Source organism: Rhipicephalus microplus, chromosome 2 (genome assembly GCF_043290135.1).
Source record: "Rhipicephalus microplus isolate Deutch F79 chromosome 2, USDA_Rmic, whole genome shotgun sequence".
Lineage (NCBI taxonomy): Eukaryota > Metazoa > Arthropoda > Arachnida > Ixodida > Ixodidae > Rhipicephalus > Rhipicephalus microplus.
The window spans coordinates 161,668,197-161,730,118 of NC_134701.1; the positions used below are offsets into that span (position 1 = coordinate 161,668,197).

The 61,922-nt window shown below is 47.6% G+C and overlaps 1 protein-coding gene across 1 annotated transcript; it reads left to right on the plus strand.

The window, feature by feature from the left end:
* Positions 1-2,768: 2,768 nt before the first annotated feature.
* On the plus strand, positions 2,769-52,782 carry LOC142792466 (uncharacterized). The gene is made up of 8 exons (XM_075885640.1): positions 2,769-3,078; positions 5,231-5,656; positions 8,910-9,040; positions 13,996-14,292; positions 21,072-21,140; positions 22,490-22,579; positions 28,475-28,585; positions 52,144-52,782. Exons 1-8 carry the CDS (start codon positions 2,850-2,852, stop codon positions 52,780-52,782), a joined length of 1,992 nt encoding a protein of 663 aa, XP_075741755.1. The 5' UTR covers positions 2,769-2,849.
* The last annotated feature ends 9,140 nt before the right edge of the window (positions 52,783-61,922 follow it).

The following is a 61,922-nucleotide window of genomic DNA, read 5'->3' on the forward strand; positions in this document are numbered from 1 at the left end:
AAGATGCATTCTCTTCTTATCGTGGGCGCGCGCCCAGAGAATGAGGGCATGACGCAGATATAGAAATTGCCCTACGTAGACGGCAGTGCTGTGACGTCAGTCCTTTACGTAGACGACGGTGCTCTGACGTGCCCGACAGTAGCACGTGGCATGGCGGAAAATATTTCACACGACGTGTGTAGTTTGTTTAATTTGTTGCTGGAAATATAAGATGAACCAAATTTGAGATAAATGAGGGGACACAAAAAGAAAATCTGCACGTCTTTTAATTTTTTCCTGTTAATTTCAACGTGATTCGGGGCTAATGTGCCTGCATTTCGCATGCGTTCATGTCCCCGCGACAGTACCCCGCGGTTAGCGTGCCCCGCGGTGGAGACGCCAGCCCTGGAAAAGAAAAATGGCAGCACATCCACGGGGCGAATGATGGAGAGTGGGACGAAGCATCCATCCGTCCATTCGTTCTTGCTTCCATCCGTCCATGCGTCTGTCTGTGTGACCATCCGTGCGTCCATCCGCCCGTCCGTGCGGGCGTCTGTTCGTGCGTCCGCACGTCCATCCGTGCGTCCATCCCTGCGTTCGTCCATGCATCCACCCCTGCGTCCGTCCACGCGTCCATCCATCCGTGCAGCCATCCACGCGTCCGTCCATGCATCTGTCTGTGTGTCCGTTCGTCCATCTAGTCAACAATCCAAGTACCACCATCTCGCATCTTTTCAGCCTATATTCAGCATATAGAAGCACCGCCATCCAGCGGACATTCCAAGGACTAAACAAGAGGTTGCACACGCACACTTTCTTGCAGATTGCGCTTCGTGTCTACTTCCCACCTTCAACCACCTCGAGTTCATGGTGTATACTAGTTCACTGTATCCATGGCACTGCGGCCCAACGCTCGGTAAACCTTTCTAAAACCAAGGAGGTTACGCCCAGCGAGTATAATGTAGCAATCCTTCCTTGTCAGATAGTGCTCAATGTACATGCCAATGGCTGCTAATGGGGAATGAGAGACAGGAGAATTCGGCTTTTAGTTAACGCGCACGCTGCGAATTTTTTTATTGTTCAACCACGCACAGGAGAAATCTCCCACCGGCACCACCTTGCAGGTCAAATGGTAAGACATGTTACGTACTACGACGAGGGACGAACGGGTGCCGCTTTAACGAGCTTCGCCCCTAAAATGAATGATCCTGCACGTTCGAGCACTCAATATGCTCATCTGTTCTAGCGCGTCTAAACCAGCGACTTCACACACGAGCGCTCACCGAATGAATGAATGAATGAACAACTTTATTTATCCCTTGTTAAAGGGAAGGGGGCAACAGGAAAGGGTGTGGTGGGGATGAACTACTTGAAGTAGTCCTCCTCTACCCTCTCAGCCCACTCCAGGATGGCCTCCTGGATAGCGGGCCTCGAGCTGCGCAAGGCAGCCTCCCACTGCTCCTCACTAGAAATTAGGCGTTTCAGGAATGGGGGAAGAGGGTGTTTAGGGCAGCGCCACATGATGTGGTTCAAGTCTGCTGTGGAGGAGGCACAAAATTTACATGAGGGGGAAGGATAACAGGATGGATGAATGCGGTGTAGGAGGTAAGGCGAAAGAAAGGTGCGAGTCTGCAGCTGTCGCCACAGAATTTCGCACCTGCGTGAAGATTTGCGCGTGAGTGGCGGGAAGGTTAATCGCTCTAAACGGTAGTGTGTGCAAATATCGTGGAATGAAATAAGGCGATCCCGCGCTGTAAATGGCGCCTCATTCGTAGCGAATTGCGACACATCGGATGCGTGTGCCCGGACTGTGAATCCTCGGGCACTCGCATGAGCCGCCTCGTTTCCGGCAAGGCCCGCATGCGCGGGAGTCCAGATTAGTGCTACAAGTCGATCAAGGGGATGATGCAAAAGTAGGGAAAGGGCTGGCTTAGAAACCCTGCCCGCTCCGAAATTATATATAGCTGTTTTGGAGTCACTGATTATAACGGATGAACTAGGTATTGTCAGGGCCAGGGCTATGGCCGCCTCTTCCGCTTCCTCCGAAGAAGAAGCAAGAACGGAGGCGGCCGCAGCGACCTGGCCGTGAGAGTTGATTACCGATATTGCATAATGATGCCTGTTTCCGTAATCGGCGGCGTCAACATAGAGCACATCATTGGAGGAGGAGAATTGTTTTTTGAGGGCCCTCGCGCGCTGCATCCTGCGCTGTTTCTGGTGCTCAGGGTGCATGTTTTTTGGAAGTGGTAAGCGAAGCATTCATCCCGCAGAAACGGATACTACATAACGAAGTGACGCTGGTCAACAGAACAACGCCGCTCGCGTGCTCGAGGGTTGGGCTCGCTCGGGAACATCTTGCGCACGTGAAGTTTGCTAGGATTCCGGAGTGGGTAGGGGAGAGATTTGGCTTGCGAAGGCTGCGCGGGGCGAGCGGCAAGGGTTTAAACAACGCCGACTAAATTTCAAGGCAGAAAGGCTGCCGCAGTGACGTCAGAGGTTGGGGGTCCAGTTGCCCAAATGAGCATGCTCAGTAACTTTTTTTTGCCACATCTTTTATTCGGCCCAATCAAGCCGCAGCAGCTGCGAGAGCGTTGGTTCTTTTAAAACGTGAACGAAACACAGGCTTTCCGCCACCCCCACCCTCTGACGTCACTGCGGCAGCCTTTCGGCCTTGCAATTTAGTCGGCGTTGGTTTAAAGCTCGCCTCTTCGCATCATCCTTTCGCGCCGCTTCAAAATGCCAGTTCTCTCAACTCGTAATGAACGAATTGAAAACTCAAGACAAGGGGCACAACAAGGAGTTAATTAGTGTGATAGATACGTGGAGGTACAAGAAGAGGCCTCCGTAGCAAAGGGAAAAAGAATACTGCAATGATCAAGCACAGAAAAATGCTGTATGTCCCAGGTCAGTGGTCCAAGAAGCCAGAAGAGCAGGTTAGAGTGACTACGTCGAATACAAGCCCGCCTGACATTTCCTCGACGCCAGCCACAAAGCGGGGTGACGGAGGTGAGGAGGCGGCGAAGGCAGTGCAACCTGAAGACAGCGCACTTTCCTATGCTGAGAAGGCGGAACGCATAGAGCCGTGCGAAGCTTCGAAAGGTTAGACAGGCTAACGGACCGCTTGTTGGCGTGCTGGCCATTTCGGGCAGGCTATGAACGAGGGTCGTGCTTGCTGGCAAAATGATATAGTACCTACGGGATGTCCGCAAAGCAACGAGATTGGGTTAGCTGAAAGCATTGTCTTTCCTTTCGGGAACGCGAAGAAATCGGTCGGGCTCACATCATGGCGGTATAAGGGCTGCATCAGTTCCGTAGTGAACCCGGCAAAACTCTTCGTATTCCCAATCGCTCAAGAGAAGCCGGAAAGGTGCCGTTTAGACGATGTTCCCGCCATTCTGCGGGCTGTCTCCCACATAGCTCACGGCAATTTACTTTAAGGGGATGTTTGCAGCGTCGAAATCGTACTGTAATCAGTGCATTCAGACCCAAGGAAATAATTTACGCACCAATTGAATCTATTAATTATTTTCACCCGACCCAGTCTCATTTACGGACAAATCCCGTATACTCCCACTTGTTCACAGATATAATGCACATGCTTACTATCACGCATGCTCACTCTATACTGCATGCGTAGACTGTCGACTGCATTTTAATCGTTAAAACAACATTAATACACTCAGGGATGAGTTGTGTGCATCCTTATATACCCATTTATTATACTTGTAATGGCCGTGCACAAAATGCGTAGGCAAGATAAGTGCTGGTCAATAAAGGTAACTGACTGTATTCATGAGAGGTATACAGAATGCTAGGTGGGCAGATGAAATAACAAAATACATGTATAACGTGGCGGCTGTAAGCACAAATCCGGGTTTATTGGCAGAACAATGGGATGAGTCCTTGCCCTGCAGTGGGCGCAGTCGGACTGTTGCTGCTGCTGATGATGAAGAAGAAGACGATGATGACGATCTGACTGCCGTACAGCGTGCAAGTCTCCGTGTTTGAAACGAGAAGTTAGGTCAATAAATTCGAATAATTATAAAGTTTTTCGAGTATAACGTGGTAGAAGCACACACGGTTTAATTGGAGACACATGCGGGATGCCTTCACCTTGGAACGGGTATATTGTGTGGCTTATGATGACGACGATGATCGATGATGATTGCCGTGCACACAACGCCCATGCTCCTATATATCACTTCACTGATACCAATTCATTCATGGCCGCCCATTTCTAGCCACGTTGTCAGTGGCTCGTGAAGCGTGCATGAACTGTGTGCTGACATATAGTGCATACAGAATACGGGCACATACAGCAGTGGCGATGTGGGACGTGAGTAATTGGCCGCGCGTCATCTATTCGCGCGTGTCTGTATACTTCAAGTGAGAGCGCGATTATGGCCCTGTCGTGCTTCACGCAACCTTTAAACTTGAAACGCATAAGCTACGGTATAATTACAATTAAACGAAATTGATGCATCGTACATCGTCGGATGCGCTTGCACAAGAACATGCTGTTAATACGTGCCCGCACCCTTTGCCACTGCGCATGCTCTGGCCACATACGGACAGGGTAGAAAGTCGCCACTCCAGCCTTTTCAATACGCATTAATTCTTGTCATTGCAATGAAGTCCATGTCCAAGTTTTTGGTGGTTCCTGAAGAAATTACAGAAACGGAACAAAAGGCCGAAAGAATGCAAATTACTGTGACATATTGTGAAACGAACAAAGGCGAAAAGGTGGAACTAGTGCAGCGGTGAAGCGCCAACATAGTCATTTCTATCGCTCTGATATTTTAAGGCTTCGGCCTTTGACGTGCACTGGTGGCCAAACGTGATCTGTACTAAGCAGCACCACTCGGAACAAGACAGATGAAAGAACACTAAACATGCGTTATCTCCACGAGGGTGACGCTACCATGTATTTTTCGGGTTGATCTTCACGCACTAATTTCATGGAACAAGGAAACGGGACAAGGCGTCTGAACAAAGTAACGTGGAACAAGCGCGCGAAAAATAATGTGTCTGTCTCTTCACGTCATCACGCAAGTTGGCAAAAGTTCAAATCACTATAATCGAGTATGCATTCGGTTCAATCCTGTCAGTATTGGTGTTGTTGACGACCGTTAGAATCATGTTTAATTAGCCGTGTTATAATATTTAAGATCTTTTCACTAACAGCAAGCCTGATACCTTTCTCTTTGTTCCCGAGTGCATCGATTGTTTTGACAATATCGTTAACGTCCAGAGGCCGAAGGCAGTCCACGGGACGATGAACGAACGGGGGCTTGCCGCGACGCCGACAGCGGTTCGTCGGGCGACCAGCCTAACCTGTCAGAGTCGAAATATGCGGCCGCATTGGAAGACGCGGAGGACCGGCCGCCCGGCGAAGACGTGCCTCAGGACAGCGTAATCGCGGAGGAAGAGCCCCACGATGGCTCCGCGGAATCGACCCTGGAGGACTTCCAAAGCCTCGAAGACATCTTGGACGGCGGGACGTCGCGCCGCAAAGAAGAGGATGGACGACTGTCGGCGTTCTTGAGCAACGCCTTACGCGCCCTGTATTCCTTCTTCTGGTACGACTTTTGCGAGGCTTCAGCCATCACGCCGGAACCACCGACGAGTTCCCAACAGGAGGTCCTCGCACAGGCCTCGCCAGCCGCTGGGGCCAAAGGTGAAATATATTTAAGTCTTCTCGTATACCGGTGAGAAGCGTAAACTTTTTGTGAGTTGCTGATTTTAACGAGTGACACCACGTGACGGCGCAGAAATCGATACAAGGCGAACAGATCCAGTACGCATAATAAACATTGTTGCTGATTTACGTTGAAAAACGCGGTATGATTGTGAGATGTTTGTTTTACTCGATTTGGTTTTCTAATTAGTATGGGGGACGCCTTGCGTGCAGTATGGAGCTTCAGTTACGCCACCAAACAACAATTCCACCACTCACGCGAACAAACTACGGACGCCAGGACTTAAAATTTCAAGTACCTTGGCTATTAAACATTGTGAGGAACGACATAGACTTCTACGCACATGAACCATTTGAAACATTATGTAAAAAAACTGTCTCTTACATTCTTCGATAACTTTTGAATGACAAATTTATACTTCGTTTATACGTCTTTTTCAATGTTTTTATTATTGCAGTTTCAATCTCCATTATTTAATGCATTGAGGTACATGTTCTTGAAGTGTTCGAATAATGTGTTTTTTTCATGAAGTGTTTTGCGTGATATGTTGTGTTTTATGAAGTGTTTGCATGGCATGATTTTTTATTTTACATAAAGCATTTTATTGTATGTTTCATAAAGTGTTTGTAAACTTTTTCTGTTTCCTAGAGGTATTCTGTATCACGTGAAACTGTATTTGCTCTGTTTGCATTAAGATATGTACATGCTGGTGCTTTATTGTTTTACGTGCATCAAAGCCATTTGTATGAATGCTGAATGCCCAAAGGAGTAAGAGCCTCTGTCAGGCCACATGGCCTTTAGCTCTTGCTCCTCTTTCTAAAAAAACGAAAGAAAGGAAAGAAAGACCTCTATTATGGTGCTATGTAAAATTTTTATGATTCAATGAATAAAATCTTTCTTCTCTACTGCATAAAACCACAATATGATTGTGAGAGACACCGTTGTGGAGGGCTTCGGAAATTTCGGCTGCCTGAAGTTCTTTAGTATTATCAATCACATCGCAGTCCAAGATTTTTGCGTCTATCGAAATGCGACCACCGCGGGTTTCAGTCCCGCGACATTTCAGTTAAAAGTCAAGCACCGTAAACTGCTATATGACCACAATCAATCAATCAATCAATCAATCAATCAATCAATCAATCAATCAATCAATCAACCAATCAATCAATCAATCAATCAATCAATGAATAAACGAACGAATCAATCAATCAAATAATTAATATATTAATTAATTAATTAATTAATTAATTAATTAATTAATTAATTAATTAATTAATTAAATTATTGATTAATTAATTATATTACTGATTAATTATTCATTCATTCATTCAATCAATCAATCAATCAATCAATCAATTGAAATGTTTTCTTTCCGCCATTACAGACATATATTGTGAATAAAGGTGCACTGAAAAAAAATGGCAGCATATTCACGGGGTGAATGATGTATGGAGAGTCGGGCAAAGCATCCGTCCGTCCATTCATTCTTGCTTCCGTCCGTCCATGCGTCCGTCTGTGTGACCGTCCGTGCGTCCATCCGCCCGTCCGTACGTGCGTCTGTTCATGCGCCCATCCGTGCGTCCATCCCTGCGTTCGTCCATGCATCCACCCCTGCGTCCGTCCATGCGTCCATGCGTCCGTGCAGCCATCCGTGCGTCCGTCCATGCATCTGTCTGTGTGTCCGTTCATCCATCTAGTCAACACTCCAAGTACCACCATCTCGCATCTTTTCATCATAAATTCCCCATATAGAAGCGCCGCCATCCAGCGGACATTCCAAGGACTAAACGAGAGGCGGCACACGCACACTTTCTTACGGTTTGCGCTTCGTGTCTACTTCCCACCTTCAACCACCTCGAGTTCATGGTATATACTAGTTCACTGTATTCATGGCACTGCGGCCCAACGCTCGCTAAACCTTTCTTAAACCAATGAGGTTAGCGAGTATAACCTAGCAACCCTTTCTAGTCAGATAGTGTTCAATGTACATGCCAATGGCTGCTGATTGGGAATGAGAGACCGGAGAATTTGGCTTTTAGTCAACGCGCATACTGCGAATTTTCATTGTTCAACAACGCACAGGAGAAATCTCCCACCAGCACCAACTTGCAGGTCAAAGCGTAACACTGGTTACGCATTACGACTATGACGAGGGACGAACGGGTGCCGCTTTAAGGAGCTTCGCCCCTAAAACAGAAAGTTTCTCGGATTGAGGCTGAGATTGACAAAGTTCCGGTCCCCCTGTAGGCGGGCAGGGATGACGGAGGTGTTAGTGTAATGACACATAGCACGTTTTCTCGAACAACACTGTACAATAATGCATGACATTTCAACTGTATGTGATGTAACATAATGTAACGAAAATGCGAGAGTGTGCTGATCGCAGAGGAGGGTTTTATGGACTCTCTACTACATGTTTTGCACTAGGAAGATCTTTCCATCATTCGGACATTGTGTCGTGCCGAAGAAGCCCGTAGACTTGCACACCTTAAAACATTGTCCACTCAGTGAACAAAGCGAGAGTTGCTACGATGCCGAGCTTACTTCTACGTTTTTTTTCTCCTCGTGAGTGTATACGTCTGAACTGTGCTGAACATTTCTAGCCAGCTGTTCAGGCCCATTCATGACAGTCACTCGCGAACAAAAGCGACCACCACGCGTACGTGAACGACGTTGTCTCCCAAGTAACTACGAATAACCGGCGTTCGCGTGAAAACTGCCGGGCTTTCAATAAAGTTCATTCGTTCATTCACACATTTCTAACACCATTTGGTCACGTGCCTCGCCTCAAGCAGGTCTGTCACGTGCATCTTCAGCCCACTCGGCGAGCTTCTTCTGCCCTTAGGGAAAATGTAACGGAAATGTGCGAGTCGGCAGAACGGCGAAGATTGGAGGCGGGGCTTATAGACTGTGCGGTTGTGTGGTTGGACGTATTCCCCCTCCTTTGTAGAAATGAGATTGGAAGTGTAATAAATAAAACAAAGATATAGGAACGGGAAGATATACGAACGTTTTCAACATTACATGGAAAGAGGCCAGTACAAAAAAAAAACAACAAATGTATACCATTGAACATTGTTTTAGCACTGGCTTGTATCACCATTTACCAATGCGGCACACGTCGTGGCCTATATAAGCTATAAATGATATATTTATTTACTAATTAATTAAAAATCAACTAGCTTAATGTTTTGCTTCAGAGTCCGTTTGAAAGGTTATTCTCCCCTACAGGGCAGGGGAAAGTAACCCCCAAAACCAAGGAACCACCGTGCAAGGGTAGTCGCCTGTCCGACTGGCGTGCCTGGAGGGAGGCCGGACCCAAGAAGCCCCCGGCCGTCATCGCCAGGCTCGCCTGTTTATTGGTGGGCTCGCACATTCGTATTTAGCGATCGCCAAGAGAGCTTCATCACCCGGTGGGCAACGGGACACCCCCCAATAACGAATTATTTTTGTTCGTTTTTCTTTCTTTCTTACAGCAAGGCGTTGTAGATTATTTTACGGGTGGGTTTGAGTCCCGCAATATGGGGCTGTTAAACCTGGTTTTTATGTATTTTTACCCGTGAAACGAGCAGCGTCATGGTAGACGTATGCGCTGGAAAGCGGTTTGCTTGGTACAGTTCATGTCTTACAGAAAATTCTCTATAGTGCTAGATTCCTGCGGATTACGTTCATAGGGAAAACATACCCGCAGAACCGACATTTTGACGCTCCTTGCTCAGCTCCCCCCACCCCGATGCCCCTTTAAGAAACGTTGGGATACTCGGCGGCCCCACTTTGCACCAATAGTTGCGTCCCTTTGTCTGGCTGAAGTAGAGATCGTGCGGTCGTGGTTATCGCGCAGCCCTTGTTCGCAGGTATGACGTGGCAACGGAAAGCACAAGAACAGTTTGATCGGCGGATCATGGGAGAAGCGTTTGCCCTGATTGGGCGTAGTCAAGCTAATTAATGAGGATGATAATGATACCCCCTACCCCTTCTAGGCATTCAAGCTGTGTCCTCCTCGTCAGCTGGGCAAGAAGCGACACTGCCTAAAATGTCCGTCTATCTCTGCCTGTATTAACGAACTGAGTGTCTTTTTTTCTTTATTTTATGTCACATTGTAAAGAGCACCATGTACATGAAATTGTGCTCCACATTGGTAAGTGTCTTAAATATAATTAAACGAATAGTTTTTTTTCTTCTTGAAGAACACGCAAAACAGAAAGAGAAGCTCGACGCCTGACAAGCCTTCTGAGAGTTCATTCATTTTACGTACGTGCAATCACTATGGGCAGGACATGAGACCTGCGTTTTCACATCGAAGCACCAATATCGAAGCCAAACCGTTCCCGAGAACCAGATCAGGAAGCATGACACCTCGATATTGCTTAAGACATCGTGCTGCGAAGCATTTGTGACGGACACCGTGTTGACTGCGACTTCACCTAGTGACGTGACCGGCCAGTGATTTCTCACGTTTCCGACGCTTGACTGGATAATGGAGGCCCTGTTCGCAAGGCGGAGTGAAGTGCGCAAGGCCGTCACAGAAGCCGTCGCCAACATTGAACGTTTAGTACACGTGGAGCGTCCGTCAGTAAGTGTGTTACGATATATTATTCGAATTTTGATTGAGCATTACAAGCCTCTTAAAACAATCAACAAGAAAGTAGAAGACGCAGTTCATATCTATCATTGGGAAGCAGAGATGGAGGAAATAGAGGTTCATGAACACCAGATCATTCTAGCCAAGGTCAGAGTGGAATATAAGATCGCGGACGTGTTAAATGCTCGACAATCTCGCTTAGGGGCCATGAGGCAAAGGATTTGGCCAGAAGTACAAGCGAACGTGAACTCGTCATCTGTGGAGCCGCCATCTAGCGTCTGCTTCTTGAGCAGCAATCTTGTTCTACGGAAGCTAGACGACTCAGACTCGCGACAAATTGCTGAACGCGATGGAAGCCTAAAAGTCACCGATTTCACTGCTGTAACGAGCATTCAAGCACGCACAGAACCGACACTTTCAAAGAACTGGCCCACGCCGTTAGAAATTCTGTCAGCGTACAATATGAATGAAGCGAACGACATGACAGTTACAACAGCTCAAGTGCATACCGTAGAGGGACAATGTTCTAATAATCAAAAGCGGGATGCCTTTGAAGATCTAAACGGGCATTCAAGGGATATCAAGAATGGGTGCAAGCCAAGGCCAGCAGATTCAGATGTTGCACAGTCCTCGCAGCCATGCGTAGGAATGTCTGACAGAAGCAAATCAATACGCATTCAAGCAAAAAAAAAAGCAAGAGAAAAACTGCGATGACAGAGGAGCCTGTTGCCTGTATTAGTCCTAAAGGCTCTACGAGTAAGCTAAAAACATCAAGGGGGAGAAGAATGCGAACCGTACAAGCTACCTCGCCATCGATTAAGTATATTGAGGCAGGGCAAAACCGGCGAATGAAGCAATCAAGTCAGGGATGAAGGAAGAAGAATGATGCTTCCAAGGTGAACACCGCCAAGGCAAGAAGTTCAAAGGCAAAACTTCTCAAAATAAGCCACACCAGAAGCTCGCAGAAGAAACCATGTTTCTTCCAATGAAACCTGATCATCGAGAGCGCAAGTTCACCGAAGGCGACGCGTTCGAAGGCACGTATATGAAACAAGCGTCGGAAGCACCGTTGGAAAACCAGGTGCAAGAGCAAACCCGGATTGTACCACGTGGGTTGACTTGGACCTCAAACTATTAGTGACGAACATTGTGTGTTTAGTGTTTACAGCAACTGTTATATTGTTCACCATGAGGCCACACTGGGGGGCGTGGATGATGTTGCAAATGGTGTAGAGGACGAGTAGTGACATTATCACAATCGGGCATTAGAGCAGTGTGTTCGGAATAAAGAAGGGGTGGATCGGGTAGGCTTCGCCATGGGCACGGTGGCTCGTCCTTTCCTCAACAGTTCCCTTGTCTTAATAAGATCGGTATAGCAGCAAAAAAAATGATCACATGTTTGCCGCAAAGGCGAATGAACACGATAGCAATAAATTGGAAGGTCACGCGCAGAATGGCAAGCAGATCGAAACGTGCCCCGTGTTTCTTACGCACAAATGACGCAGTATTTACCAGTAAATTTTCTGGTTCGCTTCGTCCATTTTGTATCAACATTCTTCATGTACAAGTAGCTGAATACCTTCCTAATGCTCCTCCCCCATTTCTCTCGATCGCTTCTCAAATTTTATCTTTTTGCTAGCTTCCCTGCCCTCAAATGATGTCCATCCCATATCAACTTGTACTCCATGATTTGGTGTATTCCCGTGAGCCCCTAAGGCTAACCTACCTATTCCACGTTGCTTAATTTCTAATCTTGCTTGAACTTCTGATCTCATGCACAAGACCGCATTGCCGAACGTCAGACCAGGAACCATGACCCCTTTCCATATTCCTCTCGCAACATTATACCAATTGTAATTCCGCAGTGTCCTGTTTTTAATCACTGCTGCATTCCTGTTAACTTTAGTCGTCACGTATATTTCGTGTTCCCTTAGGTACTCGGTCCCATTGCTTGTCCATACGCCCAGATATTTGTATTTATCTGTTATCTCTAGCGCGAGCTCCTGTATTCTAAGCTCACTACCTTCGTTATCATTAAAAATTATGAGTGCTGATTTTTGCTTACTGAATCTAAAATCTAACCTACCTCCCTCATTACCGCAGATGTCCATCAATATTTGCAAATCTTCCTTGTTGTCGACCATTAGCACTATATATTCTGCGTACATCAAGCTGGTAGTGCCTGTTCAATGAGTTCTCCTTGTTCGACGAAAGAGAGGTTGAAGCCAAGTCCACTTCCCTCTAATTTGGCCTCTAATCCTTGTAGATACATCATGAATAACAAGGGTGACAGAGGACACCCCTGCCTGAGCCCCCGTTTTACCTCTGCGGGCTTGGATACCTGTTTTTTCCCATGTATAACTGCCTTGTTACCTTTATAGATATCCTTTAAAAGATTAGTGACTCCATCTTCCACACCTAGTGTGTCCAGTATTCCCCACAGGTCCTTTTGAACCACGCCATCGTACACTCCCTTGATATCCAAAAATGCTAGCCACAGGGGCCCGTGTTCCTTTTCTGCTATTTCGATGCACTGCGTCAGTGAGAACAGATTGTCTTTCAACCTCCTGTGTTTTCAAAACCCATTTTGCAGTTCCCCAGCCCCCCCTTATCCTCTATCCATGCCTGCAGTTTTTCCTTTATAATCTGCATCGCCAGCCTGTAGACCACTGATGTCACTGTTATAGGACGGTAGTTGTTTATGTCAGCTTTGTCCCCCTTTCCTTTATAGATCATGCTCATCCTGCTAAGTTTCCATCCATCGGGGACTTCACCATCGATTAATACTTTGCTCACTGCCTCTCTAAAAGCCTGACTAGACTTCGGACCTATCAGCATAATTGGAATGCCATCTGGGCCTGTTGATGTACTACTAGGCACCCTCTTCTCAGCCCTTTCCCACTCTCGTTGTGAAAATGGAGCCATTGCGCCACTTGATTAATCCTTGTGGTGCATAAAGCACTTCTTTATTGAAATGTTTCTGTCACCCTTGTTTTTATATATTCAATAGCTTCGTCCCCTTCTAGCCTAGCATCTTGAGTTGTAGTTAAAGACCTCTGCTCTAGGTTCGTCTCATTTATAGTTTAGATGGTTCCAAAATTTCGCAGCTGCCTTTCTATTTTTTACGTATTTCGGCCAGCCACTGAGCTCCATTTCTTCTAATCTTTTCATTGATCAGAAGGGATGCATCCCTTGTACAGCTTAGAAAGATTTCCCATTTTCTTTAAACATCATCTGCCGGCTCAACCCACTGCGTAGCATGTCTGTGTTCCCTAGAGGCTTCCTGACATTTTGCTATGACCCTCTTAACTTCCTCATCCCACCAACTCTTGGCTTTGTGTCTTCTTTTCCGGGGTGACTTGTCCGCCACGCGCCCATTGCACCATCTTGCTGATAATGCTGAAAACATGATAGTTCCCCCCCCCCTCAGAGATATCCGCCAACAGCGGTAAGTGGTAGATATAGCTAGCTGTTTGAACGTTGAAAGAGCTGCTCCTCGTTGGCTCAGTGGTTAACGCCTCGCATTGACTTCCCAGAGGTCCTACGTTGGATTCCGCGCACCGGAGCATTCTTTTGGAGGTTTTCTTTCTTGCATTTTCATATATATATATAGATGCGTATACATATACGGGGAGTGACGGCGACGCCAGCGGTGAAATCCAGCCGAGAGTGTCCATATAATTGCTATCGCTATAAAAATAAAGGAAGCATGAACTAGAACTTGTTTACGCGCAGCGGTCGGCGGGCTACCGGATCTACCCGGCACGCCCTCCCGCCCAGTTCTGGCCCCAGGGCGACGTGTGCACGGCGCTGTGCCACTCGTGCGAGTGCGACTACGACGAGAACTCGACGTGCGGCGTGGCCCGGCGCGCCTGGAAGGCCCGCACCTCGCCCGCCGTGCACGCCCTCTACACGGGGCTGCTCCACTCGCGCGCGCTGTGCGCCTCGGCGGTGCTGCTGGGAGCACTGCGCCAGAACTACGTCTACCGGGTCGTGCTCTGCGCTCCCCTCGTCATCCTTCTCACCATGGTGGTCAGTGCAGAGGCTCTCATCTCCTCCTTTTTGCTTTTCCTCTTTGACCGAACTCGCAGCCCGCGATTTTTTAAACGGAATGTAATGCTTATTTGATTGCTTGGTTATTATTACTACTGCTATAACTGTTAACGCTGCTACGAATAATAATAATAATAATAATAATAATAATAATAATAATAATAATAATAATAATAATAATAATAATAATAATAATAATAATAATGAAAAAGGGTTTATTGGCGACTGTTGCGACGGTGGTCCTACGATGAAACGCGTTCGGGAAAGAGCAACGGTCAAGCAGATGGCGGCGATGATCAGCACGAGCCGAGCGAGAGAAGCCCAGCACCCAGTACCCAAGCGGTGGCGATGTTGCTTGCCAACGATGCGTTTTCTTCATCACAATTTGCCCCCGCCGAAAAAGAGCCATCCTGGCGACCTAAGAGTCTGGAGGCAGAGGGCTATGATATGGCTTAAGGCGGGCGACGTGGACGATGTCACGTCCACGCCGGCGCATGTCGTCAGATGGGGAAAGTGGCTCGATGAGAAAATTCACCGGCGAAGTTTGCTCCAAAACGCGGTATGGGCCCTCGTACTTTGGAACGAGTTTTGAGGAAATGCCGGGGGTTTGGAAAGGAACAGCCAGCCATACAAGTGATCCCGGGGAATAGCTGGGGCTTTGTGAAGAGTCATCCTTGTTTTCTTTCTGGCGCTGTTGTTCTTGTGACGTAAAGGTGCGTGCGAGTTCACGGCACTCTTCGGCATTTCGGGCAGCTTCGGACACGGATGGGCATTCGGATGCGTCAGGACGGCGTGGAAAGAGAGTGTAGATGGTGTGGGATGGTTCGCGTCCATAAAGAAGAAAGAAAGGTGAAACTCCAGTGGTAGGCTGTGCCGCGGTGTTATATGCGAACGTGATGAATGGAAGAATGCGATCCCAGTTAGTATGATCGGATGTCACATACATGGCGAGCATATCACCAAGGGTGCGGTTAAATCTTTCCGTGAGCCCGTTAGTCTGCGGGTGGTATGCCGTAGTCTTGCGATGAACAACATGGCATTCAGAAAGCAGAGACGTGACGACTTCTGATAGGAAGGCTTGACCCCGGTCGCTTAGTAGTTCTCGAGGTGCACCATGTCGTAGTATGAAGCGATGAAGGATGAAGGATGCTAAGTCTCGCGCAGTGGCACTTGGAAGGGTGGCGGTCTCAGCGTAGCGTGTTAAATGGTCCACAGCGACTATGATCCACCGATTTTCATCTGATGTTGTCGGTAGAGGGCCATAGAGATCAATTCTGATCCGATCGAAAGGTTTGGCAGGGCTCGGAAGCGGTTGAAGCGCACCGGACGAGTGGAAAGGCGGTGATTTTCGGCGTTGACAGTTAGGGCAGCCCATAACGAATTTTCGAACGAAATTATACATTCCACGCCAGTAGAAGCGATGGCGAATGCCTTCGTAAGTTTTGAAAACTCCGGCATGACCACATTGGGGATAATCGTGAAAGGAGGCGCAGATTTGTGATCGCAAGCTGCGCGGGACAACCGAGAGCCACTTACGACCTTCGGGGGCGTAGTTGCGTCGGTGTAGCAGCCGATCACGAATGGCGAAATGAGCAGCTTGACGTCGAAGAGATCGGGGTACCGCAGTGGTTGACGATCCAGAGAGACAGTTAAAAAGGGAAGCGATCCACGGGTCCTTGTGTTGTTCACTGGTAAAGGAGTCGAGGTCGAGAGATGCGACGGAGTTGGTACCAGTCGTTCCGAAGGCCGAGTCGGGAGGTAAAGGCGAACGCGACAGGGTGTCGGCGTCAGAATGCTTGCGTCCGCTGCGATAGATGACACGAATGTCGTACTCCTGGATTTGCAGTGCCCACCGAGCTAGGCGGCCAGCATGGTGGTCCGTTACCAGGTCGAATGGGCGACCGTACAAATAAGGGCGGAACTTGCGAAGCGCCCACACTAGCGCCAAGCACTCTTTTTCAGTGACGCTGTAATTGGCCTCAGCTTTAGTAATTGTGCGACTGGCATAAGTGACGACGTATTCGGAGTAGCCCGGCTTGCGTTGGGCGAGGACGGCGCCTAGACCAACCCCACTAGCATCTGTGTGAACTTCCGTTGCAGCTGTTGGGTCGAAATGCCGAAGAATTGGAGGAGATGTTAGCAGACTACGGAGCGTGGCAAACGCGACGTCGCAGTCAGAAGACCAGGATGAAAGGTCTGCATCACCGCGTAGGAGGTTGGTCAGTGGTGACATGATCGACGCAAAATTTCGCACGAAGCGCCGGAAGTACGAGCATAGTCCGACAAAACTGCGTAATTCTTTCAGTGTAGTAGGTTTCGGGAACTCAGCGACTGCTCGCAGTTTTGCAGGGTCGGGTCGAACACCATGCTTGGACACGATGTGCCCTAAGATGGACAGCTCTCGCGCGGCGAAGCGGCACTTTTTAAGGTTCAGTTGGAGCCCAGCGTTGGTTAAACACGTCAGAACCAGTTGGAGCCGAAGCAGATGTGTAGGAAAATCGGGAGAGAAAACGACAATGTCGTCGAGGTAGCATAGACACACAGACCACTTCAGTCCACGCAGTGTGTTGTCCATGAGTCGTTAAAACGTGGCAGGAGCATTACAAAGCCCAAATGGCATTACGTTAAATTCGTACAGGCCATCTGGTGTAATGAACGCAGTTTTCTGGCGATCAGCTTCTGCCATAGGAACCTGCCAGTACCCAGATCGTAAGTCTCGAGTAAGTAAGGAGAAGAATTCGGCTCGTTGGAGGCTGTCAAGGGCGTCGTCGATGCGCGGTAATGAATAGACGTCTTTCCGCGTCACCTTGTTTAATCGCCGGTAGTCGACGCAAAATCGAATCGATTCATCCTTCTTTCGAACTAGAACGACAGGAGATGCCCAAGGACTGTGCGATGGTTGAATAACGCGACGGCATAGCATCTCTTCGACCTGGTCGTTGATGACGTGACGTTCTGCAGCAGAGATACGGTACGGTCTTTGACACAATGGCTGGTGCGAACCGGTGTCAATGTAGTGGTGCACTGTGGAAGTCCGACCCAATTGCGGCTGAGAAACGTCGAATGAATTCGCGAAGTGCTGGAGGAGATTAAAAAGCTCGGCGCGTTCATGGGCGCTTAAGGTGTCGGCGATGGAACTCGAGAAGGTGTCACTCGATGAGCATTACAGTGGGGAAAGGGCATGAAGTTCGGTCGAGGTGCTACTGCACGATTCGTCTGGCATGCTAAGGAATAAAGAGGAATTGAGGTACTCCACTCGACCGAGACATTCGCCGGCAAGTAGCGTAAGCGGTGCAGAAAGGGGGTTGTGTACGAAAATATTGCTTCGGCCCACAGCGACGTCGAGTGTAGCGAAAGGCAAAGAAATGGCTCTGCGGCTCATGAAAATGTCGGAAGGTGTAAACATTACCGTAGCATCGTTATAGTCATCGCAGAAAACCGGGACAATGGCAAGAGAGGCTGGCGGAATTTCAGTGTCCTCACGCACGACAAGTTTTGGTGACCGCTCAAGGGTTTCGTGCAAAGGTTCGTCACACAGGTGCGAAAATTGAACTTCAGCGCGTGCGCAGTCGATGATGGCATGATGATTTGACAGAAAGTCCCACCCGAGGATAACGTCATGCGAGCACACCGAAAGGACGATGAACTCGACAACGTACATAGAGCCTTGAATGAATATGCGGGTCGTACAGGTGCCGAGAGGTCGAACTGGTTGTGCGCTAGCTGTACGAAGCGATAGTCCAGAGAGCGGCGTGGTCACTTTGCGTAGGAAGCGGCAGAGCTGGGCGGCTATAACAGAAACGGCAGCACCTGTGTCGACGAGGGCAAAGGTAGAAACACCATCGACAGATATGGCGACGATGTTAGCTGGTGAAGTGCGAGGACTTGAGCATTTCGACGATGGCGCAGTTCTTGCCTCTGGAACTGCGGCGTTCAGTCTTCCCGGTTGGAGGAAGCGGGTATAGGACGCATTGGGGACAATGATCGCCTGCGAGGAGATGGGGAGCGGGGAGAGTGAGTCTGATGTGAGGGCTGGGGTGACCGAGACTCAGAAAGGTTAGTGTATCCACACTGCGGTGAGGGATAGGGAGCAGGTATCTGCCTGGGCTGTGGGTCATACGGTAACGGCCGAGTAGCGGCGTGGATTGGTTGGAAGCGATGGCGACAATTTCGTGCCACGTGTCCTGGAGTACCACAGGCGTAGCAGATCGGTCGATTGTCAGGAGTGTGCCTAAAATTGCTGACTCGTGGTGCGGCCCAAGGTGCCGAAAAAGGGATGGAGTGGGGAGCAACTGAAGACATGGGTGGCAAATGCTGCTGGCGGGGTCTGCTGCGTACCACCTGGGCATACGTAAGAGGCGCGGCCACGGGCTGCATAGCCGGCGCATGGGCAACAGGCATGGCCACAGGCTGCTGGTGGGCAGCGACGGGAACAGCCTGAGCTACCTCTTCGGCAATAACGTCGCGGAGTGGTGAGGGCAGACGAGAGGACGGCGGCTGCTGCGTGAAGGGAATCAACGACAGTTTCCGAGCTACTTCTTCACGCACGAAGTCTTTTCTCTTGCAGGGTTGGTGAGTGGTCGGGAACGGAAGTGAGACTGGAGAGCGAGTCGGCGTGCGAGGAAAATGGCTGAGTCAGGGCGCGCTGCTTGCTCAACTCGTCGAAACTTTGACACAAAGTGACAAGTTCCGCAACGGTGGCAGGATTACGGGCGAGGAGCAGCTGATATGCACCGTCATTTATCTCTTTGAGGATGTGTTGAATCTTCTCCGACTCGGGCATGGTGGTGTTCACACGGTTGCAAAGACCAATAATGTCTTCGATGTAGCTGGTGAAAGATTCCGTTGGCTTTTGTGCGCGAGTCCGCAAGCGTTGTTTGGATCTGGACTTGCGGAAAGCGGGTCGGCCAAAAACGTCAGCAAACAACGTTTTAAAGAAGGACCACGTCGTAATGTCGTTTTTGTGGTTGTTATACCACATTTCGGCCACGCCAGTGAGGTAAAAGATGACGTTAGTCAATTTGTCCGCGTCATCCCACTTGTTTGCGCTCACCAGTTCGTAGTTAGCGAACCAGTCTTCCACGTCGGTCTCATCAGCTCCGCTAAAGACCTTGGGCTCTCGCAAACTAAGAACGCCGGGGTTGCTGGGGGATGGAGTGGAAGAGCCAGGTTGCGCGTTGTTGGTAGCCATGATGGGAGGTAGCGTTCGGTTGCGCAGCTCCAGGTTTAGGCGACGGCGAATGGCAGCACCCAGGTTCAGGCGACGGGGAATGTCCGCACCCTCCACCAATTGAAAAAGTTTTTTGGGCGACTGTTGCGACGGTGGTCCTACGATGAAACACGATCGGGAAAGAGCAACGGTCAAGCAGATGGCGGCGATGATCAGCACGAGCCGAGCGAGAGAAGCCCAGAACCCAGTACCCAAGCGGTGGCGATGTTGCTTGCCAACGATGCGTTTTCTTCAATAATAATAATAATAATAATAATAATAATAATAATAATAATAATAATAATAATAATAATAATAATAATAATAATAATAATAATAATAATAATAATAATAATAATAATAATAATAATAATAATAATAATAATAATAATAATAATAATAATAATAATAATAACCGTAGTCGCACTGAAGGGGTACTGACACAAAATTCCGCTTTGGAGTTTTTTGTCTGCGATATGGAAGGGGAAAATAAAAGCTTGCGATGAAAAATTCGTATACAGGGGTGAGTGCCTGAGCTCCATCACCAACCCGTGAGGTTATATTAGCAATAAATTGAATTTTACATTGCTTGCTGCAGAACGCAACCTATAACTGAGCGACTAGTTTCCGTTTCGGTTATGGAAAACACAAAGAAGAACTAGCCGCCACGCCTTGAACATAGCTATAAACGCTATCTAACGCGTGAAACGGCACACGGAAGTGAGACGCCCTTCCATGCTGGCTGCATCGTCTGCTGGCGTTCTCTTGCCTGCCACGAGTGCTGCGCAACGTCGTTGCCGTCATCGTCGTCAGGTGGCAACTACTTTCACAAGGTTGCCACGCTTTCCACACGTTCCCTGCGGGCACAGACTCACGAGCAGACCCCGATTAGCAGCCTCTGCTGTCGAGAGCGCGCCAAATGGGTATTGGTTACTATGACTGTGCACGTAGCGTAAGGACGGAAGGAGGAAAGAACTTTATTTAGAGTCCGGCGAGTAGATGGGGTGGGTTGGTCTTCGAAGACGGATATGAGCATTGCGGCTTCCCAGCGTGCGCGAAGGCTGTCAGCAGAGGCCGCATACTTATTATGAGTACCAATCCCTCTACATTCCCATAACATATGCTCCTGAATGGCTCTGGAGTCGCAACGCTCCAGAGCCACTCCCGCGATCCCGCGATCTGCGGGTAAGCAGCCGAGTACCTTAGCCACTAGACCACCGCGGCGGGGCCATCCGTATGCATTTTCTTGTAGCTATGTGACACAGATGGGTATTCGTCAAATTTTTTTCTTTCATAATCCTACCACCGCCTTGTGGGATTTGGTCCTTTCAGATATGTCACTGTCTCTCACCTTCAACTACACAGCCATCCCGTTCAGGTATTCACTTCGGTGTAAAGGTGTTTTAGGGCCACGACATTTTCTTTGTTTGTTGATCCGTTGCGTTACCGAATATTAAGCGTTAGTTATCTTCTAGAAGTTCGTGTCTATGTACATTGCAGCAAACGCTGTTTGGTATTTCACGGCTGCTTGTCAACTGTTTTATTGCAGACGAGGTGTCTTTACATTCTTATGCAACTGAGACGCTACCTTGAAAACAGCAACACTCCGGCCGTAAACGTGAGTTGTACTTTCCTTCTTTTCTCTACTATAATGAAGCGTTCGGTAATATAACATATATTTACTTTATTAGTAAAACAAGACACTGCACATGAGTGTCATTTCTCTATAGCCACAAGTTGACACATAGTGTCCACATGGTGCTCACGTGCATGGTGCCGCGCTATGTCCTGACTTATTGTAGCTGTTGAAGCCGGGATAGGCACCTTGCGTCTAATATTTAACCTTAATGAAACAAACACTTTCGGTTGGACTCACGTGACCAGGTTGAAAAGGTATATGAGATACTTACGGTTCAGGTCACATGACTGGAGTGGCCATTATGGGTGGCTGCAGCCATGTCAACACATTGCCATAGCGCGCACACGCGTGCTATGTCACTTATCCCATCAATGCGTCTCAAGATATAATGCATTATTTCATGCTTCGGTAAATAAATACATCAGTTTCGCCGCAAAAATGAAGCTATGAACGCAGCTTATAAACATTTTGGGATGTTATACCAACTAAGGCTAACAGCTAGCACCTTTAGTGTCCGACCTAATATGACTGAACAGAACGCTGGCGTAATAAACTTCAGCTACTGCATGCAGCGAGTGAAGTGACCTTCGTGCTGTGAATTGCTTCATTGCAATGCGAGCGGTGAGAGAATACAGGGCGTAAAAAGGCATGCTATGAGCCGTCTGCTGATCCCTGTCAAGTTGGGGCGCCCACGACCACACCCATCACTCAAAACGCGCCGTTTCTGACGGGTACGCGCAGCGACCTCATCTGAGAACCTCTATATGAACCTTTAGTACGACAGAAAAGCTGGGGCCTGCGCGTTTCATCTTCTTCTGGTCCGCAACCATTGGCTGCTCTCGCAGGCTTTCACTTGAACATTATTCCGGCTAAGTTACCACACTCGGACTTCGTATACAGAAGCTCACTGCAACGTTAACAGCAACAATACGTCTGAAGTGTTCATATAAGGGTATCTCCATAAAAGACAGGAATGTAGGCAATTTGCTCACATAATTAAATTACCTTAATAATGTTTCATTCAAATTGTTTTCAAACGTTATACAGTTCTGGCTAGTTAGTCAATTAACGTATTTTTGCTTTCTCACACAGCTGCTTTTTATTTACGCACTCAATTCTACAGCGAAGTCCCCTGTATAATTTGTTCACTATGGGACCTCACCTGGTATATTCGTACTATCTCTGTTTGTAAACCTATACTCTCACGCACAGCAAATAACTCTACTGGCCATTTAAGTGTGAATCAATGCCTCGGTGTTGCATCACTCGCGTGTGGTGTCACCAGTTGCACGTCTCTCTCAAGTCACATATCTCATTCGCGTCCGCAGACGAGGGACTGTTCAAACCGTCACAGCGAGGACGAAGATCTCTCGCCTTTGGAGAGGCACCGCCGACAGGACCACCCCCTCGAAGATGAGGTGAGGGCCAACGTCATGCACGCAAACTTGGAATCGCTCCTTTGAACGTGTGGTGACGTTTGCCGCACATACATATATGAGCCACAGGGCATAAACCCGCCACGTTAAGTCTCCGTCAAGGACACAATGCCAGAAAGAATACATTTTACTTTCATTTAAGTTGTCTTGTGTTCATATATGCACAGAGGCTCCATAGCACGGCCTCTCAGTGGAGGTTGCAGCTGTGGCATCTACAACCCAGAAAGCACTGCCGTCCTAAGCACTGGGAACAAGAGTGTCGAAGAGGCACTCGTGCTAATGCCACACTTTTTCGCTTTAATACTAATCGTTTGTCTCTCATTTTTGTCATGCATGTTTCACATTCCTCCTATAATTTCTAAAATAGGTTAGAGAGGCGAAGCAGCTCTTTGACTAGCCTGTGTAATGCTGTCCCTCCGTCCGCGCGGCTCTCCTCGCCGTAGGCGTTGGAGCGGTGCCAAGTAGCTCACGCCTTCCTAGCAGTGCGCGGGGACATCTCCCTCCCTTGCCTGCTGCGCACTCACCGCGTGCTAGCTCTCTCTACACCAATCTCAACGTTCGAGCTCACTTATCACGTGGGTATCATGTCACCCACGCCACCTCTCTCCATCTGTCAGCGAGAAGAAGCCGCGAGCCGGTAGGTGCGCGCGCTGTGCACGCCTCGAAATTCTCGGGGCATATAATGTGGACAGCACGCCGCTGCATGCTGCGCGGTCGCGCCGACGGGCGGGACGCCGTCATGGCATACTTGCCGATAGTGTGCGAGGGTTAGCAAAGCCGATCGCGTTCGCGAATGGCGACGTCAACACCGACGAGGTGCGAGCCAGGGAAACAGAACGCAAGCGCCGGCAGTGGAAGACCAGCGACATCGACGAGGTGCGAGTCAAGAGCACCGATCGCATTCGTGAATACAGATGGCGCGCGGGTAACACCGACGAGACGCGAACGAAAGAAGCCGAGCGCAAGTGTCTTTAATGAGTACGCCTCCCGTGTCTTCGCGTTTCAAACAAACGTTTACTCGAGTAAACGCTACACCGAGTTACGCTTCCAACCGTTCTTCCAGCGCCCGCGCGACAAAAGATATCGGCACGTTATTTACTGCGCCATGGTCACATACTTTGTACGATTTAAAAAATACGACATTTATATATAAACCGCTGTCTTCTCACAGCGTTTTTGGTAAAGTTAAGTAATACATCATGACCATGGCATCTGTGATTAGTTCCTTCAACCCGTCCTTTCTAAGTGTCCGTCCCATTTGGCACTTTTGCAATAGCGGAAGTGAACTTTTGTCATCCCCTTACCTTCTTCCCCCTAGGTGGTGACATTACCACGAGCGATGATATTTATGCATACACAAGATAGTTCGGCAATTTCGGAAACATAGAATTTCTCACAAAAATGTCTAGAGGGTAATCTGGCACCACCGTTTATGCGAATTTCCTTAAGGGTTTCATTGGGGCATCGGGAATGACGGGGCATGTGTCTTCGAGGCTTGTGTTGGCTGGTGTTGAGCGAAGCTTCGGCTCAAAAGCGGATACGACTGCGCAAATAAAGCTTCTCTAAAACAAAACTTTCTGACGCACCTTTAGTGTGCAGAATTTAAGCCATTTAAACAAGCCCCTAAACACCATCGCTGATCACACCATCTGTCCCAAACTAGCGCGCTTTGGCCATCATTGGTCCTCGCGCCTTGAAACGTCATCATCGTAATGTTCATACGCTGCGCACTCGCATACCTTGCAGTGTACGTATGCAGTATATCATAGTTTAACATCGTTATAATGAGCCCCTATACAGAAACATATCGGATACTGTGAACTAAGCGCAAGCTTAGGTTGGCCATGCTTCCTTTTAATAGTAATATCAAACATTTCTTAGCGAACTTCGGCGACTTTAAGCGTATCTATCTATCTATCTATCTATCTATCTATCTATCTATCTATCTATCTATCTATCTATCTATCTATCTATCTATCTATCTATCTATCTATCTATCTATCTATCTATCTATCTATCTATCTATCTATCTATCTATCTATCTATCTATCTATCTATCTATCTATCTATCTATCTATCTATCTATCTATCTATCTATCTATCTATCTATCTATCTATCTATCTATCTATCTATCTATCTATCTATCTATCTATCTATCTATCTATCTATCTATCTATCTATCTATCTATCTATCTGTCTGTCTGTCTGTCGGTCTGTCTGTATCTATCTATCTATCTATCTATCTATCTATCTATCTATCTATCTATCTATCTATCTATCTATCTATCTATCTATCTATCTATCTATCTATCTATCTATCTATCTATCTATGTATGTATCTATGTATGTATCTATGTATGTATCTATGTATGTATCTATCTATGTATCTATGTATGTATCTATCTATCTATCTATGTATGTATCTATCTATCTATGTATGTATCTATCTAGCCGCCTATGACTTTTAGCTCTCCTGGCCGTTTCTATAATGGTTTCAATACCAAACTTGGTATGGCATAACATGACTGTATGAAGAACATATTTGTCTAGTCATAACATGAAAATCGTGAAATGTATGTCCTGAACGTTATGATTTACATTTTATGGTCCTGCAGGTTTTGCAGTGGTTTCGTTAACATGGCATGTTGCAAAACTGGTATGGTACGGCATGATTGCATGGCGAACACAAGCGACAAACCCGAACATGAAAATCATGACATGTGTGTCATGTAAAACATGACTACATGCCACGCTCACGATGTGCTCGCGGCTGTTTCGCTAGCTTTGCTTATACCAAATTTGGTATTACGGGACGCGAATGGATGACGAAGATATTATACCATTGCAAACATGATAAACGTGAGATGCGAGTCATGTGACTATAGAGTTTCGCAAAATTAACTAGAGGGTACTCTGGCGCTGCGATCATACAGCGACCATGGGAATGATGGGTAGTACACACATTTGCCTAGTCTTCGTACTTGCGGGCGGCGAATCGTACTTGCGGCTTCGTTTATTGCTGTGTTTCGATTTTGTTTTGAAAAAAAAAAAGATTCAACCATTTTGAACTTCGTAACCCAATTTGAAAAAGTAATTAAAGAAAATAGGGTGTTGAAGCGCAATCGCTCAACATTTGCTGATTTTTGTTTCGTGAGAAAACAGCTTCGAGCCACACGAACACACACGGAGCCAAAAGCAGGCCAGAAGTACGAATATTAGGAAAACGTGTGTACTACCCATCAGTCGCATGCTCACTGAAGTGCCGTGCGCTGCAGCTCCCATAAACCCTAGCGCCAGAGTTCCCTCTAGTGTATATTAGGAAAACGCTATGCATGTGACAACATGACTACATGCTACGCTCATGATGCGCTCATGGCCGTTTCGCTAGCTTCACATGTACAAACTTGGTATTACGCGACGCGAACGGACGACATAAGTAAATGACACATGCAAAAATGATAATCACACCATGCGTGTCATGTAACTTGACTACATGCCACACTGATAATGTGCTCGCGGCTGTTTCGCTTGCTTCACATATGCCAAATTTGGTATTATACGTGCAGCAAATGGATGACGAAGGTATATGACTGGTGCAAACATGATAATAATGAAGTGCGTGTCATGTGAGAACATGACTACATGCCACAGTCAGGACGCCAAGACATTTCGCCGTGACGCTGTGCGCGTGCTCACCGGCGTTCATTTCGTCGCGTAACGCCGGCGTTGCCACGCCAGGTGCTGGTCGTGCCATATACTCGCAGGCGCGCGCCGCGCTGCATTGTTTTGACGCATGCGCGCTTTCGCGCATCCGGTGTCCCTCCGTCCCGAAAAGAGAGAGCGCATCAGCGCGAAATGCAGCATGCTGCATTTCACGCCAGTTGCCGTCGCGCCGCGCCGATGGACGCTGGTCGACCCTGGCGTCAGGCTATATAGAGTGCTCGAGTTTTGCTAAAGTTGCGTCACTGTGCCCAGCGTACGCGTGCGTCAACGCTACATTGGAGTATATTAGGCCCTTCATGAAGCGCTCGCGGCCGTTTTGCTAGCTCCACATATACCAAATTTGGTGTTACGCGACGTCAATGGATGACGAAATATATGACTAGTGCAAACATGATAATTCTGACTCGCCTGTCACGTTAGAACATGACAACATATTACGCTCATAGCTTGCTCGCGGCCGTTTCGCTAGCTCCACATATACTAAATTTGGTATCGCGTGGCGTGAATAGATGACGAAGGTAAACAACACATCCAAACATGATAATCATGACACGGAAGTCATGTACGGCATTATTTACCTGCAGCTCGTAACGTTGTGCTGATTTTAAAGAGACATATCAACGTTTCTCATTCGTGCTTCACATATCATCGATTGCCACTGTACGTGGGATCTGCCATTTTTTTTTTATTTTTATAACGAACCCGTAAATGCGACTGCCGCCGCTCTATCTGCGGTATTGTTGCAAACTTTTTGATTTTCCTAAGCCTGAAAACTCTAAAGCAAAATAATTTTTGAAAGAAAAGGCACAGCCACAATTTTCTTCAGTGTGATTGTGAAATTAAAAAAAAAAGTAACGAACCCGTAAACGCGACTGCCGCCGCTCTATCTGCGGTATTGTTGCAAACTTTTTGATTTTCCTAAGCCTGAAAACTCTAAAGCAAAATAATTTTTGAAAGAAAAGGCACAGCCACAATTTTCTTCAGTGTGATTGTGAAATTAAAAAAAAAAGTTAGGAATATGGTCATATCCTTCTGCAAATGAGGGTTATCGTAGGTCTTCTTCGTGAAAGGAACTTTGTTCTGCGGTAGTTGCAGGTTTTGATGTTTCGGTGAGTTCAGCTTGAAATGCAGCAAGACGCAGGTTGCATCGCTTAAATTAGGTTTGAAGTATGCAATGATGCGTTTTTGTAGTTAGGATATTTTAATGAGCCAGATTGCCGATTTGTGAGAGCCGGTTTCTATAATAACTGCTACAACGATCGATGCATATAACAGACCAAATTGTGACCCCCGTGCTACTTCTTTATAACACGGGTGAGTTGTATAACATTACTCATTGTGGCAAGAGAGCGCCGCTGGTAATGAGCTCGCAGACTGAACGATTCCGAGAAGTCTACGTTTCACACGGTGCAGGCTATAGAGTTACACCTGAGACATCTACGTCCCACCTGTCTTATACAGCACGGCAAAAACTCCACGAACAATTCCAGTGCGAAGACCAGTTGTGCCTGTATCCAGGGAACAAAAAGCGGGGCCATCGTGCATGGCATGGAGAACATGAGCAGTTGCTCAGTAAAATACAAGGCCCATGGGAGGGCTTTCTGCTCTTCCATAGTACAGTACATCGTACTCTAAGTCGTTAACAACTTTTTCTACACACACACCATACAGCCAGAATTTGCAGCTGGTTAAGGAAATACACGAGACGGCTTAAAGCTCTCCCATAGTAGAGTACTACGTACTCTAAATCATTAACCATTTTTGAAACACACCAGCACAACCATATGCAGACTTTTCGTGCTAGAATTGTCTCAGCAGGAATGTCGGAAGTATGGTTATTGTAATTCTTTGGCTAACGACGAACGTAGGCTAACGTATACTTCTTTGTTAAAGATGTTGCGATGTCCTTCATACTGAGTCAATGTGACGAAATTTTTAGATTTTATGAATCGCTCATAAAGTTTCATTCTATCTTTTGGCGTTCTTTAATAAGGTGTTCGTGATCTGAGCTACGGGAAAGCGTTGCGATGAGGACACAGAACGTGTGCCACGCAGATTTCGTGTGCAAAAGCAGACCGTATACTAAGCATCGATTTTATCAAGGTGACGGCTCACGTTGTCTGTGAAACATGCAGTGCTCTTTCGTTTTCCAGCACCCCGACAAGCACGCCGACGTGGCCATCGGAAAGCTGAACCGCACAATAGCTTCGTTGCGGGGTTACTGCACCTTCATAGAAAAGTCCACAAGTTGTTACAATACAAAGGTCAGTGCTGCTGGTCATATTATAGCTTGTGCCTTTGAAATCCCAATGCAACGAACCCGGACCAAGTGATTTATTTTCTACTGCGAACATGTGGTATTTATATATGCATTTGTAAAATACCTACATCATAATAAGAAACTCAGAATCGTATGACTGTAACTCCCGGCAATTAGCTGCCGAGGCCGCGTCATCAAGATATCGTGAATAGCCGCTACACCCGACGAGCGCAGGGGGCTCTGTGGAATGGAATAGAATGAAAAAAACTTTATTTTAGTCCTGCAGGACGCGCTTAGCGCGTAGCGGGCGTCTCCCACGTAGGGACCGAAGCGCGGTGAAAACAATGTGCTGATGTGGAGACGAGGGGACTGCAGGTGTACACACTCTCGATCATTAAAGCAGTCATCCTTTGTGGCAATCAAATAAATAACGGTTGAATCACTTAAATTGTTTTTTCATAAATATAGTTTTTTCTAGCTTTACTAATAAAATATCTATAAAATATCAAGAAGTGTTTAACAAATACGACAGCTCGATTAAGTTTACTGAACATGGCTTAACGGAAGATTTTTGGAGCAAACTAAGAACGAATGAATAAGCAGGAAGTACAAGACTGGATGGCACAACAGGATAGGACTGCCATGTTATCTTGACCTTTCCAGTTTTTTTTTTCCTGCCAGTCCCAGTCCTTGTTCCCTACATCATGTCATGTTCTCCTTGTGTAGACCTTGATGCTTAGTTAGCGTTCTAGAGCATTCGTTAAGCTTGCACAAACTAATCCAGCGTTAAGGTATCTGCTAAGTTCGTTATACAGGCATTATACAGGCATTATACAGGCGTTACACAGGCAGTTCGTCATACAGGGTACTGCCATATCGAATACCTTGACGCATCCAGCTCCATTAGGTACGCTTATATATTTCATTGCGAGCGTGTTAGATTGTAATTTATAATCGCGTGGTTATAAATAATTTGTTTTTGCCTTTTACGAGTGTTAAAGGCTTCACCTTCGAGCGAAATGGCTTCGTCGTGTGGTTGACACTCGGTAGATGATGAGAGGAGGGCTGAGAAAACGCGTGTTTGCTTCGAGGAAGCCTATAGATAATGATTGCCTAAACATACTTGGCGATTGTATTTTCCCGACTGTATAACTTCAATACCATGGCGCTAAATTTTTAGTAACGTTGTGGTAAATAAATATGCATTTTTGCATGCCTTTTTGCTGAAAAAATGTCGGTTGTTTCAATACCACGGGCTCCGTGTTTGACCTTCCTGTCACCCACGAACTACCTATCATTCACCCCAGTCACCTTCCTGTGGACTCGACCTTTCTGTAGACCTGGTCTGCAGATTTCCTGCAGACGCCGAGAAGGCGGAAACCATACTTTTCTGATGATGTGCATCCAGAGTGCGTGCGCATAGACTTATCCAACATATATTGTCCAGCCAGGACGACGAAGTGATGACCGTGGACAGCAACCACGGTTCCTCCGAGGAAGGTGACGTCGAAGCGGCTGCTGTTTTTTTTGTTCTGTTAATACAGATCTTAGTTTTCCTGGTCACATCGTCGTCCTGTATCTTGTTCTTTTCACGTCGTGACATTGGTGTATGTGCTGGACTGATGCTTGGGAGACCTCCACACCCTGGCACTTCAAGTCCGCCACCGCAACCCATTCCTGCAGTGGATGCTCCTGTCCAGCGCCACAGTCGCTGACAGCGAGGCCTTAGTCCCGAGGCAATCCCCCTCGAACTTCTCCGGCAACACACAGTGCTTGGAGAAATGGCTACGGGAGGGCCTTCACAGCTTACTGTTGATCAGCCTAAAATTCGCGAGACCTTCCACGGTGAGGTTTATGAAGACGTTGAGGACTGGTTAGACCAGTATGAGCGAGTCGCCAAGGCCAACCGCTGGGTCACTGAAAAAAGCAATCACGCGTCTACTTTGCTTTGGCAGACAGCGCTCGTACGTGGTGCGAGTACCACGAGTCAATGCTGTCTTCGTGGGATGAATTTCGGCAGCGAATTTTCGGGACATTCGCAAATACCGACCACCGTGATTCTGCTCTGCAGCTCATTGAGGCACGCATACAAAAACTAAAAGAGAGCGTTGCCATGTTTGCGGAGAACATGACCCGCCTATTTCGGTGGGCTGACCCCGAGATGCCTGAAGGTAAAAAAAAAACTTCGACATTTGATGAGGGGTGTCAAAGAAGAACTGTTGGCCGATCTCCTACGCAGCCCACCAACAATCGCAGCGGAATTTATCAAAGATAAATTGCCGCTGTCTGTCTCCTTCTTTTCTTGTCCCTCGTTATTGGCGCTGTATTTTATGTGAATCATGTTGGAGCAACTCGCCCAAGCAACCACGTTATCAAAGAGGCTATACGACAATCGAGTGAGCACTGCAGCAACGGCGCTGATACCACGACCAACCCAAACACATCTATCAGCCTCTCTGCTTTGACTGCCGGCAGTGAGTGTTCTCTGCGTGAGCTCACTTGTGAGGCTGTTCGTGAGGAGATACGAAACCTCCTTGTGACTCCGCAAGAACATACCATGGCTTGCGTTACAGAAGTTGTGCGGCAAGAACTCCATCAAAGATTTTCGTTGCCCGAACCACTCAGACCAGCGGTCTGTAAGCTATGCATCAACCGTCCCTCGACCCACTCCAGTGACGTACAACTCGTTACCACTGGCTCATCGCGACGTCAGCCAAGGGCCTTACAACGAGCCGTGGGCCCAGCTTCCAATCCGCCGCTGCCGCATCCACAGTGCAACGTGCCTATGCAAACGTCGCCGGTGTACACTCCGCCGACATCTCCATTTTGGTCGCAAAGGATGCCCACCAGTCGAACATTTACCCGTAAGACGGACTTGTGGCACACCGTCCACCGTCGACCACTTAGCTTCCATTGTGGAGAAGCCTGCCATGTTTTCCGCATTTGCCCATACCATTATCATAGACATTAAAACTTTCTACAAACCTCCCCTCGTGCTTATTTCAATAACCTTCGTGACAGCAGTGCAGGGCCGCATGCACAGCCTCACGATGCGCCGTATCGTCGGCCCCGCTCTCCTCCACCTGCACCTAACTCGTCGCAGCAGCGCAGTTACGCCAAGGTGGTCCGGGGCAGATCCCCCAGCCCTCGTCGGGGAAACTAACAGCAGTGACCTTTGGGGGAAGCTTGCCACTTGCAACATCTTCACTATGACGCGATACGACGGATGATACCACGGATCGTACGACGGACGATACCAAGGATGATACGACGTCACCGACATCAATGGAAATCGTAAGCGCCAGTCTAGACATTTATATAGACAGACGCACAGTAACAGCGCTGGTAGATACTGGTGCGGACTTCTCTATTATCAGCCGTACTCGCCGACTGCCTAAGGAAAGTCAGAACAATATGGACGGGCCCGAACATAAAAACCGCTGGGGGTCAATTGGTGACGCCGATGGGCAAATGTACCACTCGAATTAATATCGGCAGTTCAGATTTCCTCGCTACTTTCGTAATTTTACCGAGTGCTGCAAAGACCTGATCTTGGGAATGGACTTCCTGCTCGAATACAGCACCGTTATCAACATTCCCCAGAGATAGGTTACATTTTGGATGGTGCCAGGTTAAGTTTTGGGTGGGCCTGTACAGACCAGTGACGTAAACCTTGCGCGTCTTCGACGACGACATGACCATCCCAACGCAGTCGAGTGCACTCGTGGTTGTGACATGTGACACGTTAAGCAATTCTGAAAACACCGCCGAGCAAATTCCAACACTGCAATTCAGCCACGGTTTATCTATCGAAGAGGCGTCATGAGCATAAAATGCGGACACACGCGCGTCCTTGTTACGAACTTCAGCTCTGAACGGCGACATCTAACGAGGGGCATGGCAGTCACGTACATGGAAAAGCTCGCCGAGGTGACAGACGACTGCCTAACTCTTGAGAAAGATAATGTAACTGTACCCCCCCCCCCCCTCGGGCTTCTATTTGCTGATATTGGCCCAAGTTTGCTGCCGGCGCAGAAGCACAGTATCCTGCAGCTTGTTAACCAGTTTGAAGTTTGTTTCTCTTCGACCTTCAGGGTCCGTAAAATGCCGCAGACAAAACATCGAATTATAACGGACGACATGAGCAGACCCATCAGCCGAAACCCGTACCGGGAAGCTCCGCGGGTACGTGAAGCCATCGAAAACCTGGTGCGACAGATGCTTGAAGATGACGTTATTCAGCCGTCGAAAAGCCCATTGGCTTCGCCGGTTGTAGTAGTGAAGAAAAAAGATGGCACCTTACGTTTCTGCGCGGATTACCACAAGCTGAATGAGGTGACAAAAAAAAAAGATGTCTGCCCACTTCCACGTATTGACGATTCACTCGATCGACTACGGCATATGCGTTATTTTTCGTCGATAATTCTAAGGAGTGGGTATTGGCAAATAGAAGTCGATGAAAGAGACTGGGAGAAAACAGCTTTCGTGACACCTGACGGCCTTTTTGAATTTAAGGTACTTCTATTTGGCTTGTGCTCAGCACCAGCAACGTTTCAACGGCTAATGGACACCGTACTATCAAGCCTCAAGTGGAAGACGTGCTTAGTGTGTTTAGATGACGTCATCGCATTTTCTGCCACGTTAGACGAACACCTCAGGCGACAGCACTCAGTATTTCAAGCTATCCGTTCCGCCGGACTAACACTTAAGCCAGAAAAATGCCACTTCGGCTTCGAAGAGCTTCTGTTCCTGGGGCATCTTGTGAGCAGTGAAGGTGTGTGGCCTGACACTGAAAAAATAGCTGCTATAACGAATTTTCCAGCGTGAATTGACAAAAAGGCGGTCAGATGATTTTTAGGACTGTGTGCTTACTACCGACGCTTTCATGAGAACTTCTCGCGCATTGCCTCGCCGTCGACCCACCTTACCAGAGAAGACGTCGCATTCGTATGGAATGACGAACAGCAAAAGTTATTCAATGAGCTGCGGCAACGCCTTCAGAAGCCACCAATCCTCACACACTTTGATGATGATGCCCTAACAGCTAGCGCACACCAACGCCAGCAATGTCGGCGTAGGAGCTGTACTTGTGCAGTGGCAGGATGGCGCTGAATGAGTAATTGCTTACGCGAGCACAACAATTTTACGTGTGGAAGAAAATTATTCCACCACAGAAAAAGAGTGCCTTGCGGTGGTGTGGGTGGTTATAAAATTCCGCCCATATCTGTATGACCGTCCTTAAAATGTTGTCAGCGACCATCACTCCCTCTGCTGGCTGACGAATTTAAAAGGCTCTTTAGGACGGTTGGCGCGCTGGATGCTGAAACTTCAAGAATTTGACATGATGGTGGTCTACAGATCGAGAAAGCAACATTCATACGCTGATTTCCTTTCTCATGCGCCATACGAACCTGCGACGGCAGATGACGATACGGCCTTTGTCGGAGTTCTAAACACGGTACTGTCGCACAGCTGCAACAAGCCGACCCGGAACCAGAAACCATAATTCGTTTTTTGGAGGGTCATACTTCAGCTGTACCTAGACTGTTTGCGAGGAGGCTTTCGACATTTTGCTTGCGCAACGACGTCCCGTATAAGATGAACTTCACGCCACATGAAAACGACTACTTACTCGTCGTCCCAACATCTCTAAGGAGCGAAGTATTACAGGCATTTTACAATGAACCGACATCCGGCCACTTGGGTTAATCGCGTACGCTGTGCAGAGAGAGGTATAAATACGACTGGCCAAGACTGACGGCGATCGTTCAACACTATGTTCGGACGTGCCTTGATTGCCAGCGCTGAAAAGTCCCACCTGTCAAACCAGCCGGTCTCCTCCATCCTATTGACGTACCTGTTACTCCATTCGCTCAAGTCGGGATGTATCTTTTGGGCCAATTTCTAACCTCTTCAGCACGTCGCAGATGAATTATAGTAGCCACCGACTACCTCACTGGTTACGCCGAAGCCAAGGCTCTGGAGAGGGGCATGGCAACTGAAAGCAGCCCATTTTTTGTAGAGAATCTGGTGCTGAGGCATGGCGCTCCGTCAGTGGTAATAACTGACAGCGGAACTGCATTCGCAGCTGAACTATTACAGACAGTTTTAAGACTTAGTGGCACATACCACCGGCGAACAACGTCGTACCATCCGCAAGCAAATGGTCTTACGGAGCGTCTCAACAAGACACTTGCAGATATGCTCTGCATGTACGTCGATGTGGAGCATAAAAAGTGCGACGAGATCTTGCCATATGTCACATTTGCCTATACCATGGCTCATCGATAAACAACAAGAACAACGCCATTCCGCCTTCTTCATGGTCGTGAAGTCAACGCTATGCTGGATGCTATGCTGCCGCACGAGCGCGAAGACGCCGAAACGGATGCTGATTATACAACTCAGCTTGCCGAAGAAGCCCATAACTTGCACGCCTACATATAAGTCGCCAGCAGGATTACGATTCAAGACGGTAAAACCTTCGTCACTGAACAGTCTCATATGAGCCATGAGAGAAAGATTGGATATGGACTCCCATTCGGTGCCGTGGCCTCTCAGAAAAACTTTTAAGGCGGTACTTCGGACCCTCTAAAGTTCTACCACTTCCCAGTGACATTAATTATGAGGTTGTTTCTGAAGGTGCGCACTCCCTTAGGCTTCGAAGGTATGCTCCAGAAGTTGTGCACGTGGTTCGAATGAGGCATTATTTCTCCGAACGAACTCATGCGTTTCCAACGAGTACAAACTACTTTGATTATAAAGCATCGAGACGATGCTTCTTGAATGGGAGGCTAGTGTCACGGCTAAAGGCCGGACAGGAAGACAGAGGACGACGAACTGATGAACGTGGAAAACTATGGTTACTCCGAGAAAGACGACGTCAAAGCGCCTGCTCTTTTTTTTTTTTCTGTTAGTACAGACTTTGTTTTTTCTAGTCGCACCGTCGTCCTGCATCCAGTTCTTTTCACGTCGCGACAATATGTATGTATCCACACATTTTGGAAGGTGGCACATTTGATCATAATAATTTAATGAGTTTCACCTATCAGTCACCCACGAGTCACCCCCATACAGACCTCGTCTGCAGATTTTCTGCAGATGCCGAGGAGAGGGCAAGCAGGCTTGTCTGTTAATGTGTGCCCTTTGAGCGCGTGTATTGAATCATATAGTATATACGTATATATCAATAAATTCCGGGTCATCACACGATTGATAACATTAACTAAAGGAAATTCAACTTCCAATGACCTATCGGTCACCCACCAATCACCCTAGTGTGCAGATTCTCTGCAGAAAGATTGTAGCTTTCTGCATCTTCATGCAACAGACTGTTAGCTGGTAATTAAATGTCATTAATTAAAAGAACGTCACACATTTGATCTGTGTAGTATGATACGCCGCTGTAACTTTGTGGTAAAGCATCGGACGCGTTATTCGAATGTCGCATGCAGGTTCGGATGCCACCGGTGGCAAGTTATCTTTTCGTGAACTTTTTTAAGGGGCGAAGCTCCTAAAGACGTGGGTCTGTCCATTCCTTGTATGCATGTACGTGAACGCCTACATAGTTACGCCTTTGCCCACGTGTGTTCTCGTAATTCCTGGGTAGATGGTAATTGTCAATCACCTGTGGCACATACCCGCCCGCGCGTATGTGGCACTGTCTGGCGCGAAGTGTTTGATGACGTATGCGACGGGATTGTGACAGTGTTCACGTCTTGACCAGCGCATCGTATTCGTCAAACCAATACTAATTTTGTTTCACGCCAAGGAAGGGGCTCCAGGTCACGGGAGCACCCAGACGTAAGCAACTATATAGACATAGATAGGGTATAAACGCAGATATAAACCAAAGTTTTGAGCTTTGGTGCCAGAAGTCCTTTCACTCTCTCTTTTTCATTTTGCTTTCTCAGTTTGCCATTGAGACTATAATGTTCGTTTCGCAGAATCTTCGTCGTTGTTGGTCGCTGTGAGAGTTCGTCTTAACAGATGAATTGTGTTAAGCAGATTTGTTTTAAGCAGATTTTTTTTGCATTGAGTTTATGAGAAACCAAACAAACACTCCCATGTTGTTTGCTTAAACAAGAATTCATCTTAACCATAGAGTTTCTCACAAATACTTAGAGAGAAGTGTGGCGCCACCGTCTATGCGAATTTCTTAAGAGGCGATGTTGGAGCGCAGGGACTGACGGTATATGTGTCTGCGAGGCTTCTGTTGGCTAGTGTTGAGCAAGGCTTCGGCTCAAAAGTGAATACCACTGCGTAAATAAAGCTTTTATAAAGCAAAACAAAAAATGTGCGGCGATGGCGTAGTGGTTAGAGCATCCGCCTCACATGCAAGAGGTCCGTGGCTCAAATCCCGGTGCGCGCAGTTCCCAACCGGATTAAAAAAAATCCGCGTGTTGATGGAACTGCATTAAGAGGCCTGGTGTGCGGCCTCACCGGTAACCACCGCCGGGAACGCACTCCCTCACCAGAGAAGGATTGGCCACCCTGGTGCAGTGTCTGGCCACTACCTCCCACATGCATACGTCATATAACTCACGGCCCTCAGTCCCCAGCAGCTGCGAAGCAACTGAACACGGTGGCGGTCAGATCTGCAACGCAGCAGAGGGTGCTAAGAATCTCTGGATCCGGACAGGCCGCCATTGGATCCTGAACTTGGCAACGTTTAACGCTAGAACCTTATCTAGTAACGGAAGTCTAGCTTTACTATTCGAGGAGCTAGAGAGTGTTAAATGGGATATAATAGGGCTCAGTGAGGTTAGGAGGACAGACGAGGCCTATACGGTGCTACAGAATGGGCACGTCTTTTGCTATCGGGGCTTGGCAGACAGAAGAGAACTGGGAGTGGGGTTCCTAATTCACAGAAACATAGCTGGCAACATAGAGGAATACTATAGCATTAATGAAAGGGTGGTAGGTATTGTAATTAAACTGAATAAAAAATACAAGATGAAGGTAGTACAGGCTTACGCGCCTACATCCAGCAATGATGACGCTTCAGTTGAAAGCTTCTATGAAGACGGGGAATCGGCAATGAGTAAGGTAAAAACACAGTATACTATAGTGATGGGCGACGTTAATGCAAAGATAGGAAAGAAGCAGGCTGGAGACCAGGCAGTAGGAGATTATGGCATCGGTACTAGAAACGCAAGAGGAGAGCTACTAGTAGAATTCGCAGAACGCAATAATTTGCGGATTTTGAATACTTTCTACCGAAAACGAGAAAACCGCAAGTGGACATAGAGGAGCCCTAATGGCGAAAATAAGAACGAAATAGACCTTATAATGAGTGCCCACCCAGGCATCGTGCAGGATGTGGAAGTGGTTGGCAAGGTACGATGCAGTGACCATAGAATGGTACGGTCTCGAATTCGCCTAGATTTGAAGAAGGAACGACAGAAACTGATACGCTAGAAGCCAATCAATGAGCTAGCACTGAGAGGGAAAGTACAGGAATTCAGAGTGTCGCTGCAGAACAGGTACTAGGCTCTTAGTGAGGAAACCAACCTTAGCGTAGATACAATGAATGATAATCTGACGAGTATCATTAAGGAGTGTGCAGTGGAAGTTGGAGGCAGGGTAGTTAGACAGGACACTGGCAAGCTTTCCCAGGAAACGAAGAACCTAATTAAGAAGCGTCAAATCATGAAAGTGTCAAGTACAACAGACAAAATAGAACTGGCAGAGCTTTCGAAGTTGATTAATAGACGTAAGGTATGCGATGTAACAAGGTTTAACATGGAGAGAATTGAACACGCTCTGAAAAACGGAGGAAGCGGCAAAGCAGTGAAGAGGAAACTTGGGGTAGGCAAAAGTCGGATGTATGCACTAAGAGACAAAGAGGGCAAAATAACTACCAATATGGATAGGATGGTTAAAATAGCGGAGGAGTTTTACAGAGATCTTTACAGTAGCCGAGACAACCACGACCTTAATACTATAAGAACTAGCAGTAATTCAGATGACACCCCACCAGTAATGATAGAAGAAGTCAGAAAAGCTTTGGAGAGCATGCAAAGAGGCAAAGCTGCTGTTGAGGATCAGGTAACATCAGATCTGCTGAAAGCTGGAGGACAGATTGTGTTAGAAAAACTAGCCATCATGTTTACGAGGTGTCTCCTGACGGGAAGAGTACCAGAGTCTTGGAGAAACGCTAACATCATCCTAATACATAAGAAAGGAGATGACAAGGACTTGAAGAATTACAGGCCAATCAGCTTGCTCTCTGTAGTATACAAGCTATTTACAAAGGTAGTTGCTAACAGAGTAAAGAAACATTCGAATTCAATCAACCAAATGAACAAGCAGGAATTCGAACAGGCTACTCAACAATTGACCACATTCATACTATCAATCAGGTAATAGAAAAATGCTCAGAGTATAACCACCCACTATACATAGCCTTCATAGATTACGAGAAGGAGTTTGATTCAGTAGAAATATCAGCCGTCATGCAGACACTGCGGAATCAGGGCGTAGATGAAGTATATATAAACATTCTGGAAGAAATCTACAGGGGATCAACTGCTACCATAGTGCTTCATAAAGAAAGCAACAGAATACGAATCAAGAAGGGTGTAAGGCAGGGGGACACAATCTCCCCAATGCTATTTACCGCGTGCTTACAGGAGGTTTTCAGAAGCCTAGAATGGGAACAGTTAGGGATAACAGTTAATGGAGAATACCTTAGTAACCTGCGCTTCGCCGATGACATTGCATTGCTGAGTAACTCAGGTGACGATTTGCAACCTATGATTACGGAGTTAGACAAGGAGAGCAGAAAGGTGGGTCTTAAAATTAATCTGCAGAAAACGAAAGTAATGTACAACAACCTCGGAAAGGAGCAGCGCTTCGAGATAGGTAATAGTGAACTTGAAGTTGTAAAAGACTATGTCTACTTAGGGCAGGTAATAACCGCAGAGCCGAACCACGAGATTGAAGTAACTAGAAGAATAACAATCGGGTGGAGCACATTCGGCAAGCACTCTCAAATTATGACAGGTAGATTGCCACTATCCCTCAAGAGGAAGGTATATAACAGCTGTATCTTGCCGGTACTTAGTTACGGGGCAGAAACCTGGAGACTTACAAAGAGGGTTCAGCTTAAATTGAGGACGACGCAGCGTGCAATGGAAAGAGAAATGGTAGGTGTAACCTTAAGAGACAAGAAGAGAGCAAAGTGGATTAGTGGACAAACGGGGGTTAAGGATATCATAGTTGAAATAAAGAAGAGGAAATGGACATGGGCTGGGCATGTAGTGCGTAGACAGGATAACCGCTGGTCATTAAGGGTAACTAACTGGATTCACCAGAGAAGGGAAGCGGGTTAGGGGGAGACAGAAGGTTAGGTGGGCAGATGAGATTAAGAAGTTTGCTGGTATAAATTGGCAGCAGCAAGCACAGGACCGGGTTAACTGGCGAAACATGGGAGAGGCCTTTGTCGTGCAGTGGACGTAGTCAGGCTAATGATGATGATGATGATGATGATGATGATGATGATGATGAAACAGATCCACTCAAAATTTGCATTACAATGATTGGAGATTTTTGAAGACGACAGTATTTCTTGGAGACCTTCGACGCAAAAATTTTGTTTTGCCTGTCTGTATATTTGTGTGTTTGTGTTTAGAAAATGTGGTTAACGATTTTGAGCACTTGGTACTCAACTATGGAAGAGCATAGAGCCGTTCCGTGGGCCTAACTTGAGCGTTATTGCACGTGCAAAATGACTATCACAATACCAAAGTTAGCCCATTTACTCGTCCACCCTTAACGCTATTTGGTACTCTGAACATGAACAGACGATATCCAAACAGCCGACCCCATCCACAGCGCCCACCAATGTTGCTCAAGAATCAGCGTTCATACTTGTGCGATTGTCAATCAAAAAACAATTATTGCGCATATCTTAGGCCCCATAATGATACGTATATATTCTGTATGTGCATATTTTACTAGGAAAGGCATACATAAGTAATTAAAAGTATCGTAGGCTTTATAATGCTGCGCTAGCTATGCGATGCTTGCACGAAAAAGCGAGTGTTTCCAACGCTTTGCTAAGACGGAGCCATGATGGCACCTACCCGTCGCCTTGCGTTCTACACGTTATCACATCTGAGACGGGCGCGTACACCCTTCTCAGAGCCACGCGTTTCGTTTTCCAAGATAACTGCCAGATAGCACTCATGTCTCACGTGTGACGTGACTTGATTCGCTCGTTCGCCTCCGCTGCACGCTCATGGCACTCTAACGCGGCGCCTTCAGAATGCCATTCACCGATTTTCTTGTGCAGAACATCAAATAAATGTTTTGCTCACTCTCTCCACATGCAAGACTATCGTCTCTCGACGACATTTGCAGATTAACATGCAAACACGGGGTGATTTTTTTTTCTTTAGCCGAGCGGGCGTGTGTCACCCATCTTTAACAAAACGAACCACTGCACGTGCGCACTTTCTTTGAAGCATAGTCACCCGGCAATGCAGTTTAAGAGATCTGATGGTAGTGCCAGAACACACAGCCTAAGCGCAGCAAAACCAAGTCTTCCAATGCGTAGCCTAGTGAGTAGACGTAGCGAAACCGAACTTGTGCGTGCATATCACTTTCTTCTTTAGTTGTGAGCAAGGGGGTCACGGCTGATTATGTAGGCGCCCAGGAAGCGTTCTTTGAAAATGTACTAAAAAGGGCACTGACATTTCAGCGTGTCACCGTCTTCTGCGAGAGTTCCGTTTTCATAGTATCCCTGGTGGTTGGTACCAAAAATGCTGAGGCCGCCAAAGGAGCTTCGTTGCGCCCTCTGGTCCACTGTCTGGTGCCTACTCACCTTTTCATAAACGCCTCCATGGGCGCCGCCATAACCCTCCTTGGTCTGTGCAAATTGGCGCGTCCTCTCGAAAATGCACTGACAACGCTGCGCCCTTAGCCTTTGTACTCCCGCGCACAGCCCATCATGGCGGTGTTTTTTTCCTTCCTGTGAAAAAGGTGTATAGCCATCACTGCATGGACGCCTTCCAGGTTTGAAAAGTGGCAAACGAGAGAAACTGAGCAATAACCGTCTCTCGTGGGAGGACACAACAACCGTGGCACTTGCGGGGGGAGATAGGGAGAGCTAGCTATGAGGCAGCAGAGCACAAGGAAGCCGCAAAGCAGCAGCTTCCCCGATGGAGGCTTGGCACAAGTCACGCGATAGAGGCGCATAGGTGACGCGGTGTGGCCGATGCAAAGATAGCCTCGCTGCTGACAAACTGCGCACGTTCCAAGCCTCGTCTTGGTGCATGTAGGCGTCAACCATATCAGTGCGTGGGGTACATTTCCTCTAGTTGTTTGCGCTTGCTCAAGACTGCACATCACCAGCACTGTACCTTTGTCTCTGCCTGCTTTTCAGATGGACGCCATCCTGCGCGAGGTGCATGATGCTGTGTTCCGCCTGCAAGAACCGAAAGTCTAGTGAGTATAGTCACGTTCACTCTTGGCTTCGAAATGAGACGGAAGCGGCAAAACTGACAGGAAAAGCGCTCTCTTCAAAACTGATTGGAAAACCGTTCTGCCGTGTCTTCTATGACTATCGTGCGCGATCGACTTAGAAGTTCGTTTTGCGAGTTTTCGACTGCGCAAGCGGCAACAACAGCGTGTAGCTGGAAAGCGTCTCAGTCCAGACATTGTACGCGTGCTTTATGAAAAAAACAACTGGTGAGGAGGAGATAGCGCCTGTAGAAGGGGTAGTGACAGCGAGAAAAGAAAGCACGTCCTCGTCTTTTGACTCGGAGTGGTTTAGGGGCCCTTTAAGCTCTTATGTGGTTGCTAAGAAAAACTGCCGGACGCTATAGAGTAAAAGAGTCTGGGCCTGAATTCACGAAAACAGTTCACGCTGCAAGAGATACGTTCTTCCAGTCTCAATGCTGGACGTGCCATTCATTAAGATGGCCTGCCAATGTAGAAAATTACGCGCGAATTTTTCACTTCACCAAACCTCTCACCGTAGCCTCCACGTGTACAGACGTGAGCAAAAGTGTGCAGACCATGGAATCGCGTGACAGGAGGCATCGACGCACCATCTAGCGACGTGACGTCTGCTGCGGTGCGCGTGGCGTATAGTATAAGTTGGCCTCTCAGGTCGCTACTTCGGAGGCGTTAACTCCGTTCACAGCCAAAACTACAACTGGGTGTCGATTTCTTTGCTTCATCGGAGTTGCGCAGATATTACACGCATTACGAGGAGCCAGTTCAAGCACTGGTATAAAGTTTGCCTTGATTAGGCTCATTTTGCTCAGCTAAGTTAAGAGATAGCATGATGAACAACGTTTATTTGATTTGGCCGTCTTTATCTTGACCCATCTGGGCGCATCGAAGCTCAACTTCGCTTAACATGAAAACAGCAAGCTGTACTGTGGTTAATTAAACCTGGCAACTTCTAACGTTATTAGGTGATACCCTGCTCAACTAGGTTTCATTAGTTTCGGCTACACTCGCGTTGACTTAGGTAGGCTCATTTAAATTAATTTTGGCTTAACCCAAGAAAGCAAGCTGGGCTGAAAAAAGAAAACCTTAGTTTTGTGTTCTTCCCTTCACCAGGTTGTGCGATGCTAGCTGTGCTTAGTTATTCTAATTAACCGGTGTAAATAACGACGCAAGCCCAGCGCTCGAACCGGCCCCGTCGCAGCCGCTATGGAAAATATTAGCACAAATTCATTGGAGAAAACAAAGCGACACTCACTTGTCGTTTTCTCTACGAGCACTGTAACCGCGCCAGAGCGACATGAGAGGCCAACTGGACGGGCATGCGCATCACAGCAGACATTTTGTAGCTAGATGGCGCATAGAGTTTCCAAAATTTTACTAGAGGGGACTCTGGCGCTCAGATCGTTCTAAGCAGGTTTTGAGAGAGGCAGTGAGCAAAATAATAATTGATGGTGAAGTTCCCGATGAATGGAAACTTAGCAGGATGAGCATGATCTATAAAGGAAAGGGGGACAAAGCTGACATAAACAACTACCGTCCTATAACAGTGACATCAGTGGTCTACAGGCTGGCGATGCACATTATAAAGGAAAGACTGCAGGCATGGATAGAGGATGAGGGGGTGCTGGGGGAACGGCAGAATGGGTTTTGGAAACACAGGAGGTTGGAAGACAATCTGTTCTCACTGACGCAGTGCATCGGAATAGCAGAAAAGGAACACAGGCTCCTGTGGCTAGCATTTTTGGATATCAAGGGAGCGTACGATAGCATGGTTCAAGAGGAATTGTGGGGAATACTGGACAGACTAGGCGTGGAACATGTAGTCACTAATCTTTTAAAGGGCATCTATAAAAGTAACAAGGTAGTTATAAAGTGGGAAAAACAGGTATCCAAGCCTGCAAAGGTAAAACGGGGGCTTAGTGCCCCCTGTCACCCTTATTATTGATGATGTACCTACAAGGATTAGAGGCCAAATTAAAGGGAAGTGGACTGGGCTTCAACCTCTCTTTAGTCAAACAAGGAAAACTTATTGATCAGGCACTACCAGCATTAACGTATGCAGATGATATAGTGCTAATGGCCAACAACAAGGAAGATTTGCAGAGATTGATGTACATCTGCGGTAATGAGGGAGATAGGTTAGATTTTAGATTCAGTAAGGAAAAATCAGCAGTCATGATTTTCAATGACAACGAAGGTAGTGAGCTTAGAATACAGGAGGTCACGCTATAGATAACAGATAAATACAAATATCTGGGCGTATGGATAAGCAATGGTACCGAGTATTTGAGGGAACACGAAATATACGTGACGACTAAAGGTAACAGGAATGCAGCAGTGATGAAAAATAGGGCACTGTGGAATTACAATAGGTATGATGTTGTGAGAGGAATATGGAAAGGGGTCATGGTTCCTGGGCTGACGTTCGGCAATGCGGTTTTGTGCATGAGATCATAAGTTCAAGCAAGTTTAGAAATTAAGCAACGTGGAGTGGGTAGGCTTGCCTTAAAAGCTCACGGGAATACACCAAATCAGGGAGTACAAGGTGATATGGGATGGACATCATTTGAGGGCAGGGAAGCTAGCAGCAAGATAAAATTTGAGAAGCGATTGAGAGAAATGGGGGAGGAGCGTTGGGCTAGGAAGGTTTTGAGCTACTTGTACATGAAGAATGTCGATACAAAATGGAGGAAGCGAACCAGGAAGTTGACTGGTAGATACTTAGAAAACAGCAGGTGGCCAAACCAAAAAGAACTATCGGTTAAGAAGAAAGTGAAGGAAATGGAGACTGACATGTGGAGAATGGGCATGATTAAGAAGTCCGCACTAGAGATCTATCGAACCTTTAAGCAGGAAATTGCCAAGGAAAGGATCTATGATAATACTCGGGGTAGTTCTCTACTGTTCGAGGCCAGCACGGGAGTACTGCGAACCAAGACATATCGGGCCAATTACAAAGGGGTTGACACAGTATGCAGTGCGTGTGGAAAGGAAGAAGAAACTGCCGAACACTTGATATTTTTCTGTAAAGGGCTTCACCCTATAGTTCAGGATGATGGCGCAGAGTTTTTACTTTTTTATTTCGTTGTCAGTTTTTCAAAGCACTGGGGTTTAGGGACCGGGAGGGCAAAATAAACTTTAAGCGGGTAGACTTAACTAGAAGGAGGTTACCTGATTGGTGGCTAAAGTCAAGGCACGAGTGAAAATTAAACTCTTCACTGCAAAGTACCAATCCCCAAACTCACTTTTAAGGAAACAAAATGTAGTTTTTGGTTCATTAAGTATTACGGCTTGGTGGCGCCATACAGCCATATCCATCCATCGATCGGGTAACCTTGCGGAGGAGACAAACGAGACAGCATGCGCCACTCTCTACAAAAATTGCTCTCCCGCTGTGTGGTGGTGACCCGTTTTGGGTAAAATCATTTTGATCGAGGAAGTGTAGGGCAGTGCATGGCACCTAAGCTTTTTAAAATCTCATCTATGAAAACCATTCTTGAAAATGCCTTGATATGTTTAGTTTAACGTCACAAAACCACCATATGATTATGAGAGACGCCATACTGGAGGGCTCCGGAAATTTTGACCACCTGGGGTTCTTTATCGATTATACTCCAAGATCAGAAGTTTGAATCAATGTGCCCGCGCCTCGTATATATAATTGACATGTCATAAAGCATTCGTTAAACATGGTTGTAGTACCATAATTTATTATGCTAATATAAACGTTAACCCAAGTGTTTCTCTCACTAGGCACGAAGAAATAAATGTGGATTTTACCTATTTCTAGAAGCGTTTAGGATGAACATTGTCCTACAGGCTACCTTACCTATTAACCACCTTAAACCACGAAAACATTGACACTTTGTCCTTTCTTCCGCCATTAACTTCCTATGAATCTATTTAAATATTGCAAGAAACGTCGCTACAATTGGCTGTCTTGCGCATTTTTAAAATAATTCTTATTACTGTATTGTATCTTTTACTGTGATGTCTCTGTGTATCAGTGTATAGTATTGATCCTGATAATTTTTGACCCTTCATTGTAATATTGTGTGTAAATATTTCTTACAATTATTTCTCAACTATAGCGCTGTAGATATATGTAATTTTAAATAATCAAAATCGTCACATTAGATGCTTCGCCCAGCTAATTCACTTTACCGAATAGCAGATCTCCCGAAATTTTGACCACTCTACTTATTGATTTCTGCTTTAAATGTTCATGCCAAGTTAATATATGTATGTATTCTCTCGCTCTCTATTTGTGGAGCTTTGTTTCATAAATTTTGTATTCGTACTTGGTGCCATTATATACTTGTAAAGTTTATTTTGTATTCTACAAGTATGAATGTCTGTCGTGTATTGCTGCTTTGCCAACTTGTGACTGGGTCGGTACTTTGTCCATCCCTCGAGCTTTTAGTCCCATGCTCCATGACCTATTGAAAGAAAAAAAATGAAGTCTCTGATCAAAACAACAATAGCTAATTTAGGTGAATTAAACCAGCAAATTTTGCACAAGATGCCGGACGTAGAACACAGTGGCCTGATGTGCACCGGAGAGTTGCATGTGATGGCTTATAACAACGTGGCGCATGTTAAATCTATTTCTCATTGTTACAGAAAGCCGAAATATTATTTCACCATCAACCCTCTCCGCAAAGATATGATCACCGACCTAGAAAAATTACAGTAATTTAGGCAGCTTGCATCTGCTAGCAGACCATAATCGCAGATATTTGCAGTGTAAAATATTTGCAGTGTAAATAATTTTTGCCCCTTTAACCCACACAGGGCCCGCTAGAATTGCAGCTGTTTATGGAAACGTGAGCCTTGCTTTTCCAGGTACCGCAAACTTAGTGCTCCGCGACCTGTACTATCAGCAGAAGCAAATTTTCTTTTGGAAACATAACTGATAAATAGCGCTACAGTGTTGCAGGAATGACTTGCTGACAACTACAACTCGCACAATTTAAGCAGCAGCTCCATTTCTACATGTATAACGAATGCGTCAAATACTAATTGCCGAAATAACGTGCTACACCAGCAACGGTGTTACTTATAACGCGTAACCACCAACACTGCGAAACAAGGCGGGCGTTTTTGCACTCATCACGACTATTACGAAGTACCAGATTTATCACATCGTAGCTGGCCACATAATATACAGGGCGACCATCCACCGCTGAGCGGTGCACGATTCATGGTCGACAGACACTACTAGTGCATCAGATGGAAGTCTTTTGTAGTCTTTCTCATTTTATTCCATCTCATGCAGCATTTTTTCTACAAGCAGCGCGACTCTTCCACTAAGTGATCCACGTTGCCACCGTTGGGACTCTTGAAGAGGCTGAACTGAAGCATTAAGTTTTGCGGGCAAGCGTAATGCAGTGACGCTGGATCTACTTTTTTTTGTCGTTGACGCCTTTAGGCATTTCAGAGTAACCCAGCGCAATAACCAATTGACGAAGTACTTGTAAAGCTGCTACCACCTCTGAAAAAAGGAAAAAAAAAAAAGAAAACAGCGCACCCGAGGTAAACTCTGAGAAGTGCGGCGCTCACTATCCGCGCCGCTGCCATCCGCGCCCCTAGCGGCGTCGGCGCGCGAAGGGCTTTCTCCGGCAAGCAAAAAGCGCCGCGCTCATCACACCTTCCCATTCTAGCCACCCTAGCCTTGCGTTGCAGCTCCCATTAGCCCCGAGAAGTTAAAATGGCGGCACCGGGTGGGCGGCCTGGATGACGTCACGGCTGGGACTCTTCGACACCCGCCGTTGCACCGCCTACATAACATCCGCTCGCATCGTACGCTGCTTCGCTGTTTGCGTTTACTTTTCGCCATACTGTAGCTTCAAATGAACAACGAAAGCAGCATCCATAACGACGGACAACTTTTGTGCAGTACAATCGCCAATGGTTACAGCGCTATATCGGACTCCAATGGTTACAGCGCTATATCGGACTCACTTTGATCAGGTTTGTTGATGTCGCGCTGCAACTCGGGGATGGGTTCGATTCTCGGCCGTGGCAGCCGCATTCTGACGGCAGTGAGGAGCGAGAACACGCCAGGTTGTCGAAATTGTACTACAGCGTGTCCCGTATACAAGTCGTGGTTTTTACAAGTTAAAACAACATATTTGCATTAATATATAGTTGCTTTCTTCACGAGCGGTTTCCTTCAGCTATGTCCTCACTTCGCCAAGATTTGTATCGGGCACATGCACCTATCTGGCCACGGGCAGTTTTTTTTTTTTTTGCTTCCGGGCGAAGCTCCACAGGCAGTATCGAGGCTTGCAACGTAAATTCCTCTGTGCATTTTGGCAGAAAGCACTACTTTGTCAAATCACCCAAATAATATGCATTAAAACCGCGATGTACTTAGGGAATTGAAAACACCATTATTTTCTTCGTAGTTCTTTGGCACACATGTTCCAACTTCGGAGTGCCCGCCAAGTTGTAAAGAAAGTTAGCACTGTGGCGTAAAGCACTTAAAGACTGATTCCTCGGCGTAAGTGGTGAATTCAACAAATGTCTTGCAGTTATTGCAACACCGTTTTCACGGTGAATCTTGCGTTGAGGAAAAAGTTTGCCCATCAGATTATCGCAACTGTCTGCAGCTGCCCAACGTTCTTTAGCAGTGTAAACAGCTGCCTTCTACCTTGGTAGGCTTGCATTGCAACATTGAGCAATTATCACCGCCGTATCGCGTAAGAGCGGGCGCAGAAAAAGGCGATACTCGGCCGCGGAGCAAACGAGTCCTTGTCGTGACGTCACTTCGCCATGACTGCCACGCCGCCAGTGTTCGTTCTTGGGGCTAATAGACACTAGCGCCAGAGTTCCTTCAAGTGTGTATTAGTAAACTTTATGCTGCCGCGTGATCCGGTGGTCTGAACACTTTTGTTCACGCCTGTACATTTATTTTAGTGCCACTAATAGTTGGTGTATTGTATTGCACCCTGCTAAAACCCCAGTAGGGGTTGCAACACAAATTAATTAATTAATTAATTAATTAATTAATTAATTAATTAATTAATTATTAATTAATCAATCAATCAATTAATTAATTAACTAATAACTGACTAACTATAGACTTTCCAAATTGGGTCGCTAAAAATTACATCTATGTTTGCTTCAGTCCAAAAGTTAGGGTATTTTTTGTGATGAACATCCAATTAAAAATAACATGTCAGGAAAACTTGACTCCCGCTTTTCTAGAAACCTGACTTTCAATTTTTTTAGCGCGAAAACTTAGAATATTTGAACAAATCAGTATTTTTCAATGACACTTTGCATACATTTTGCTTAGGCATTGACCTGTGCAATGAACTGGTATAACTGAGAAAACGCATGAACAAGGTTAATATTGCAATATGAATGCAGCTTTTTGAAATAGTGCTATTTTTTGTTGTTAGGCTATAACACACCTAATATACGTAATAGCATAAAGATCTTAGTTCAATACACAATCTACATACGCATCTAGAAATGCTTCCATCTTTGTACGGTTGCATTTATACTTATGTATGTTGGCACAATGGGTTTATTTTGGGTAATTTTGGTAACTAAATTATAGTTCCTTCAATTTTTTTTACTCGGCGCACTTGAAGAGTTCCTTTACCGTCTTCCCTAAAGCAACCAAAATGGATTTTGTTTCCGAATCTAGAAATATATCCTAAGAGGTGGCAACATAAGTCATCACACAATAGGTTCCGCGAAACAAGCTGCAGCGTGATGTCCTCCGCAAAGCTGACGGCAATGAAATATCAGGGAGGGGGGGGGGGTAAGCCTTACGTCGCCACTGAGAAGAGCATCGCAATAGGCACGCTCCGTAGGGCAGACTAGACGCTTCCGGGTCTCGAGAAGGCCGCACAGCTTCGTGTGAAGATTTTGGGGTTCAGTTTTCATCGGCACCGTATTTGTGAGCATTTTCTCTCGAATCGTCCAGCTAGGAGAGTAACCACGGAAACAGAACAATAAAAACCGCAGAACAATAAAAAACGAAGCCACACACTGACGTAAAGACACCTTCCTTGCGTTACATTAAGCGCCGACGCGAAGCCAACTTGCACCACAGTTACAAAGTTTCAGAAGTTGCTCATTCATAGAACCATTCTCCCCTCACTTGTTTTGACAGTTCAATATATGCGCGTTCGACTGTAATATATATCGATGGTATCACTGCAGCCGATCTCCCTTTTTTTTTTCAGATCGCCGAGAACATTCTGGAAGAGCGCGCCATCGCATATTCGCTTGAAGATAATAAATTTTCGCTAATTTTGATTTCGTAATTACAGAAGCAAGCATGACTAGAGTTGGCATACTTCGAACATCGATGAATGCTAATAAATATTATGGGCTTAATTGAATGAAAATAGTGAGAAAAATATTTCTCTACTTTTTTTTTGTATTCGAAGCTAACCGCTCGAGGTAATCAGTATCGTCGGTCGTAGATGTGTGAATTTCAGTTGACTTCATGTTTATTAAAGACAATAGTCTTCCTTGCGGTACTTCGACGCAAAAACTTTGGTCTGTCTGTCTGTCTCTCTGTCTGTTCGCTGTAACGATATCACAGACGCCGCCCATAGATACCCAAAACGACCAACCCCATCCGGAGCGCCCAACAGTATTGCTCAAGTTTCAGCGCTCATACTTGTGCGATTGTCAATGAAAAATCAAATATTGTGCATATCTGAGGCTCCGTGACAACATGCTTATCATTTGTACGTGTGTCTTTATACTAGAGAAGACATAAAAAAGTAATGCTAAGGACTGTAGCGTTCATCACGCTGCGCTGACAATGCAACACGATGCTCAAAAAGGCAAGTGTTTCTTACGCTTTGCTAAGACGACGATTGGTGGCAGCTGTCCGTCGCTTTGCGTTTTACACCTTATCTCCTCCAAAACGGGCGCGTACACCTTCCTTCGTTTTTGAAGATAACTGCCAAATAGCGAGCGTGTCTAACTGTCTCGACGCGCTCGTTCTCCTTCGCTGCACGGATCGAGATAACGCAGTGCCTTCAGAATACAATTCACCCACTTTCCCACTCAGAACATGCAATAAACGTTTTGTTCACTCTCTCCAGACGCAAGACTTTCGACAACATTTGCGGTGAAACATGCAGATACGGGGTCAATTTTTTTGCTAGTGCTGGCGTTGGGCCGAGAGGAATCAAAGCAAGTGGACAAGAATAGCATTAGAAGACCGGGGACATCAGCAACCATCAGTCTTTGAAGCTTTTCTTAGCCCCGTATTCAGAAACGCTGCTTGCCTTGAACTTGACTTGCCACCGACTTAACTGCAGCACAAACGCGCTTAGAATGCACTGTATTTAGACGGTGCCAAGGAAGCAAAAAAAAAAAAAAGACAGATCCCACGTACAGTGGGAATCGATTACATGCGAATCACGAAAGAGAAATATTGATATGTCACTTTAAAATCAGCACAACTTTACGAGGTGAAGGTAAATGATGCCGTACATGACTTCCGTGTCATGATTATCATGTTTGAATGTGTTGTTTACCTTTGTCATCTATTCACGTCACGTGATACCAAATTTTGTATATGTCAATCTAGCGAAACGGCCGCGAGCACGCTATGAACGTGGTCTGTTGTCGTGTTCTTACATGACACGAGTATCAGGATTATCATGTTTGCACCAGTCATATATTTCGTCATTCATTGGCTTCACGTAACGCCAAATTTGGTATATGTGGAGCTAGCAAAACGGCCGCGAAAGCATCATGAACGACCCAATATACTTCAATGTAGCGTTGACGCGCGCGCCCGCTGGGCACAGCGACGCTACGTTAGTAAAACGCGAGCATTTTATAGTTTGACGCAAGGCGCGACCAGCGTCGGTGGACGCACGTCGCATCGGCTCCCGCTCTATTCGTGAGGACCGGTGGAACCCTGCTTCACACTTCATCAAGATTGATCTTATCTTCTTCGTAACATTGTTCTGCACTAGAAGGCATCTCTCTCATCCAGGTGGGCCAATTTCGGGGCATTTTATGTCTACTTGTTGACCTGACCTCGTGGGAGCTACGCTCACCCGACCGAGCGTTGCACTGAACGCTGACTGCGTCGGAACTTCTCCGCAGCCGCAGCCACAGATGGCGGCCACCACTCTCCGTGGATATGATCCCACGACATTGGCGTGGAAAGAAATTTCTACCCCAGCGTCCGAAAACTCCGTTCCTCCAACTGATATCGTGGATGAGGGACTGTTCACCGTGGCGGCCCTCCGCAAGCGTCGCCAGCAATCTAAAGCTACCAAGGCCTCGGCTACCAATAAGGCCGCGTCCGCGAACATACCACCCGAGAAGAAGACATTACGTGTACCGTGGCGGCCTACCGCTATGCCCCGCATTGCTGCAGAATACTTCACCATCGTGCTGAAGCCTCGTCGCTTTCATCAGAAAGCTTGGCAAGACTTCGGTGGCCCTTATACTTTCGAGGGCCACCGCGTGCCACGTTTTGTGCACTACAAAAGCGTTGTGACACCAGTACGCAAATATAAACGCCCCATTCCAGCCTGCTACCGCTGTGGTACGGTAGGCCACCGGGTGGAGCTGTGTCCCCACCTGAACGACCAATGCTGCGGCCATTGTGGTCAAGTTGTGGGTGCTTCTGAGGAGGAGATGGCACTGTACGAGTGCAAGCCATCGTGCCTGGTGTGCGGTGAGGGACATCTGACCGTATCCCAGGCCTGCAAAGCAAGGTTTCACCGCCTGCATTAGCCTGGCGGGCATCACTGCAGTCGTGGCTCGTCGAAGCAGCGGTAAACGCCCAAGACATCTGGCGTCGTGCCAGAAGGACGTCAGCCGGGAGCTACTAACCAAGCCATGAAGAACCCTGCTACTGGAGGGCCAGTCAACAAGCACCACCTCCACCTAAGACACCATCACAGCTAACGTAATCCAAGACACCTGACCAGGGTGCCCCCGTGCTCCAATCTGGGGACGTTTCACCTTTGACTGATCCCGGCGCCCGTAAGCGGCCGAACAAGAAAACTGCTTCTCAGGTAGGCAACGGGTCGAGGGCTGCCTCCTCCTCTTGCTCTTCCTTCCCGCCTCCTCCCCCAAATTCTTCGAACTCATACAAGAGCTTGCTGTGCTGTGGGCACAGAACGAGCAGCTTCAAGGCAAAATTGCCGCCTTGGAGACAGGTAGTCCACCAGTCCCCCCGCGTCACTTCCCACCAATATTACCATTCCCGCTCCAGAACCGACGCCCATGGGCACCATTCCTTCCGTCTCGGAGCTTTCTGACACTGAAGAGCGATTTCAGGCTACGGAAAGTACTATGACCGCCTTAATGACACGACTAACCGCCATAAGCAAAAGCCTGTAAACTCTTTCCAACACTGTTACCCAACAGGTGACGAGTAACAATAAAACTTGGCTCCATGGCGTAAACCCTCGAAGCCGAAGGGCTAATCCTCTGAAGGACATTAATCGTCCCTTTAAGTTTTCACACGCTATCAGCCTCGCTGAAATCTCCGAGGACTCCGAGCTCCCAATTGCACAGGGTGCCGAAGTGGGGCTAGAGTCCCTCCCAGCCACTACGAATTCTCAATGTGGTGACTCATATTAACTACTCCACATAGCCACACCGAAAACCTCAGTTACTCTCTTTAATTCAGTGGAATCGTAGAGGCTTCAAAAATAGGGCCAAACGGGCCCATTTCCGCATCTATCTTGAAAAATTTGAGCACCTGTGCGTCATCGTTGTCCTTCAAGAGCACGGCAATGCCGTGTACCTCTTAGGTTATAACACTTTTCAACGGGGCCCATTCACTTGCCTTCTTGTTCATAAAATCTAACTGCGCAAGAGGTCGACCTCAAACTTCAATACCGTACTCGTACACTATGGTCACAGTTCTTCACCTGCGCAGAACCGACACCCCAGTGCACATCCTCAATATTTATTGCAAACCTAAACTCAAAAACATCAGATTCATTGACATTTTCAGCAGGGCACTGAAGCTCGCCGGGCATGACCCCCTTTTAATAGTGGGTGACTTCAACACCCCTAGCAGGCTTTTGGGGCTATCGCAAAGAAGAGGCGCGTGGAAGGAAACTTGTGGAGCTAACTTCCACGCTGGACATGACTCTTCAAACAGCGCAACCAAATCGTGTAGGTAACTCTGTCAGCCGGGACACCTGCCCCCACCTCACATTCACGAAAAACATCAGACATGCAGACTGGTTCAATACCAAGGAAACCCTCAGTAGTGACCACTGCATTCTCAACACTACATTTTCTACACGACCCCTACAATGCCCCATCGCACAGGCTCCCATACCAAACTGGGAAGCCTTCCGGCAGTCCTTACTGTTATGCCTGCGAGTCAACAGCGAACGTCCGTGCCTTTGAAAAAGGCAATCTGTGTCAAGGCCAGCCCGCCTGACGCGAACAACTCAACGGCGTAAACACGCGCGGCGCCTTTCTGGCGCGCACGTGCAGTGAGTCAGCGCAGCCGCGAGCCCGTCGAGTAAACAACCGGGGTCTTCCTGTCTGGCGGCTGACGCAATGCGCGGCGACGTCACTCGTCCTTGGGTGCAGCCACCTGCAGCGCAGCCTCTCCAGATTTGATGAGAAAGAAGGACGTGGCCCAGCGGCGACCTCATTGGAGGATTCTGACCTCGCGACCAGCGGCGCTTCTGGTTGAACATTTGGATTGGACCCGGGGCATATAAAAGAAGCCCTGCGGCGCGTCGAGAGCGGACCCCTTTGACAGGAGACCCATTTGAGAGCAGATTTATGTGTTAGAGAGGAGAGCTCATCTCTTCGAGTCTCTGTCGGCCCCAGTGCCGAATTTGTAACGCCTCTGTATATATGCTGTACATAAACCTTGTTTAACTCACCGTCGTCTCGTCCGCTCGTCTATCAGCTCTGCGCAGAAGCAGTCGCGAGCTGAGAAACCTACGATAGCAAACGGCTGGTGGCCTTCCCGGCGGAGTTCGAAGCAATGGCGCCTTCGGGACCGTGTTGGCGTCGCCGTCTTTCGGAACAGTGGTTGCAGCAGTGAGATTTCGAGGCGCCCTTCGTAACGTCGTCGGAGGCGCGCGTCGCAACAGTGGTGGCAGCGTTCGCAACAGTGGTTGGCAGCTGTGGTATCGGCCGGCGTCAGCGACGCCGATGCAGTGAGTGCCTGATGTTTTCCCCTCAGTTCACCAGACTACTCTAGCTCAGGTTGTAGTAGTTTAGAGAAGGGCTGTGTGAAGCATTGAAGTGAGCTTTGATCGTTTCAAGCCAAGTCGAAGCGCTTTGAAACCAAAGTTAATGCGGAGGGGGTAAACACGGGAGTGTGAAAAATTGCTTGCGCGTCTTGCTAGTTGACTTATAGTGGGTACGGCAAGTAAATTGTTAACAGGGGCAAACAGCAAGAGGCTAGTGTGAACGATAAGGAACCTTAAAGTGAAGGAACTCATCGAAATTTTTGAGGAACTCGGCATTACTTTGGGCCGCGCCAAACGAAAGCAAGCGATCCTTGAGATTATGAAGGATGAGGGAGTGTCGGCTGAGGAAGTCGATGAGGCCTGGGTGGATATCAAAGCACGCCGCGAAGAGGCTGAAAGGCGAGAAGCTCGTGAAGAATCTGAAAGGCGAGAAGCTCGCGAACGTGAAGAAGCTGAAAGGCGAGAACGTCGCGAGCGCGAGGAGGCCAAGAGACAGGAGTGCCTCGAGTTGAAACGAATAGAATTGGCAATCCTACAGTGTTCGCAGGCGCCTAGCGTAGCTTCTCCGACGATTCAGGTAAGCGGTTATAGAATTCTGGACCAACTGCCACCGTTCGTAGTAGGCGAGGACATGGCGAAGTATCTCGTCAAGTTTGAACACGTCTGTGAGCGAAACGCTTTGGAGCGGTCTCTTTGGGCGCAGAACCTGTTAGCTCTTCTTCCCGGCGAAGTGCCCGACGCGATAACTTGGTTGTCGAGGGAAGCGTTTGAGAGCTATGACGAGGTTAAGGAAGTGCTCTTGAGACGTTATAAATTGTCACCCGAGGCTTTCAGGCAAAGGTTCCGGTATGCTAAAAAGGGGAATGAGTCACACGTTGACTTCGCGTTTCGTCTTAAAGCCGATTTAATTGAATGGCTCAAGGGCGAAGGTGTTTATGACGACCGCGATAAAGTGGTGGAATGCGTTGCATTGGAGCAATTCTACCGCTGCATCGAGGAGGATGTCAAACTTTGGCTGCAGGACAAACTTGGGGAAGTGCAGCTAAACAAGGCAGCAGAGTTAGCTGAGTATTATACTCGCCGAAAGTTGCATAGCAGGGCAGTGCGCGTGGAAAAGGATGAAAGAAAAGAGGGCTTTTCAAAGAAACCTGATCAACGGAAACCCGCTCCGCACCGTAATTTCAAGAAGGACCCGTCTCTTACGAATGACACTGTAGGGGAAGGGCAAACGGAAGCGGAGAAATCGAGTGAGGTTTCTACCACACGTGTGTTTGAATCACGGAAGCCACTAATCTGCTATAACTGCAAGAAGGAAGGGCACATCGCGATAAACTGTCAGCAAAAGTTTGCAACTATCCTAGAATCGGAAAACAAACAGAAGCCGCTAATCTGCTACAACTGCAAAAAGGAAGGACACATCGCGATAAACTGTCAGGAAAAGTTTGCTTTCGCAACAATCCGAGAATCAGAAAAAAACATGCGGTTGTTGGAGCCGTATCTCCAAGAAATTAGGGTGAATGGGAAAACGTGCCGAGCACTTAGAGACTCAGTGGCAACCATGGATGTTGTCCATCCTTCATTGGTGTCTCCGGATGACTTTACAGGAGAATGCGCGCGGATCAGGCAAGTCGCCGAGGAGCAGAGTGTTTGCTTACCAATCGCCACGGTTGTCATTGAAGGCCCGTTCGGTAAATTTCGCACCGAAGCGGCGGTGGCTGCCGCGCTAAACGATTGTTTTCCTTATCTTTTCTCTAACAACTCAGAGCAGCTTCTCAAAGAGCAGGGTAAATCGTTCTTCCCCAACTTAGCGTACATGGCCCTCACGCGATCGCAAGCGCGGAAGCTTTCGCGGGAGCTTGATCTTGTTCAATGCGGTGAACTCTCAAGTGACCTTGGCGGCGAGTCAACGGAACCTCAGAGAGGAAATTTTCCGCGTGAGTCATGTGAGCAGTCACGCGAGCGGCACCTCACCGAAGCGACCGGTGCGGCTTCCGTAGCAAGGGGAGACGACATGGCGCCATTGAGTCAGAGCGAGGGGAGTGCAACGCTCTCGCCTGTAGCGGAAATTTGGAGCGAGCTGTCGAGGGTTGATCGAGAGACGCTCATTCAAGAGCAGCGTGAGGACCTCTCGATTAAAGCGCTAGAGGAAAGCCACATGAAAGCTTCACAAATGTTGTCGAAGGAGCACTATGACAAATCGGCAAAGAAGCGTGCTTTAGAAGTAGGAAGTCAGGTAATGCTGCTGCAGCCGTCCAAAAGGAACAAACTTGACGTTGATTGGGAAGGGCCTGCCAATGTAATATCGAAGCTTCCCGATACGAATTATGAAGTGAAGTTAGGAAGGCGGCAGAACAAAATTTACAACTTGATGAAACCCTACGTTCAACATCAAGCGGTCGTAAATCAGCTGTTGAATGCTTCAGAGGAAGAGGAAGCAGAAATGTTTAGTTCTGGTGAGGTAATCGAAGGGGGATCGAAAGTAATCTGGGAGCAGATAAACCTAGAGCCTAGGTTAAGTGAAGTCCAGAAGGAGGACCTGAGAAGGATTGTTTCCGAGTTTGGAGACGTGTTTTCGGACCACCCCGGAAACACGAGGGTGATCGAACACGATATCGAGCTAAGCGGTGAGGAGTCAATCCGTAGCAAGCCGTATCGTTGTTCCCCTGTGCAACGTCGCAAGTGTGAGCCGCTCTTGGTACCGCATAGGTATCGTCGCCTAAAAGTGGCCGGTTACTGAGGTGGAGCATGATGCTCCAATTGCCCAACTTTGACGTTCGCTAAAAAAAGGGGGGGGGGGAGCCTAACGCTAATGCAGGTGCATTGAGCAGTGCGTTCTAGCTAGTACCCTCTCAACCTTTCGGTTTCTCGCTGGCGATTCGGGGCAAAATTTTGACCTCATCACGACCCTAGCTGAGCGCTCTCGTCCAGAGTGAGCTCAACGAGCTAATTTTATGTTGTATTCTAGTTCGTTACGTTGTTGTACGAGGGAAAAAAAATTGAGTTGTCATTTTAAGAGTCTTGTGTCCCACATGTGCCTCTTGATGTAGAGGGAACGAAATTCCGATAGACACGTAGCTAGGTATATGTTGTACTATACTTTGTCTGGTGTTCTGTCGGGTGACCGAGGGCACTTGCTTGTGTCGTGTGTTGTCTGTTGTCGAGCCGTTCTTCGCAAGTTGCAGAACCATCGACAAGTGCTGAGACTAAAGATCGTCAGAAGAGACGAGCGAAGCTGGTCGACAAGTTGTGGCGACAAGCCAGTGGAGCTGGGATCCGTCCTCAAGAATGGGATGTGTTCCCGGAACGGAGTCTGGAGCTTCATTCTTCCCATGGCCCTGGAGGCGAACCTGGAGGGACCTGGCGAACGAGCGCGCCTGTCATCCGAGCCGCGTGGAAGCAGCTCGTCTTTCCGGTGCATTGTCTGGCGGTGGGGGTGCTGTTATGCCTGCGAGTCCACAGCGATCGTCCGTGCCTTTGAAAAAGGCAATCTGTGTCAAGGCCAGCCCGCCTGATGCGAACAACTCAACGGCGTAAACACGCGCGGCGCCTTTCTGGCGCGCACGTGCAGTGAGTCAGCGCAGCCGCGAGCCCGCGAGTAAACAACCGGCGTCTTCCTGTCTGGCGGCTGACGCAATGCGCGGTGACGTCCCTCGTCCTTGGGTGCAGCCACCTGCAGCGCAGCCTCTCCAGATTCGATGAGAAAGAAGGACGTGGCCCAGCGGCGACCTTATTGGAGGATTCTGACCTCGCAACCAGCGGCGCTTCTGGTTGGACATTTGGATTGGACCCGGGGCATATAAAAGAAGCCCTGCGGCGCGTCGAGAGCGGACCCCTTTGACAGGAGACCCATTCGAGAGCAGACCTATGTGTTAGAGAGGAGAGCTCGGCTCTTCGAGTTTCTGTCGGCCCCAGTGCCGAATTTGTAACGCCTCTGTATATATGCTGTACATAAACCTTGTTTAACTCACCGTCGTCTCGTCCGCTCGTCTATCAGCTCTGCGCAGAAGCAGTCGCGAGCTGAGAAACCTACGCTACCAAACGGCTGGTGACCTTTCCGGCGGAGTTCGAAGCAGTGGCGGCTTCGGGACCGCGTTGGCGTCGCCGTCTTTCGAAACAGTGGTTGCAGCGGTGAGATTTCGAGGTGCCCTTCGTAACGTCGTCGGAGGCGCGCGTCGCAACATTACCTGACTCTCCAATCCTGGAGATCAGTTATTCCCAGTGGGCTCACTCTGTGCTCGAAACACTAAGAAAACACAAGACCAAAATTCAACTCACGGATAGTGATCCCGATGTGGATAACCACCTCCTTCATCTTTGGGAGGCCCGTCGCAGCCTCACAAAGAGATGGTACCGACAAAAACACAACCACAAACTCCGCATGCGGATACTGGATCTCACCCAGAAGGCGGCCGAGTACGCTGACCAGCTCGCCGACTCAAATGGGGTAGATCGCTGTAACACTGCCAGCAGGCAAATGTCCATCGCAATACATGGAAACTCTTCCGCAGTCTGATTGATCCCACTCAATCGTAAGGTGAAACGAAAAAACAACTGCACCGAGCCTTTCACAATTTCCACGGCTCCACAACACAACTAGCCCTATCACTACGAGACCGATATCTTTGCACACAGCAGGACACACGAGGCTCCGCGTATCGCTATGCAGGCAGAGAGAACTCGGCCCTGGATGCTCCTTTTCAGTTACATGACCTTCGCGCCGCTCTTGCCAAAATGAGGCAAGGTTTGGCTTCTGGGCGATACAAAATTACCGTTAAAATGCTGGCAAATCTACCCGATGCAGCGCACCAGTCGCTTCTTGATTATATTATTGCGATCTGGTTCGGAAAAAAGCCCCTCCCACTAGACTGGGAAACGTCTCTAGTAACCTTTATTCCAAAGCCAGGAAACCCGATCAACACTGAGAATCTCAGACCCGATTCTCCTACTTCCTGTGCGGGGAAGCTAATGGAAACTGTGGTCTGGCATTGTGTCTCTCCCTTCTTGGAAGAGCGCCACATTTCTCCGATTCTATGTATGGCTTCAGGACCAAGAAATCTTCGCAGGACATACTCCTACAACTACATCACGAAGTACTTAAACCCGTAGAACACCCCACAATAACAAGATCATTCTAGCGCTTGACATTAAAGGAGCCTTCGATAACATCAAGCACGAAGTCATCTTAGCTCACCTAAGTGCTACCAACTGCGGCGAGCGCGCCTTCAATTACATCCGAAACTTTCTTACTGACAGAGCTGCGTACATTCACATCCAAGATCAGAAATACGGCCCCTTTCCCCTGGGCACGCGAGGCACACCACAGGGCGCTGTGGTGTGGCCTCTGCTGTTAAACTTAGCTATGGTACAGCTCCCATCCCGCTTGGCTGCTGTCGACAGGGTAAAGCATGCGCTTTATGCCGACGACATCACTCTGTGGGCCACAGAAGGATGCCTGGGCAGCATGGAGGACAGTCTGAAAACCGCAGCCTACATAGTGGATGAATATGCGGCGTACTGCGACCTCCAGTGTTCCCCACAGAAGTCCTAATTCGTGCACCTTTCGCCGTCAGTGAAGTGCACGTCGTCCATCAATCTTTCCCTGAATAGTGGGCCTATTAATGAGGCACAGGAGATCCGTGTCCTTGGACTACACTTTCACAAACACCGCAGGGTTGAGAACAACACTTCACAAGCTGCGTAAGTTTAGAGAACAGGTGGGCCGCATGGTCCGCCGAGTCTCCAACAAGCGGGGAGGTTTCAAAAGCAAGGATGCGCTTCGTCTCGCACATGCTTTTGTCACTAGTTGCATCTTGTATGCGACTCCGTACCTGCACTTACGGAAGCACGATGAAGATTCCTTGGAGGTCACCCTTCGCAAAATTGTCAAGAGAGCCCTAGATCTCCCGATCACAGCTTCCAATGCAAAACTTCTTGCGTTGGGAGTAGCAAACACCTATCGGGAGCTCCGGGAGGCTCACCTAACAAATCAATACAAGCGTCTGGCGCAGACTCCGTCAGGCAGACGACTCCTAGATCGCCTACACATTCGGCATGAATTCTACACAGAGGAGTGGGTACGAGTGCCAGAACATTGGAAATACGCGATTCATGTTCAACCCCTCTCCACCAATATGTCACGTGAGTCGCACGTTGGCCGTCGAGAGGCGCGGGCTCTTGCTCTCCGGCGCCAATTTGGCTCTGAACAAAACGTATTTTACACGGACATCACCAGCCCTTACCGCGGGGGTCGGTATACGGCCGCCGTGGTCGACCAAGAAAGGCAGGTGGATGGTCTGTCCTTCCACGAAACCAATGCTACCCATGCTGGAGAGGCGGCCATAGTGGCGGCTACATCACAAAAGTTCTCAAATTATATTATCAGACTACAAAAGAGCTTGCCGAAATTTTCAACTGGAATGGATCACACCCCTAGGTGCCACAATTCCTAAATCTTGTCCGCTTGTAGGTTACCACTCTCCGTGTTCAATAATCTGGACTCCTGGCCATCAGGGCCTCGCAAGCAATGAGGCGGTGCACGCTGCCGCCCGCGCACTCATTCCACGGGCCACTACCTTGCCCACCAATGACCCCTGTGTTCCAGAAGAAAACGCTCCTCTCCTAACTTAAAGAGAGATAATTACCTATTACCGGGACTCCCACCACCGTTTTCCCCCGCCCTTCAAAGGACTTAGGAAG

Bases quoted from the DNA above. Each gene is read 5' to 3' on its own strand.
- LOC142792466 (XM_075885640.1), top strand. From the start codon at position 2,850: ATGATCAAGCACAGAAAAATGCTGTATGTCCCAGGTCAGTGGTCCAAG. The intron at 9,041-13,995 runs GTGGGCTCGCAC...GTTTACGCGCAG, and splicing joins CCAGGCTCGCCTGTTTATTG to CGGTCGGCGGGCTACCGGAT. The intron at 28,586-52,143 runs GTCAGTGCTGCT...ACTTCTCCGCAG, and splicing joins CAAGTTGTTACAATACAAAG to CCGCAGCCACAGATGGCGGC.